We start from the raw sequence: 70269 nt of genomic DNA on the forward strand, positions 1-70269 counted from the left end.
TCTCTAATATATGTAAAATACGACATATATTTATATAAAATAAATATTTTTATATTTAAAATAATGAATATTATTTATATGCTTTTATATAGATTTGTTTTTAAAATTTTTAAAGTACATATAAAACATGTTTTAGAAAATTTATTTATATCTTAGAGAATATTTTTAACCATATCTTTTCAAATTCTAAATTTCGAAAAAAACTACAGAATACCTTTTTGGTTATTAATCTATTTGCAAATAATAATAATAATAACTATTATTTTGTGGTACAGGATAGTACTTCAATTTTATTTTTATTTTTTCGGTTTTTTTGGTTTTTTTGTTTTGTAAATTTAGAATGCACTTACTTGTTTAGCAAAGGGAAACGGCACCGACATTCCTCCCTAAATTCAGGGCTGAAGAGAACAAATGGCCGCTGGTAAGGCAGAAGGCAAGCCTTGGTATGGCCAAAAACCAGAAGCTACCTCACTGAAACTGCCTACGCATTTTGATTTCTCATTAACTCTTTAATATATATATATATATATGCCTTCAGTTACACAGCCGCAAAATGTATACTTAATTGATTAGTCCAAAGCTTCTATATATGTATATATATTAATACCTATACTTCTCTTGAATGATATCATATCAATATTAATGAATTACATGTGAATAAATCAGTCTCTTCTTTATTAGTTTATTTGATTAATCAGATATAAGTGTTTTTATACCACTGAAACAAAAATGAGTTGGAAGAACAAGGTTTTGGCTGTTGCAGGCACTGTTGCAGCTGTGGAGGAGTTGAAGGACAAGAAATTATGCACACGGAATTCTTGCTTAAGCTCTTCCTTGCACAACCAACATGTATCTGGTAATGTTAGGTGCTCAAAATTGTCTCCACAAATGGTAAGCTCTCCTTCTTCTTCTTCAAATATGAAGTCAAAGAAGAGAAGAAAGCAGGAGAGTCTGAAGCAACCAGAAGAATCGCTTAGAATGATAATGTACTTGAGTTGCTGGGGACCCAACTGAGCTGGAAAGATGCCCTTCCCTCCCTCCTGTTGGGAAAATTTAAATATATATATATATATATATATTATTCACAAGTGGGGGAGGTAGGGAAATCAACTTTGTATTCTGTCTTAATCAATAATTACCCTTCTTTCATATACTGTATATAGATATAGATATATATATATATATATATATATAAGGTCAAATTTAGGTAATCAAACACTTACAAACCCACTCTCCCTTCTTTAGCAAAATTAACCAGCAAGACACTTTCTCTTACTTTAAAATGTCCAAACTTCAAAGAATAAAGAGAAAGAATTAATGCAACTATTCCAAAATTGTTCCCCATTAGTTTCTAGAGTTTGACACAATAAGGAAGTTGTGTCGATTTTTACCCTGTTTCTAAACAATACAAGCGGCTAATCACAATGTTTTTTTCATTTTAATGTAAATTCCAGGCATGGATTTCGAAAATCAGACAGAAATTTTCAACTTTTAAAATGGTCGCGATCAAAGCCTGTCTTACATTATTAATTTTCTTTTTTCTTTTTTTCTTTTTTTTTTTGGTTGAATAGTTATCAAAGGGTCTCCCTTTCACATCTTAGTGGTAAAAGCATATTAAACAACTTGACATGAACAAGACCAAATATATAATATGGCCAAAATCAGAGTTCTGATTTCCATCGATCATTTCCTTTGTCTTTTCTTATATCCTTTACACTATTAGCCACTGGGGTTTGGTACGTACATTTGATGCCATGGCGATTGACAACCTCTTGACCTTTTACATTTTATCATATACCCTTGCAATGCATAGATTAATGCTGGGACGCTAATCTAAAAGCAATAAGCCCCTTTGGACCCATCAAAGTTATAGAACTTGTCAAAAAGATTTTGGGGAACAGAAAGTGACTTTACGCCAAAGGGGCGCTTGATTATACTCTAGCAAAGTGAAAATTTTGGCCCTCAAATTGAAAAATTAAAAATATATAATGGTAGGAACAAATTATTGCAGATGAAAGAATGAGTTGGATGGAAAAGATGTGATGCCTTTAACAAGAGGGCCACATGGGTACATCAGTGGCCATTCCTGTGTCCTCATCTTTAATGGTAACCACAGCAACATGTTTCTAACATCATAGCATATTATTGCCTTATGCATGCTCTTTAATCGCCTTTATCTATTCTTTTTAAGCATAAAAAAGCAGAATCTCATCAACAATAATAGAAGGAACAATGAAATGAAATATAAGATGAGTAAAGAGAATGTACAAATTTTTTAGAAAGTGATTTAACCAAGCTTTCAACTTTTCTTTTTTCTCTTTATGTTCTTTCTGTTATATGTGTAACTTTTTTTTTTTTTTTTAATAAAAATGAAGGGATCTATCTATATAGATTATCGTTAAAAAACAGTGGCTTTACATATTTTCAACTTGGTTTTTTCTTTTCCTTATGAATTATTTTTTTACATATTTTCAACTTGGTTTTTATTTTCCTTATGAATATATATATATATATATATATATATAGACATATATTTTAAATGAAGTTAAATTATTTTTTTTTAGTACCACTCGATGCCCAAAATATTAATGTGAGTTTTACAAAATTAAGAAAAGGAAATCTAAATTTTTTTTTGATAAATAAAGGAAATCTAATTTTGATTACAAGGAGTATCGAAAAGGCTGTAACTTCTGTGGAGATGGGATGGGGGAACCAACTGTAAAGCCCGGGAACCCAAAAAATACATAATCGGACTTGAAGGAGACAGTTTTCAATACAGAAAAATACCATAACTTTGAGATCCGAGCGGTCTCTGCCAAGTCAAGTTTTAATTTCAACCCAAAAGTTCAAACTTCAACCTTCCCACCGGCAAGCGTAGCAGCACAGCAGAGAGTGTAAAAGTAACCACCGCCATTTCCGACAATCCGAAAAAAGAAAAAAAGAAAAAAAGAAGAAGAAAAGTTTGAGAGAGGAAAAACAAATAAATGTGAAAGGTCGCATTCAACCACATTTGGCATATGCAACGATAAAGAGCTTTCACAAACAGAGACACACACAACACCCTTCAAAAAGAGAGTTTCAGATAGAAATCGAAATATCAAATCTTTAGCCTTTAGGCACAAACAAATCTGTCTTTTTTTGTTTGGTTGGTTCCGGTGAGACGCATTTCACGGCAGCGACATTGAAGGGATTTTTTATTTATTTATTTTTTTTTTGCTTTTGGTGGGTGAGAGAATAATGGGTGTTGATGATGAGAAATCTGGGTCTGATGGGAAAGTTTGGGGTCTTTGCAGCATGCCATTTTGGCAGACAAGAAACGCTTCCTCGTCGTCTTCTTCTTCTTTGGCTTCTATGCATAATAATGCTCACCATCTGAATCATCAGGGTCATCAATCAGTGGAGCATACCAGCCTTCAGTCTTCTAGTTCTGTATCGTCTGTGGCTAAGTCTCTGCTGCCAACTAGGAGGAGGCTCCGTCTTGATCCTCCCAACAAGCTTTTCTTTCCTTGTAATAACCGTTATCTTGGTTCTTCTCGTTCACTAGCTTTCTTTTTTCTCGCTTTATTATTTTCTTGTGTGGATTTGCTTCTTGTTGATCTTATATGTGTGTGTGTGTGTGTGTGTGTGTGTGTATTTTAATGGACTGGATGATCTAGTTGACCAAGAATGTCCTTTTGTTTTTTGTGTGCCAATATTTTGCTGGGGAACTTACAGAAATTAGGAAGCCAGAAAGACTTTTTCTTTTTTTATTATTATTAATCGTTTGGTTTATTTTGTTTAATTCTGATTGCCTGGGATGTCCAATTTCGAAGTGAAACCAGTCTATTTTTTCTGAATAATTATTCCTTGTTCTTCATCCAGTCCCCGGAACTAATATTCTACTTTGTTTCGTTTGCTTGCTTTTGTTGGTTGATGTTTCATTAATTACAGTTGTTCCAGCTGTTCGCTGCAGATCTGATTGCCTTGTGCAGCACTTTTGTGGTATCCTATTGCTACTAGGAGATTCTTCAATTAGTTTCTGTAATTATTTTTTTCTTTTTTGGGGGGGTTTGTTTTCTTTTATATAAGGTTACATTTGGAGGGTTTGCATTTACTAATGCTAATTTGGTCTTCACTAAGTTTGAGGGACTGAATGGTGATTATCATTTGGTTTGATCTGGATGTGCTAGGTTGGTTTCATTTTCTCACAAAACCAGATCTTCTTCATTGTGTCTTTAGAATATTGATTTCTAGACCTTTTTTTTCCCCTCTCTCTCTCTCTCTCTCTCTCTTGGTTTGTTAAGGATTACAAAGCTTTCCCATATATATTTGAAACTGCATGATTATCAGTTAATTGTAAAAATTGTGTTTTGAAGGTATACTGTCAACTGAATGGGTGAATCTGAGTTTTGCATTTGTCATTTGGTCCATTTCTGCTTTATTTTAGAAGGATTTCATTCTAAAGTATTTGTTAATGATTAGAATCACCTAAAGTTTTTGGTTATGATTATGAGCAGTAATGTTGGTTAAGTTTCTGTTCTGATTATTCATTGCAAGCTAGAATTGTTTTCCACATTGCCTGATTTTTTTTCCATCTCTGTTTCATCTGAAGATGAACCAGGTAAGCAGGTTAGGAGCGCCATTGGGATTAAAAACATTTCCAAGTCTCATGTAGCTTTCAAGGTATGGAAAGAAATGGTGTATTTGGTGTGAAGACTGCCTGTTTTGTTCATATTTATGTTTGGCTCGTTTCCATATTGCATTTGTGTATATATATATATATATATATGCCTCTCAAACGATATTCTGAAGAACTTCCATGTTATCGCTACCTAGGTCTTAGAGTTAAAACTTTCATAACTAGTATTAGTTCTGTCTGAATATGACATGTTTTGATAGAAATCTGGAAAGACTGGCTATCTTGTTGTGAAAAATGATGCAGCCCATCACCTTTATCCTGTTATATATTTGATATTCTATTCTCTATTTTGCGCAACAGAATCATCTAACCTGTTAAATATCCATTATGTTAGTTCCAAACAACTGCACCAAAGAGTTGCTACATGCGTCCTCCTGGGGGTATACTTGCTCCTGGTGAAAGTCTTGTTGCAACTGGTAAGTTCATTCTTCTTGACCTTTCCTTTTCTTTTATTTGGTGTCTCGATCCTCCCCTTTCCCCTTCCCTCTCATGCTTTATTTTCAGTTAATATGCTATAATCAAGGATTAGCTTTGAGTGGGTTTGACTTCTGCAATTGTAACTTGAGTTGGCAGTATTCAAGTTCGTGGAACCTCCAGAGAACAATGAAAAACCAGTAGATCAGAAGAGCAAAGTCAAGTTCAAGATCATGAGTTTGAAAGTGAAAGGAGAAATGGATTATGTTCCGGAATTGGTAAGTTTTTCAGGTCTTTTTAAAAAAAATATATATATATATATATATATGAATTGTACAATCGATTTAATTTCTTGCTTTATCATATTTGTTGAATTGTGTTTCTATCATTATTGATACCGGTTATGGGATTTATAACTGACTTTTAGAATTTTTTTAGTTCATTGAGTTATAAATTTCCTGAAATTTATGACATGGAGAGACTTGTCATACGTTGATTTAGGTCATTTTCTCTGCAACATTGTCCAGATGAGAGTCTCTCTATAGAGAGTTAGGACTCCTGACTACGTATAATTAGCCAAGCTCTCTATTCCCCTAAGTTAGAAGTCTTAAATCGATATTGTCTATAACTTTCCTTATCATATCTAACTGTTAATTGTTAGATACAATATATATCAAACTATTTGTGGAATTCATAAATTCTTTGAATCATTGTATAATGAGAACAATGGTTTTTTGTTATACCATGTCTTTAATGGGAAATGTAGGGTGAAAGTTTCTGGCTTGTACAAATATGATATTATAGTTACATGCTCATGAAATATAGAGATGTTTTACCATCTGGTTTACATGTTTTTCTCCACTTGCTCCTTCACCTCACCTGTATAATTTATCTGGTAAATGTTTCGAGTTAGTACAAATGTATCGCTATTCGCAACATCGCTTGACCCATGGGATTACATTTAACCAACATGTATGCAAGGTATTCCGCTGAGTGGCCATTTTATGTAGAGGACTCATTTAGTTGACAACTGTGTTATGCATGGTTATACAAGTTTTATGCTGTCGGAAACAAGGATTATCTTTGCGGATCTGATGTATGGCAATCTGATGCAGTTTGATGAGCAAAAGGACCATGTCGCAGTTGAGCAAATATTGCGAGTTGTTTTCCTTGAGCCTGAACGCCCAAGCCCTGTAAGTAGGATATAAAAATCATATTTTTGTTGTTTCCCGGCACTCCTTATGTTCTTTTTATGCTTTAATAATTCTGATACTTTAAAGTAAATTTCAATTTTTGGATATTGTCAAGGCACTTGAAAAACTTAAGCGGCAATTGGCTGAAGCTGAGGCTGTAGTTGAGGCGCGTAAGAAGCCTCCTGAAGATACGGGTCCCCGAATTGTGGGAGAAGGACTTGTCATAGATGAATGGGTGAGGCATTGAACATCTTATGTTACTTCCTTTATCATTGAGCTTCTGCAGATTTCTCCTTGATGCATATTCTAACATCTGGTCTGTGTGCTCCCATTCAGAAAGAGAGAAGGGAAAGATATCTGGCACGGCAACAAGTTGAAGTAGTCGATTCTGTTTGAAGTGATGCTTTTTCTTATTTAGAGCATTTCTTTTACTGGAGTGGAGGTTTCTATCTGTGATGTTGAAATTCTTTACCTGTTCATGTCCAAGAGATGGTTGAAGCAAACAATTTAGGCTGACAAAAAGGTAAAGTCAAAAAGTGGAAGCATGTTTTTTTTGTTGTGGGTAGATTCAAGGAAAATTTTATTTGATTGAAGGCCTGTGGTTCTGGACTCACACCTTATTACTTGTAGATAGCAGGAAATGAATTGGAAATGAAAATGTTAATTTTTTGGGAGAGCAATGTTATATATAAAATATGATAACGCTGGCCATTGTTGGTGGTTTTCTCCTTAGCCCGTGTAATAATAGGTACCTATCCTAGTAGCCACTATAACTCTAGTTTGCATCATCCTTTGCGACAGAAGCCTAAGAGTTCCATTTTTCCTCTGAAAACTTAAGGAATATACAACTCAGTTATGGGTTGCTCTTCTGACAGAGGATATGAAAGTTTAACAGTCAAAAAGGGATTCTGCAACATTCCCAACCTATCAGATGTATACATTTTACCTGGTATTTAGTCTGCAAAAAGCTCCAGAAATAGTCTTCATATAATCTAAAATATCAGCTTTCCTACTTAAAAGGTTTTTGAATCTTTCAATTATTTAATCCAGTATAGATTTGACAATAGGTTGAGGATGCCATTGTCATTAACAGATGTGTCAGTAAAAAATTAAGTGAAGTTGCAAAAAAATCCAAACGATATGTATTTGATATGAGACAAATTAGTAGAATTTGACAGCTTGAAAGTGGGGGTAAAGCTGTCCAGAGCAGCTCAGCTGGAAGAGTGCAATGCTAGGAGGATATATAATCATATTCCAATTTTTTTTTAAGTACCGGGAAGTGTTGGAGTATCGATTGAGATTTGAGATCTGGATATGGTTCAGATTTTGTTTGTCCACTTGCTACATTTAAAATTATCATCTTAGGAGATCATATCTATTTGTTATTATGGTAACTAAACATTATAGGGTCTATGATGGATATTCCAAGGAAATGGTATTATATATTATATCTTGTTGCCACTTTTGAATAATAGTCTAATATTTTTTGTTATAAGCATGTTTAGCCTTTAAGAAGTTATTTTACAATGTTCTTTTTGTAATGGCCTTATTGTATGTTCTATGAGGGATGACCGGAGGTATATTTTATGCCCTGAAATGCCTTCAAACCAAGCATTGAATGGGCTTCATTTGCTTCTATTAAACATTCCTAACTATGACCTACCATATTTAAAATTATAGTAAAAATTTAGTTTAATGGTTTGAAAAGATGTGGATAATAAAAGGTAAGATCTTATCTTTTTAAACTATTCTATCAATGATTTTGGATTAGAAGCCAATTAGTAGGTGCTTTAACTTTCAATCCAGAAGGGTTTGAATTGTATAAAGCCAAAGTCAACAATAATTAATTTTATGGTTGTGTGATTTTAAAGTGGGTAGGCCCACTTTAAAAATGGAAATATACTAAATCCTTTCACAGTCACTGGAGGATTTGTTTCTTGGATCTAAGGATTATAATATTTCTTGAAGCTTATAAATGCTTGTCCTTGTTTTGATAAGGACACTATAATTTATTAATTCACAAAAAAAAAGACATTATAATTTATTATTATTATTATTTAGATTTGAGGACACTAAAAATTGATGGTTTAAATTATTTATGAATTTGAGTGATAAAATAAAACTAAAGCAATTATAGCCCAAATCACCAGCCAATCATCAAAAGCAACACCCCCACTTCTTGCACATTTAGCAATCAGATGACAGGGACTGTAAATTTTTCTAATCTTTTGGCCACATCAATTTTGATAATAATCCAAAAAATATGGAGAATATGTCAAATCGTATTTTGGAGCCCATCAGGAAAAATACTCATGAAAGTTGATGGGGGTGGTGGACCTCATTTGGAATCTCACCATAAACTATTAATAGGGACCCATTTGTACTAATAATAATAATAAAAAAAATAGAGGGATGAAAAAGAAGAAGATGAGTACAATAATATTAGCCATGATGATGAAAATAGTATATTGGATCCGGCAGAAATCATGATATTCATTGTGTCATGTATGGTATCCATCATTAGCAAGGTAGGACCCATTTGGATCTGTAATGACAAATATGATCTTGAAAAAGTGAAGGGTATCTGTAATTTTAAGGAATTCGATTTGTTCTGGTCCTGGTTATCCTGACTATGATATATGGATCTACTTCAAACCGTTCTGGCATTCCTATGGTTTATGTGCAGAACCATATATACAACCATGCACCTAAATGGTAGTTGAAATCCTTCCATAGGTATTAATTGCTTGGCCATATATTTCTTGCTACCGTGAGTCCATGAATCTGTCAAAGATGTGAAAGGGAGTGATATCTTGGACTTGGTCCTTATTGGAGGTCATGAATTAATTGGTTTTTTTTTTTTTTTTTTTTTTTAAGAATACTAGCTCAATCCCTGGCATGCTCAAAAGCTCTTTGTGTGCGGCCGGAGGGAGCTACAAAGACTTATATTGTTGGATCTGAATTTTCAATGGGTTAAAAAAACAGATTAATGATATATGTTAACACAAATAGTCTCTGGGTCAATAGTATCCACCAGGGAATCCATTTTTTATTTCACTAAAAATACAAAAGAATACTTTTTTGGGTTGTACTCAAAATGTATAGATACATATGTATAGAAAAATTTACAAAGCAAGCACTATATTTATTTCATATTCTTTAGAATTAATTTGATGCCTACCTACTAAATGAATTAAGACTTGATAGACATATTATTTTGATTTAATCAAGTATATTTAAAAAAGAAAAACTATGAAATAACATAAAGAAAAGCATAAACTTTAATGTCGTCGTTGCTAATATTAAGAATTGATAATATTTCCAAAATCACGTAACCAACGTTTTTTCGGATGACTAAAAATTGATAAAACCTTTTATAAAAAATATTATTTATTGTCTTGTACATGAACAATAATATTAAAAAAAAAAACAATACGACAAAGTAATTGTTAGTGTATGTATATGTATATATATATATATATTTTTAATATAATGCAACTGGCTTTTAACTTGGAACAATTATTTTGCACGATTCTATAATTCTACGAAAATTAAATAAGCAACAAATAAAATTCAGGCAGGGGAGTCCGAATTAAGAAAAAAAAAAATATTAAAATCGTACCGCACGGAAGTTCATATCATACCCCACACTACCACTTGATGCGGTCCATCCCACGTGGCACCCTCATAATGAAAAGACAAAAACACCCTCAAAGTTTCGACAAAATAAGAAATGAAAAGGACAAAAGAAACCAAGCCAATAATTCAACGAAAACAAATTAAAAACAATGTAGGGTGGGACCCATGACAAAAAGCGTTGTCGGGTTGTTGGTGGATTTGGATTGGGAAGCATGGCGATGAGTCATTTGGATAACCCCTTCCTCCACCTGTCCCTTCTTTCATTTCAGTCCTCCTTTTCATATCCTCTCTTCTTTTTTATCTCTTCAATTTATCGTCATTGATTCCCATTTTTTTACTTTTTTTTATTTTTTGTATTATTAAAATAAAAAATAAAATAATAATTTTTAATATAAAAAGTACATATTCCGAGTACCAAAACGTTGTTTTTATTCGTCCAGAATTGACAGCACACTAACCTTTTTTAGTTTTTTTATCCTAATCCAATTCAACATACCTCTGAATGAATCTCGTATCTCATATTCATATCGTATCACCACCCAATTTCTCTGCAAAATTGGACGTTTCAATAACTCCAAAAGAAGATAAAGTCGCTAAATGTAACATCGATTTCTTCGCCCATCAATTAGATCCCAAAACCGCTATTCCAAAAACGAAAACCGCTTACTTTTTTACCTGCTTCCTTTTCCCTGGTTTTCTAAACACGCCCTTTTTTTGTTGTGTAAATAATCCAAACACGCCCTTATTTTATCTATTTATATGCCTCAAAGGTGTGGTATGATCATATCCCTTGCGTATTCATTCATCAAAGAAAGGAACTGTTTGGTTAGGAGGAATATCCGAGTCCGAGAGAATGTATTATTACTTGAACCAAGTGTGGACGGCGGCGAGCTTGGCTGTGGTTAATCAGGGCCACACGGACCAAGGACATAAATGGAAATCCGGCTTCAAATCCATGGGCCTCCTTCGTCCGCTTTCTGGAGGTTCCATCGGGTCCGATGTCGCCGGAGTTATTGGGAGTTGTGATGATAAACGAATTCAAGCCGACGAGTCTCTTCAGCGAGTCATGTACTTGAACTGTTGGGGTCAAGGCTGAAAGAAAGTGGGTTGGTGTTTCCCGAGAGGAGAGAAATCAGGGTTGACTCCAATTTGTTTGGGGAAGAAGAGCTTGGTGATTTGACCCGCCATGGTGTGGCGGATGAAACTCAGATTAACTCGGCGATGGCCGAGTTCTATAGCAGACGAGTGGAATGTGGAAGAAAAACGAGTTCCAACTTGCAGGGCTGGATGTGGTCGATTGGTGGAGGGAGGAGGGTTCATCGTTGTAAATAAACTTGTACAGAAAAGCTTATAAATTGCGATTTCCTTTGTCTAATTATTTCCTTACTGGTTATGCAAAGCTCAACGTTTTGTAAAGCTGTTTGTGAATAGACTCTGTATATAGGTCACCTCTATGTGGGAGTGGGTCTCCAGATCAATGTTTATACCAAATAATTGGAACGGAAATTTTCCGACTTTGTTTTTAGCTTACTCATTGGAATTCGATTATGCTCTCTGATGGAACTATGAACTACAGTAAATTGGATTCAAGATGGGTAAAATTGATTTCGATAAAAATCTAACAGATATTTGGAGTAACTTTTAAGCTCAATGCTTTTGCATGAAATCCTTTCTAGAAGATGCCCCAAATTAGCTGATAATATGTTTCATTTGGATTCTGCATGAAATCCCTATTACCATGACAACCCCATTTAATTGGGAAAGACCCACAAGGATAGGAAGTCCCGTGGTTATGAATCAAGAGTTGCTCCTCTGTTTTGAAAACACCCACTTTCCATTACAAGCTTCAAAATTCCTCTAGAGTGGCTATGAATCAAGAGTTGTGAAGACCCTGCAAACGCAACCAAAGTCTTTCTATTTATAAAAACTCCACTTGTTACATAGATAATCTATGCGCGCTTGGGCGTGTCAACAAAATAGAATATATTCAGATGTTACGGACTATCCTTTATTGGATAGTAATAAGAGTGATAAATGAAATAGAGGCCTTATTTATCGACCACCAAATATGAAGATGAGAGAATTTCTATGGATGGTGGTCACACCGGCAAAGAGAGGGTCAAGTAATTTGCTATGTTTGCCTTGGAAGGATAAATGGCAGAGATCTCAGCGATTAAGAAGGCAATAATTCACTGGCTGGCATCATCTTACTGGGAACACAGTTGCACCAGACAAAAATCAGTCGGTCTAGACCACTATTTAGAAGCTGTTCTTCATGGGTCAACTAGAAGGATGAACTAGCATATTGAAGCCTGTGTCTAAGCTGACAAAGCACCAAAAATCTTCCAACTTTCTTCAAGATAGGAAAACCATGATCAGAAGTCGTACATAAAAATTGCAACTGAAAATTATGACTAAGAAGCAAAAAATTATCACCAAGATTGAAGCAAAATATAGTACACAATATAAGGCAGAGAGGTGGCAACGTTTATCATGGGTAAATATGGAGATATAGATCCAAGTCCAAATACTCCTAAACCTTGTTTCCAACTATAATACCCTAAAGATAAAAATGAAATTCACTCACTGCCTTAAAACTGGGTTTTACTACTTGAGCACCTTCAGATAATTATGAACAGTCTGAAAAAGCAATGTTCTCGTTAATGATAGTGGAAGAAATTTTAATTAATTTTACAACAAAGAAATTCACAAAGTCAATAGACTTGATTGTACATGCAGAAATGTGCACAAATAGAAATCATTTCCATGTCATACAAAAATATCTTCGAACTTATTGCATGTTAAATAACAAGCATCCCATGAAAGCTGACAGATATTTGACTAAACTTAAAAACCAAAAGCTGTAGCTTAAAACCAACTAACTAATATGAACTATAAAGTATTAAGCTAAAGCATATTCTACACACACAAAAAACAGATAAACATGCGCACACAGTAATTAAAGATTAGGATTGAAGAAAGGACCGAAAGAATTGCAGACCCCAAAAATCATGTCGAATGGTCAGTCCCATCAAAATGTCGTCGTTTATGGGCAGCCCCTAGGCAATTTAGCCGCGTATGTCTCTCTGATGGATCTTTCTTTATAACGTTTAACATCGATGCTTTTCTTTCCAGTTTTAAAGCCGCGTAAATAATATAATCAAAATATTTATAAAAAAAAAATAAAATAAAAATCTGGATGGGTATAATCATTTGGTCTGGAAAAACGACGTCGTGTGTTTAGGAAGCTTTCAGTTTCAAGGGCGCGTCTTCCATGTGGGGCCCGACTTGTATTTTATTCGGGGTTTGGTTGGACCCGGATTTGTGCTTGAGACACAAACAAATCTTTGACAAAAATTAAAAACTTTAAATCAAAATCGGAGCGTCTGTAGGAGCCGTTTAATCATCCAACGGTCCATATTCCACCAATCTCCGCTTCCCCCCCCCCCCTCAACGTCTAAAATTCCCTCCCAACGGTCAAAAATCTCAAAATACAAAAAAACAAATTTATGATCGAAATCTCTCTCTCTCTCGCTCTCTGTCATTCACTCTCTGATCACTTATTTCCCATTTCACCATCAAGAACTTTCCAAGAATCACAAACAAAAGAACACAAATTCCATCTTTTTTGTGAAAAATTATCGATACCCAGTGCGCCAAGAATGAGTATTCTTCAATACCCAGACGCCATGAACGTTCCAGACCTTCAGATTTGGAACAACGCTGCCTTCGACAATGAAGAATCTGAAGGATCCGCCGCCATTAAAGCTTCTTGGTCCAATCTCCAACCCACATTTCTGAACCGTTCTTCTGAATCCCTTCGATCCGATTGCAGCAAAGAGAATTTCAGTCCCGTGTTTGCGAAAACCCCTTTTTCTCTCAAATCTTCGGTACCCACCAAGCCACTCCACCCGAATACCACAATCGAAAACTCACAGGGGAAGCCATTGAAGAAGCTTGTCTGCGAAGAAGAAGAAGAAGAAGAAAATCGGTTCGAACCCTTGTGGGTGGTGGCCAAGAAGGGATTTCTATTTCAAGAAGAAGAAGAAGCAGGAGAGAAGGTGGTGCGCGACGAAATGAAGATCGATTCGGAGATTGAGGAAATCGAGAAGGAGATCACTCGCTTGAATTCCAGACTCGAAACGCTTCGTCTCGAAAAAGCCGAGCGGAATAAGACGACGAAGACAATAGAAAAGCGTGAGAAGAAGATTGTGGCGGCGAAATTCATGGAGTCAGGGAAACAGAGCGTCAAGAATTCAGATGGGTTGCCACCATCATCAACTTCCAAAACGAAGCTCTACCGGAGAGGTATGAGTTTGGGGCCTTCGGAGATCGTAGCCGGAACTGGGCTCCGGCGATTAAGCAGGCACGAAATCACTACAATCACTCCCATTCAGCCGATACAGAGTCGCCGGAAATCGTGCTTTTGGAAGCTCCAAGATATCGATGAACTCAGGGTTACGAAGGAGAGAAGGAAGAGTTTAAGCCTGAGCCCAAAATCCCGGAAAATTGTTCCCAAGATTCAACCACCCAAACAAGCCCTCACGTCGGTGTCTTCGAAAAGACCAGTGAAGAAAGAAGATGGGGTTATCGCATCGGTCCAGCCAAAGAAGCTTTTCAAAGATGGAGAAAAGTCTGCACCCACAGCAAAGAAACCAGTGAAGCCTGGAAGAGTCATACCGAGTCGGTACAATCAGATTGCCGGAAAAGAAGCAACCACCGACGTAGTTCGGAAAAGGTCGTTGCCGGAGGATGATAAGGAAGAAAATGGTAAGAGGTGCGACAAGAAACGCATGTCGTTGGTGGGAAAGGGAAGGGTAAAGAAGAGGTGGGAGATTCCGAGTGAAGTGGTGGTTTACCAGAGTGGTGTGGTGGAGGATAATAATAATAATAATAATAACAAAACTCCATTATTGTCTGCAGCTGATATGGAAAATGTGCTTCCTAAGATTAAGAATCTCCGATGTGTGAATGAGAGCCCAAGAGACTCAGGACCAGCCAAAAGGGTTGCTGAATTGATTGGGAGAAAATCTTTCTTTCGTGAGAATCTGGATGTGGTGGTGGAGGATTCGGTTTGTCAGGCATTGAGTTTTGCAGAAGAAAATGCCGAGGAAAAGTAAAAAATGGGGTGCAATTTGGGAACTTTTTGGTTATGGATGAAATCATGAAATTTTTTTTTTTTTTTTTTTTCTCCCAGCTTCATTTGTTAATATTGCCATAACTCTTGTTATGCAGTAGAAAGTTTTTTCTTTTTAAATTCAATTGGGTTTTGTATAAGTTTGTAGCTCAGACCTCTTTGTTTTGTTTTTTTAACTGCTATGCAATAATATGGGTAAAGCTGTTTGAAACAATTTAGTGTGCCTTAGTCTATAAAAACTGGCTTTGAATCATTTCCTTTTCTTTAAGCAACTTTTAATTCTTCCCATTTCTAGTTTATACGTTTTACAAAATGCATATAAGCCATGTTCATGAAAAACACAGTTGCTACTTCCTACTGCCTATTTTGAACTGTTTATTATATCTATATCGTCATAAAAGTTAAATGGATAAAAGAATGAGAACAATGATTTTTTTTTTTTTTTTTTTGGATGGGATTTGATCAATGATTGTCTAATTGATTGCACATATCATTATAAGCTAGTTTGGTTTGATGCTGTCCTTGTCCTGTCCCATTGTTTTAAAAAAGTTTACACTTTTAAGACATAATTTTACATAGTCCAGCCCAAAATTACTACCGGTTGAAAATTTGAGAAACCCAAGCCCATTAAAACTCAAAACCAGGTAACAGGCGGTCGACTAGTTGGGTCGGATCTTCCAAAATCAAACTCCCCCACTACCCCTTGGAAAGCCCCCATGGCCGGAGGCAGAGAGACGAAGCATGTAAAGCTCAAGCCTCAGATTAACAGCTAACACTGCCTTATGCTGCGAACCCCCCACCAGGTTCTGTATAAGGTGCCTGAAATCGAAACCATGCTGTCCACTTCAAGGCACTTCAGGCTGATTTTCCGTGGCAGCAAGGCCCATGAGTTAAACGCTCGAAGTTTCGTTTCCTGCTCGGTTGCGATTCGTTTGTTCCGGAATCCGATTCTTTTACGGCAAAATAGGCATAACCCACATACTGTAAGTAACAATTTACATCTTCTTCTTGTTTAGGAAGCTATTTTTGATGTTTCGAAGAGCAAACTATTTTGCTTTAAGAACCACCATGTAGAATACGCATTGCAAATGTATTGTTGAAACTGGGATATGACCCACTTTGATTTGAACATAAAAATCACTCAAAATGAATGCTGTTGCTTACCATTGATGTGTTATCATTGAGTATCAGTAGAAAATCACACATATTGTTGTTGGTGATGTTTGAAAACAGTTAAAGCTCTTTTGAGAGACATAATTTACATGTAAAGGCAGGATAATTTATTGCATTACTGGTGGATAACCTCAAATGATTTAAACGTATGTTTATTTATTACCTATCCAAAAAGCTTAAGTTGAAAGGAAGAGGGCCCAACTATGTAGATTAAGCTGTTAAGTTAACAATGCCAATACAATTTCTTGCTTAGTTTTTACTATGTTCTATGCGTTTTACTTATGTTAATCTAGATATGAACTTCTCTCTGACTAAATTTTGTCTCTTTTAAATTGACTTTTTAGTTTATATAAACTTAATGACTGTACTTATTAATTACAGAGCAGTATCAGATCCACCTCATTTGGTTTCTCTTGGATCTGGCCATTCTTTGCCATTGTAAATAGATTCATTGGCAATTCTCAATCACTCACAACACAGGCCTCCCTGGATAAAGAGGATGTGGTCTTGAATGAAATTTTTTCCACCATTGAAAAAGAACCAAGATCTGCCTCTAAAAACTGTGCTGCTTATGTTGATAAGCTGTGTAGATGTGGAAATCTTTCTGCAGCTATTAGGTTGCTTAAGTTCTTACAAGATAAACATATCTCTATTGGTTCCAAAACATATGATCTCCTATTGGTGGCTGCTAGTCAAAAGAATGACATTGATCTAATGTCTGAAGTTTTTAAAGATGCAATGCTTTCCCCCGGATCCTTGTCTTCAACTTCTTATCTCAATCTTGCGAAGGCTTTTATAAAGACAAATGATTCTGTCCAGTTACTCAGATTAATCAATGATGTATCAGAGATGATATTCCCAAACATGGCAGTTCTAAACAGAATCATCTTTGCCTTTGCTGAATGTAGGCAGATTGATCAGGCCCTTATGATATTTGGCCATATTAAGAGTCTGGAATGCAAACCAGATTTGGTTACATATAATATCATTTTAGATATCTTGGGTCGTTCAGGCCGTGTCGATGCCATGCTCCATGAATTTGCATCAATGAAGGAAGCTGGCATCACTCCTGATGTCATTTCTTACAATACATTGTTAAATAGTCTGAAGAAGGTAGGAAGAATAGAATTGTGTGCAGTATATTTTAAGGAAATGGGTGACAATGGAATTGCGCCAGATTTGCTTACTTACACCGCATTAATTGAGATCTATGGTCGTTCAGGAAATGTTGAGGAATCATTGAGACTCTTTAGTGAGATGAAGGCAAGGCGGATTCGTCCTTCAATCTACATTTATCGATCACTAATCCACAGTTTAAAGAAAATGGGGAAGTTGGACTTGGCAATGACATTCTCAGAAGAGATGAATTCATCTCTTTCAGAGCTAGCTGGTCCAAAGGATTTTAAACGAAATCAAAGGTAGCTGAGCATTCACACATCTAGGTTCTGAGTTCCAAGCAACTCCACCACCTCAAAGGTGTTCGAGATAAATATCCTTTGGAGACATTCTTCAGACACTTGTGGTATGTATTGTGTTGTTGTGCTTCTCGCTTTACGCGTTTCTCTGAATCGTGGGTTTTTGGACTCTGCACCTACTATCTATGGTGTACTGGGTTTGTTCAGGATTTAAATAGGCCAGAACGGTCCAAATACATTTACTAATTATTAGTAGTCCATTTTTTTTTTCTCTTGTTTTTTTTCTCCGCCCCCCTTCCCCGGGCGCCACAACCCCCCCCCCCCCCCCCAAAAAAAAAAACAAAGTGTTTATTTTTAAAAAGACTAGGGATGATCACTGATTGGAACCCATATTATAGCCATCAGAGTGTTGTTTAGGGATGTTAGCATGCTGTCCGGTAATACAAAATAGAGTTGTATTTAAAGTTGGTGTGAAGGCATAACAAACATGTAAAACAAAATTTTGAAGTTCAACTTGTATGTTTTTTGTTTTTATTTTTCACTTTGATTATGTTATAGTTATGTGTTTGAAAACATTGCTTGATCCAATATTTCACTTTGATGATAGGTATTCTTTAAGATGTGGCAAACTGGCAATGCATGTGAGCAGCCAGCAGCCAACTAGTGCATCTGTTGAGAGCTTCTGAGAAAATTTTGGATGGTAAATTTCCAAGTCAATTAGCAGTTTGACAGTATCTCAAATGCAAAGATTTTAGGGTATAAGCAGCCATCATAGACTCTCAAGAGGAAGCATGCTGTAAGGGACTATTTACCACAAAGTGTTGAAAAAACAAAAACTGCTTTGATAAGCTATGCCAAAACATAGGCTTAGCTGGCTGTTTGCTGAGACGTTTCTGGGTGATGAAGTTTTGCAGGAACAATGTGAGTGGTGCCAGTTTGATATTTTGTGCACCGAGCAAAGAACTAAAAAGGTTTGTCGATTAAACTATCATCAGTTTAAATCTAGCAGTAGACAGGAGAAGAGGTTTCTGTTTTTTTTTCTTTTGGTCTGATCAAGTAAATACTCTGATATATGCTGACAGAGAATTTCCTTTTTTCCTTCATCAAGTTCTTGTTCTCTTATGAAATATTCTCTCCATATATCCTAATTATTTTCTTTTGGAAGAGAAGCCGTCTGAAACTGAGCCCTATTAGGTGAAAAACCAAAGTATCAGGATATCTTAGGATGTGCTTGCCTATCCCATTTCATAACAGCCAATAAAAGGAAAAACAATTCCGAAACCAGTTAGATTGCCATGAAGTTGTAGTCCCCTTTATAATGTCAAATGATAATTCACTATCAAAATGTAGGTATTAAGCATTTGAAATGTTAATGCAAGAATCTGAACCATACAAACATAGGAAGTTTTGAAGCTCCCAGAGAAAGTAGAAGAATCTACTTTCAATATGCCTAAATTAGAAAACAAAGTGGTAAATGAAGTTGCGACCCGGTATATTCTCCTCACCATGCTCAAATTCGACTGGAGTCCCTTCCAAATATGAATCTTCTTCCCCAGTCAGAAATCACCAATATCCTAGTACGCCAACTTACTAGCTTACTGCACGTGAACAGCACCCATCAAAGGATGACAATATGCTTATAATCAAGTAACTTGGCAAATTCAGATTTGAAAAATAAATAAATAAAGAAGGCAACTTAGCAAATCTTGAACAGAAATTTACCTTGCATATACGGAGTACCAGAGCCACTGAGTGCTATGACCAATGGAAATCCAATCCCCTGGTAGTTGGGCTGCAGTTTGTTCTCCTCCCAGAGGGGCAAATTGCCCAAAATGCTTGTACCTTGAGTTTAATCATCAAACAGGAAAAAAGGTTTAGTGATGATTATCTAACACCAATTCATGCATTTGATGGATGCGTGTATTCAACAATGTACAAATTGATTTGAAAAAATGGGTAATGTGAAAATTACAAAAGATGAAATGGGTGTTGGGCAGTGCAAGAATACCTGAATGGATGAAACCTGTGACGCCCTACACCCCTGAATCTGAGAGGACCTTCAGGACACTGTTCACATTCTTCCATACGGTTGAAACAGTTGGCAAGGTAGGCACCTTGTTGAGCAGCTACCTATAATGGTACAAGAAGAAGGAGAAAAACTATATCAGTTCAAAAAAGTTTTTTTTTTTTTTTTTTTTTAAAAGAAAAAGAAAATAATGTGTTATAATCCAATTGAAAACAATGTTACAGGTTGGTATATAACCTGAGCTGTTGCAGGAAGATTTTTCATCTGGGAATCCACTTCTGAAAGAGCAGATGTAAATGTTTCAATATCCACTTCAACAGACTCGCTTTGAGAAGTTTTCAGTAAGTCGGCCATATTTTTCATCTGTTTATTCTTCAAATAAATCTCCAACTGTGGATACCTCTCGCAGAGGTCACCTACGACTTCTTGAAACTCTTTTATGCTCAAAGTCCCGGATTTGTCCTTGTCTGCCTTGCTGAATATTGATGCAATATCTTCCTGGTAACCAACCAAAGAACATATGATAATCTTTTTTGACAAGGAGAAAAAATAAAAAATTAAAATTAAAATAAAACTTTCTAAGTGGGAATGTGAAAATCTTTAAGAAAAAAAATAAATTACCATAACTCTGCGTTGATTTATGGTTGCACAGTCACCTAGAGCATATATGTTATCACATCCGACCACCCTCAGCCATTCATCAGTACACAAAGCACGCCTGTTGCTCTGCTTAATGTCATGGGAATATGAAACTTTTTGTTAGGAATTTACATCTTAATTCTCGATAAATATAATGACGAAAATTAATACCCAAATGAACATTGGCTCTCTGCCCAGGGTTCTTAGAAACAAACCTGACCAATCTGCTTCATAAAATCCATCACTTCAGCACGTGGTCCAATGCCAGTCGACCAGACTGCCATTCCATAAGGTAGGGTTACAAATTGTCCAGTAGCTCTTACTTTAGTAGAGATTTCTTTTTCAGCTACCTTTACCACCATTGAACCTGTTTTCAGATCAATACCATCTCTTTGGAATTTTTCTTCAGCAAAAGCAGTAATTCTCTTGTCAAACCTGTTAACCAAGGTAACTTTTCTTACAATCATGGCATATATGATGTGTGTGTGTGTATATATATATATATATATATACACCCACAATCATATAAGAAAATTTCTTAACATATACAAAGGTAGTTATCAAGTCTATCTTACATGTTCAAAATGTGATCCCCTGCCTCAAGAATTGTAATCTTGACATAGTCTTTAACTGTAGGATATAACTTGGCTAAATCCTCATTTACGAAGTCATGAAGCTCAGCTGCAAACTCAACCCCTGTTGGTCCACCCCCAACTATTACAAAATGAAGGATTCTCCTCCTCTCTTCTTCACTTACACTAGGAAGACTTGCCCTTTCGAAGCAGTCGATCACTGACTGACGGATTTTCAGAGCATCCTCTACTGACTGTAATATAACAAAAAAAATCCAAATTTTATTCAAATACAATTTATGACTACGTAGAGCTGCTTAAAATGTGCTGCTAAAAATAGAAAAAAAAAAAAAGTCCAATAAATACCTTTAAGAAGTGAGCATGTTCCTCCACACCTGGGGTGTTAAATGTGTTTGATTTGGCTCCCATGGCTATTATTAGATAGTCGTAGTCTATGCTGAATTCTTCCTTACCACCCAAATTTGTTTCTTGACTCGATCGACAAAATACTTTCTTCTTCTCTGCATCAATCTTGTAACACACAGCTTCCCTGAACTGCACATCTTTCTGCCATTTGAGACCAACAATTAGATTGCTTGGAAAGAAAGAAAGAACCAAAACCCTTAGGGGGAAAAAAAAAAAAAAAAAAGAACATACTTTCTTGGTAATACAGCGAATTGGTTCGACAATGCTACGTGCTTCGACTGTGCCACAAGTAACACTCGGTAGCAAAGGAGTGAATGCAAAATAGTTATGAGGCGAGACGACGTGAACATCATAAGATGGGTTGTTCAAAGTTTTCAAGAAACTCATTCCTGCCCAACCAGTACCAAGTACTACCACCTTCTTTTTCTTACATTCCCCGTGCGCTTGTACTGCATCAGCATATGCTGGATTAGGGGATGTTTGGCCTCCTGTAATTGCCAATAGACCTCCTCCACTGCAATCAAAAATTTCAAACTTAACCAGAAAGGAAAAAAAAAAAAAAAAAAAAATTACCAACAATTAATTGCAAAGGAATACATGCTGATCCCACTTGGGTACATAAGGATATACCACCATGCAAAATATACATTTATATATATATATATATATGCATGAATTGCAAATCCTGGAATAGCATGCAGATCTAAAATAAAATAATGATAACAAATAGAATGGAAAAAGAGAAGGAAAAACTAAAAACCTGGCAGTGAAAACAAGAAGAAGCTTGGACAGTGATGGGTACTGATGGAAAGCCTTGGAGGCTTTCCCATAGAAAGAATAACCGTGCATTGTGAAACCCTTTATTGGTTTTGTTTTGATTTGTATTTTGCTGAACACTAAATTTTAAGAGTGAAAAAAGAAAAAAGAAAAAAAAGTTGGTGCTTAAATATTGAAAGGTTAGGAAACAGAGGCAGAGGCAGAGCAGTTGGAAAATGGGTACGTGAGAAAAGGGCTTAATATATAAGAGAGAGAGAGAGAGAGAGAGAGAGAGAGAGAGAGAGAGGCCTAAGCGTCTAAGTGGAAGTGTGCAGAAGGACAGTTGGTCCGGTCAAGACGGATCTCCTCCTTACTAGGTAATTGCCTCCTCACCACATTGTCACGCTTTGCTTGCCAGCCGCTAATCACTCTTAGTACAAGCTACGTCTCAAATCTTTTATGTTTTTCTTCTTTTGCTTCATGATTAAAGCTTAAAAATAAAAATAAAATCAAGTTTATATATATATATATATATATATATTTTTTTTTTTTTTTCCATTCAAGAAATAATTACTTTATTTTTTCATGTATACTTTTCTGAATTCAGATTTTCTATCCTTTTTCATGAATATCAGCATTTTATACTGTCTACTATCTTTTCTCTCTCATTATTTTTAAATTAACATGTCAAAAATATCATTCACCTTTTTTAAAGTCTACCAATTAGAGAGATTAATTGAACTACGATAATTCTCATTTTTTTTGCTTGTCAAACTTATATAATTTCCCATGTTCACAATTAACTAGGGTAAAGAGACTAAGTTTTGACTAAAAAATAAAGTAAAAAAAGAAAGACTGGGTCTCGTTTGGCATACATTTGTATGGGATATTCTACTTGAATTCCAGTATCAGTATACTAGTGGAAAATACATCCAAATCTTCATTAATGAAGCCGGTTTAGCATTCATAATTGAAGTGCACATTCAATATTTTGCAATTTTTCTTTTATTTTTTCAATTATGCTAGAGATGGCTATTTTTACCATCACTGTTTTTCTTTTCTTTTTTTTGTTTATATGAATAAAAAAGATTGGAAGGATAGAAGTTGACATATCCTTGCAATTAGAAACCGCTTTCCCTGAGAAAAAAGAAAATGTAGCAGGTGGTCATGTCTTTACATGTGCAATGAAGTTGCTGTTAGAGTGGGAAATTTGGCATGCAATGAAGGACAAATGCCGATAAGAAATCTTTATTTGTAACATAGGGGATTTCCATTTTTTTTTTTACGTCAACTACTAAATAGAAAGAAAAAATAAATAAAAAAGACCAAAAAAAATAACGCTTATGGAAGTGTGTGTGTATATATATATATATATATTATTAGGGTCGTATCAAACAAACTGGAGAAGAAGTATCTCAGAAATATTTCTTTATTCTGAATCAATGTCAAATAAAAGAAATGAAAAAGATATCAACAAGCATATACACGAAACAAGAGCAGGAATCAGAAGAGCAAACACTAATTTGAAATGCCATATAAAACTAACAGATAAATTTATAGCCAATAAGTGATGCCTCAGATACCGCTCGAATCTCTCCCAAAAATAAATCTCCTTGTCCAATCAGATACCACCAACACCCTAGTCCGCCAGCTCACTTGCTTGCTGAATATAAGAATTATATAATATCAGAAGCAATATTACATCTGCATTCTTAATAAAACAAGCAAATGTAGAACAGAAGAAGCAAATAATCACCTTGCATATACAGAATACCAAAGCCACTGAGTGCTATGTCCCATGGAAACCCAGTCTCCGGGTAGTTCTGCTGCTGCTTGCTCTCCCCCCAAAGGAGCGAATTGCCCAAAATGCTTGTACCTTGAGATCCCAAGATAGCAGAAACCCATTTGTTAAAACACGAAAAGAGAGGAAATGCATGAAATTAACTATACATTTTTCATTGTCTTCTATCTCCTATTACTCATGGCCTACAACCAACAACCAACAAGGTTTTTATCATGCTATAAAATTTTTGTGACAGATTAGGGACAAGAGTAAATCTTAAATGCAGAAAATGAGAAGAGAAAGATAAGCAGCACAAAGTATATGGCATACTGAAAGGGAAGAAACTGATGATGCCCGCGACCTCTGAAACGCCTTGGACCTTCAGGATTATTTTTGCACTCGTTCCTACGGTTGAAGCACCTAGAAAGATATGTACCTTGTTGAGCAGCAACCTGGAAACCAAAAGGTTATAGAAATATATATATCACCTTTATTTTATATGACATGAGAAAGTCATAGTCTAAACCTAAAGTTTCCAACTGGCAGATGAAAAGACATATACCTGAGCAGTTGCAGGCAGATTCTTTGTCTGGGAATCCACATGACTAAGGGCTAACTTGAATTGTTCAATATCCACTTCTGGCCTATAATTCCCCTCAGAATCTTTGAAAAGATCTGTCACATCTCCCAAATGCTGGTTCTTTAGATAGAGTTCCACTTGGGGGTACCTTATGATGATGTCATCCATTACATCTTTGAATTCTTTGATTGTTAAGGTACCAGACTTGTCCACGTCCGCTGCTTCGAATATGCTTGCAATATCTTCCTACAAACAATGATTGTTTAATATTTCTCCATGTGATAGTCATCACAGTCAAACATACCAAAGTGTGATCATTTACAGTTGAATCAAGAAACAGAAGACAAATAACTGCCAACTTGACCAAGTCATTATCACTTGATCATTTTGAAATGGCACAAAGGACCTAGTATTCACAATGAAATTAGCAATATCTGTGCCAACTTCAACACAGATGCTACAAGAAGTTGCTCAATAGCCTAGTGATGACAGCAAAATAAAAGTTTTAACAGATCCATATACCATAATTTTACGTTGATCAATTGTAGCACAATCACCAATGGCATAAACATCCTCACAGCCCTTTACACGCAACCACTCATCAGTTGCTAGAATACGTCTTTTACCCTGCATATAGAACATAAAATTATGAATGACCAAAAAAATAACCTGTGTGAATAGTGCTGATTCACTGTTAATACTGGCACAGAATTCATACAAAACACATATAAGGATAAAATATAGATCCAAGAAATACCCTTGACTCAACAAAAAGATTAGCATCTCTCTATCATCGATATGGCACTAAACTTGTGTAACAAACCTGCCCAATTTGCTCCATGAAGTCTTTCACAACTGGACGAGTCCCAACACCAGTGGACCACACAACTAAACCATGGGGTATGGAGAAAACCTCTCCCTTTGATTTCATCTTCATTGAAATTTCCTTATCAGATACACTAACAACCCGACATCCCGTTTGAACATCAATACCATCCCTTGTGAACTTCTGCTCAGCAAAAGAACTAATTCTTTCATCAAACCTACAGAAAAAGAGAATGCAAAATTTTTTAAGACTAATGTTATGATCTTGCATAGCCTATGCCCTTGCAGCAAAGAATAGGCAAAATTCCAAAAGAAGCAACAAGTTCATAATGCGGATAGGAAAATCTACTATTTAAAAGTTAAGAATTAGACATTCCCAGAGTGAATCAAGCTGAAAGGATTATGAAAAATAAGAAGCATGAAAATAATCTCAGAACAGAAATAAAATGAATAGGTGACTAGTACAAAAGTTAAGATTAGTTAGCTGAAGTTGAAGCAACGCAAAGATAAGAATACTGCATAGAACTTGAGCTTCTGAAAAAAGACCCTCAAAGAGTATATACTAGAAAGATGGATACAAGATAAGGCCTAATGGAAATAGAAATTTAATGTAGATGACAGCTAGAATTTGGAAAACAGCCACACTGAGTTAGGATAAAGTCTAGTCAGTTAGTCAATCTGAACAGCACCATATTGACACAGTAGCACCAAATAGCATGTCATAAGGAACTGTACAATAAAACAACAAAAAAACTTACCGCCCCAGATAACTAGTTGCGACAAACTGAAAACCACAAACCAAATCCTAAACAAAGACATATATATATATATATATATATATGTGAATATATGACAAGCATTGAACATAAATGATGCTCACCTCAACTCAGGTATCCTTTCTATGCATTGGGTAAAAAAAAATTTGCACAGTTCATGGATATTCCATTTTTATACTTACAAATTTGAACATGGTCAATGGCTCCATAATGCCTATGCTCAAAGCATATAGAAACCATAAAAACACAAATAATATTATATTCTTTGAGGACTTATGTACATGTATCAAGTAGCAAAATATATAGGTTGCAATGGATTCCCTATCTGAAAACAGTTTTCATTTTCTTGTTTTTAAATTAACAAAGAAAACACATTTGGAATAAAATTCAAAAAAACATTTTTAAACCTAAAAGTAATGAAACTGGTTTTGTACGAACATGTGATTAATATCTCACATCTCATGAACACAAAAAAGGAGAAAATTTTAAACTGAATTTGGGAAAGAGAATGTGGTTTCCATTATGATGTGTTAAACAACATAGAGATAAATGAAAGATGAACCCAAAGTCTTTCCTTACATGTTCAAGATATGATCCCCTGATTGGATCAGTGTGATCTTCACCAGATCCTTAACTGAAGGATATAAGTTGACTAGATCTTCTTGGAAATAGTCATGCAGCTCTGCAGCAAATTCCACACCCGTAGGACCCCCTCCGACAATTACAAAATGAAGATTTGTCCTCCTCTCTTCTTCAGTTAGACCAGGAAGGATAGCCTTTTCAAAACAATCTATTACGCCTCTGCGAATCTTCTGAGCATCCTCTACTTCCTGCATAGGAAGTCACAGTTGCTCCACGATGAAAGAAGGCCAATACCAACTTGATTTTGTTTGCAAAATTCAAGATAAGCTAGTTCATTTGAGGAACTTCAGGGATCAAAAGAAAGCAAAGAGGATTGAAAGCTTAAATATGATTGTGGCACACAACTATATTCCATACAAAAGCATGTTGGCAATACCTTCAGAAAATAGCAATTTTCAAGGACACCAGGGGTGTTAAAAGTATTTACTTGTGCTCCAACTGCCATAACCAAGTAGTCATATTCTAGATGGAATTCCCCATTTCCCACCAAATTGTTGTTAATATTTGATCGACAGATAACTTGTTTATTTTTTGCATCGAGCTTGATACATTCTGCCTCCCAAAATTGAATTTCTCCTTTTCTCTGCAATAGAAAGAAATAAAGTGAAAGTTTTGTAATGAGATAATACAGTACTAATAATAAAATCCCAAGAGCAACTAAAAATGATAATCGCATGTCAATAGCCATCAAAATTGCATGTTTATTTACATACATGTATTCTGAAGACGTGTGATCAAACCCATAATACATGTATCTACAATTCTAACATAGGAAAATAGAATTTTTAATGTGTTTGTTTCACTTACCTTCTTAATAATATTTCGGACTGGTTCTACGATGCTCCGTGCTTCAACTGTCCCACATGTGACACTAGGTAACAAAGGAGTAAATGCAAAATAATTCAGGGGTGAGACAACCTGAACATCGTACATTGAAGCATCCAGATCCTTTAGGAAACTAGTACCAGCCCACCCTGTGCCAAGCACAACCACTCTCTTTTTCCTGGGCTCACTTTGATTAATATCAACACTGGGAGGAGAAACAATGTCTGATTGTGATTCTGAGTAAGCCACAAGACCTCCACTACTGCAGTATACAACACCCCCCAACCCCCCAAAAAAAAAAAATTAATTAATTAATTAATTAATATTTTATGATAATAGTAATAATAAATAACAACAATAATAATCTAGAAATCGAAACAGTTAGGAAGTTCTTTTTCAACAATCTAGAAATCAAACATAAGCTTCTAAAAAAGAAAGAACTAGAAAAACAGCTAACATTATCAAAGACAATGAACACTTTACCCTTTGAGATATAGCTGCAGATATCATATATCTTTCTATGAGTTACAGGTCAGCGTATCCCATGGGAGGATTTGTTCAAAAAACTTTGCTTTCAGGGTGATTACAATAGACAAAGAGCATTCAAGGACCAGCAAACAGGCAATTTTGCACACACTATTATGTAACCATCCCAACACATTATAATATACACCTTTAACAAAACCCATTAACTTCTAGCAAAAGCAAAGCTTCCCATGAAAAAGACCCTCAACACAGAAAACAGATTGGGGGGGATAGATAATTATAGATCTGTCTATAGGATTTAGAAAATTATTCACGGTATAAAAAGTTGGTATATGACCCTTGCTTCAAAACTCTTGTTAGAGAATAATCAATTCCGTTTAAGTAGTAGAGTTTTCGATTATTTACACGGAACACTCTTAAATCCTTATGCAGCTGTACTGAGGTAGACGTGTAATTTCAAATCCCAAATAATCAACAGATTGAGTAGCCGTTCATTTTGACATGTTAAAGGAATATAATTTTTGTTACTACATATGAATCTATCATTGAACGGCAGGGCAATGTCTTGCTAGTCCAGCTTTGCAAAAAGTAAAAAGTAGAAAATTTTAATATTTTAGCAATTTCTGAAATACTTAAAAAAACCCAATTTTAAAATGTTATAATGGCTCCAACTCCAAGCCAAGAATTGAATCGAACAGTTGGAAAAAACAGTAACCAACCACAATGCTGGAACAAATTTAGATATATGTAAACAGAATGTGACTAGCTTTTCTAATTCCATTTTTCAAACATATATACATATATATATATATATATATGTGTGTGTGTGTATGTGTGTGTGTGTGTGTGTGTAGATCAAAAGCCAAATCAGGCAAATCTGAGAACTGATCTTCAAGGAACACAGAATAAGGAAAATATATATATATATATATATATATATATATATATTCTAAATTTGCACAGGACTATCTCTTTCAAACTTGTTTAATTTTCTTTAAAACCAAACAAAAACGGAGAAAATGAGCACGATAAACAAAAAATTGAATTAGGAAAATAATAATAATTAAAAATAAAAATTAAAATTAAAAATTAAAAAAAAAACAAGCAAAGAGGTGACAGTGGAAGAGTGAGAACCTGACAGTACAGAGGACCAGAAGCTTAGAGGCATGAGGGTAGTCATGGAAAGCTCTTGAAGCCCTGGTGAAGAAAGACCAGATGGTCATTTTCTTAATCAGATTTTGATGCACTGTCTAATTACCCAATGAGACTGATCCAGGAAATGAAATTCTGAAAATAAGCAGTTGGATAATACCCATTGAAGAACTGCCAGCCAGATTGCCTCTGTTTTATTTTATTTTATTTTATTTTTGTATGGCTTTAAAAAATTGATTTTTTACTGTTTGGTTGACAAAGAGCCTTAAAAATCCATTTTTTTATTAGTCCACATGGCATCTTTCGAGTGCCTTTTTGTCGTTTTCCAGGAAGCCTTTTGTGTGTGATGCTCGGACTATACTACTGGATTTTGAATGTCCTTTTCTTTGACACGTGGATTTTTCTTTTGCTTTTTATCAAAATATTATTTATTTTCACTTTTTTTTCCCTTAATTTATTTAACTAAATACAAATAATTATTTCCTTTTTTTTTATTCTTTTCTTGTAGTTTATAACCTTTTTTTTTTTTTTTTTTATGAGGGGGGGGTGGACGAACGTGATTCGGGCTTTGGATTAATTAATTCGAATTAAAAAAAAAAAAAAAAGTAAATAATCACATTTCGAACAAGGTGGAGATTGCTAAAGGTATGAAACCGATCCAAGCATATCATTTGCCTTTTTTTTTTTCGGTTGAAAGCGTATCATTTGCTTGCTAGGAGTGTTGCGAATCATGTGATTAGGGAATTCACCAAAAAAAGAATCATGTGATTAGAATTATATTCTATTCAAACCGAATGAAGTAATACAATATATAATTATGTAAATAATTTTAAAATAAATGTGTGATTAATTAAGATATATTTATTATTTAATCTTATTGTTACACTGAACTATTATTTTTTTAAGTTTTTATTAATAATGGAATCCATTTTAATTTGATAAATATTAGTTCGTTGAATTTACTATTTTAAAAAAATTAAAAATATAATATATGAAAATAAATCTTGAATGATAGCATATTAAATTGTCTTATCAATATATAGAATTCACTTATAATGGATTACTAGTTATGATAAATAACATTTTTTTGTTTTTATTACAATTTTAATTGATTTGCTTTATTGATACGTTTTATATCAAATGTGAAATATCCTAAAGATGCAAAGACAAATGTTATGACCCTAAAAAAACAAATGTTATGACTCTAAAAATCATTAGGATAATCTATAAAAGTTGTGATTTCTTGCTTTTACTCTTAAATTAAATAGACTTTATTTTATATAAAACTTAGAGAATTCTAGTTGCATTACCAAATGATTTCTATACAGTTTCATTATAAATTTATATTTTTACTCCCATTTAAAATTATTATTAATGATATTTATTAATTAAACATTTTAAATTCACAAGTATAATATTGAACATTTTAAATGTATTTAGAAATATATAATTGAATATTTTAAATATATTTAAGAGTATGCAATCAAGTATTTTTTAGATATAAAAATCTCATATGTGTTTAGAATTATTCGATTGAACATCTCAAACGCATTCAGAAGTATACGATTAAACATCTTCAGTTACGAACATCTCAAATATATTTAAAAGTATGTGATTGAACATTTTAAATATATTCAAAAGTATATGATCGAACATCTTTAGAAACATTTATAATTTTGACATTGAACATTCCAATAAATATATTTTTCCATTGCCCACAAGTATTCTAACTGGAAAGAAATTTTTTTATAATTTTCATGACTATTAGTTTCAACCAAAAGTATTATAAAATTTTTTATGGAATGATGTTTGATTTGTAAGCAATTTGTTAAAAGAATTGTATTTTTTTAGCTTAGCTAAGACCGTATAAATTATGAATATTTTAAATATAAAAAATACTGTACAAAATTATTTTATAATTTTTATATATTTAAATGGTAGTGTATAAAAAATGATACTATATAGAATTTTTTTAGAATTTTGAAAACAACTTATCTAAAGCTTAAGCAAAAATAATTATTAAGTTATCAGATTTTTTCATTTATTGAATAAAATATTATTCATATATTGTATTTTTATGTTGCTAGATTTATTGAGGAATTAAATTGTTAAAAACTGAAATAATAGTTTCACCATGAATAACATTACCACTAATTCATAAAAAGCAAAAATTAAGATAGAATTTTAAGAGTTAAAATTAAGAACAAATGTTTATATATACATACACATATATAATAAGTTTGATGAAGAAAAAAGCAACCATGAACCCCTTAAGCCGATGCTATAGCAATCCAAGGGTTTGTAAATACAGACATCATTGTTTACCAATTTATTTATTGAGTGATCCATCAATTAATTATGATATATTATTATTTTGTTTTAACAATATATATAATTAAACTTTTGAAGGAATAAATAAATATCAATTCAACTTAATAAAATAATGATGTATTGTCTTACAACGTCACTTAATAAATAATTTAGTAAACAACTTGATATTTATATTATTGTTGTATTTTTAAAAATTTTTAAAATTGGATAATAAAATTAATATAGTAAATTAAAAAAGTGAAAATGAATGATAAAGAAGAAAAGGGTGTGAGCGTATAGATAGAAGAAATTCCCAAATCAGCGTAATCTGCGCTGCTAAAATGTAACGGGTTCAATATTTTCGTTGGCATTCTACTTCACACTCCAGTAATTTATTTATTTATTTATTTATTTTTAAGTGTCTCATGCATATATGGATTAAATATGAACATATTTAGACAAAAGTTTGATATTAAAATCATAGTTTACATTTTATGGTAAGAATGAATTGATGTATTTATCAATTATCATTGAATTTTAAATTATAAATTAATGTAATATATTCAACACTCTTTACATTTCTACCTTATATATATAAATATATATTTTTAAAGTCATTTATACTTTATATTAGGGATATGTTTCAAATTTATTATAACTAAGGTTTATTACACTTTGGTATTTATTTTTAGGATTTTGTCGTTCAGCTTTATTTAAGTTTTCAATTTAAATCTTATTTGATTTTTTACTGTTGTTTCACTCTTGAATATCATGTTTAACGATTATTTCATTTTACTGATATTAAACTGTATTAATTTTTCAATTAAAAGATATTAAAGTGTAAATATTAAAATTGTTTTAAAAAATTTTGCTTTTAATATCTTTTATTAAAAAAAATTGTTGAAACTCACTTAACTGATATTAAATTATATAAATGTCAAAAATTTAAAAAAAAAAAACTAAAAATGTAGATTCTTAAAATTAGTTTTAAAATTTTATAGTTTAATACCAAGATAAATGTCAAATTCTATTAGTTAAAGATGGAAAACACTGAAATTGCATCAATTGAAAACCAAAGATTTAAAATACCAAGTTGAAAAATTAAGAATTTAAATTATAAAATTTTAAAAATTAAAAATATCAAAATATAATTAACCTTTGTAATATAAATTTGGAACAACACCAATTGGAATCGTTAACCCCAAAAAAAAAAAAACACATAAAAATGATAGGTCAAATACTCCAACACCAATTACGGTGGTTGGCCTATCAATTTCACCAACTTAATTGGAAAAAATGACAATATTATTTCTTTCAAAATATCTACTCCTTTCTTATTTTGATTTTGATTTTTTTTTTAACTTTTATTATGTTCGCTAAAGCCAAGTAGTATCTTTACCATTTTATTTGACTTGAAAAAGTAAGGAAAATATATATTGGGAGCTGATATTCAGAGTTTAAAAAAAAAAAAAAGAAAAAAAGAAAAAGAAAAGACATGAACCCGACATACATAATGCTTGGAGCCGGATGGCTTTCCACTGTTGAGGTGAAATTGATAATTGGAGAGGTCAACGTCTATAATAGGTTTGCTATCATTTTCGTTGAATTGGGTTGAAATTTTCTTGTCTCCTTCCTCCTATTTTTTTTAGCTTTCTCGATGGTACTATATTCTCATCGTAAAAGAAAAGAGCAACGAATTCATAAAGAAAAGGGATATATATCTTTTTTATTAGGGTGACGTAGCGGTAAAGTGGATAAATTAGTAAGCTTTAGATGCTAGGCATTATTTTATATGAAGATTTATGTGTATATATATATATAGTAGTCCTAAGTGAAATTAACAAATAAATAAATAAATTCATCTAACTTACTTAACTCCGCATCGTCATCACAATTTACTCTCCCTCAAATGCACTCGTCATTTCTCAAGTTAGAGCTTGCGATAGGGATGGTGGCATAAATATATGGAAAGAGTGAAATACATGTAGCATTTGTGGGTGACATCCAAAGCCATGCAAGCTCTGATAAAAGATTGTAACAAAGAGAGAGAGGCATGGCTGTACAGCAAGAGATGCAGATAAAGCTTCAGCAAAATAATTATCTAAAAATCAACTTAGAAGGCTCATACTTGTAAGAAAAACACATCTGGTTGACCCTCGTCATTCAGCACTGTCTATGGCAAAATATGATAGGATTAAGATTGAGGTTGAGTTATAATTTTGGAAGGAGATCATTCACATATATAATGCAAGCTCTTTTCAAAGCTTTTTTGGCAGCAAAGCAGAATTTCCAAGTGATCGAGGAGCTACTTTTCTTCGGTGACAAGGCAGATCCCAAAAGACTATACGTCCCTTATGCCAATTTATTTTTAATTAAATATATTTACGGTCTTTTTAAAATCTATGATATCTGTCAAATTTTACTTATGTAGGAAATGACAAGCCAAAAACTTGTATGAATGGCAAAGTATCAAAAGCATTCATAGTTGAAAACTACCATTCGTTTTTCCTTTTCTTTCTCTTTTCATTTTCTTTTTCAAAGAGAAAAGAAATAATGATATTCGTTTCCACCCTAATTACCAGATTTACAAATAATACAATTAACAAAATGATATACGGAATTAATGCACATAGAAAGCGTAAATTACATAATTTTTAAAGGGTTATCGGAAAATGACAACAGAAATTCTAGAATAAAATAACCATCATAGATCTAAGCATTAATCCATCTGCAACGACAAATCATCCGAAAAAAGAATAATGGTTAATGAACAGAAACACAAGATAAACGTCAAAAATAAATGAAACCAAGCTGTACTTGTTATCAGCACAACATAGAGGTGGGCTTTTATAAGTTTTATTTAGTGCTGTTATTTAACTCCATTCTCGTAATAAACAAGAGAAGAAGCTGATGACAACACGCAATGTACGAGTTTATCAGACTCCAACCCATTTATCTGGGATTAGAGTATAGTTTAAACTCGTATTTTGAAAATCAAAATAATATGCAAATACGGAAAAACAACGAGTCCATACTCGTGGACAAGTTTACATCAGTCTAAGAAAAGATAAAAAAAATTATGCTCAAATAGATGGTTCAGAAACAAAGAAACTAAGTTCCTCAGTCTACATTTTTCTGTCAAAGTTATGTAGCTTTCATCAAGTAGGTTCTCCCTATAAAAACAGGGACTTGGCACCACTACACCTCAAACAAGTTGGATTGTGACATCATTGGCAACTTAACACTTCTTAAGCTCAAAGTACGGCCAATCACCAACTACAAAAAATAATTATATGACAAGGATAAAACAGAAACAACAATGAAAATAAATTGTAAATCAGGTGAATAATTCAGTCAAAATCCACTAACATCATATGAAATGTAGCTTCGACAAGTAGGTTCTCCCTGTGAAACAGGGTCTTGGATCCAAAACACCTCAAGAAAGCTCATCTCATTAAGCAAATAACAGCTAAAAAAGGAAAAAAAGAAAAAAGAAAAAAAGGCATGAACATAGCTGCACCATAAAACAGATGCCTCAGAAAGATCCAGTAATTTCATATACAGATGTAGCACCCCAAGTAGGTTCTCCCTTGTACAGGGGCTTGGAGCACGCTACACCTCAAACATGGATACATCATCATTGACGCATACTTACTTTAAACATCATAAGAAACAGACTATATATATGCAAACGAAACAGGGGACAATAAGATAACGATATAAATCAAACCCAACAAGATAAAAGGAAAAAAAAAAACATTGTTACCATAATAACATAAATTCTAGAATTCTTCAATTGCAGGCTCAGCGTATGAAACAGCTCTATCAATCAAGAATTTTCTGAAGCAGAACTGGCATTTAAAGCTGTATACTAATCATCCTTGCCAACTAGTCAATTAACTATAACAAAACCTAGAACAAATTAGCATACAAAATTAATAAAAACAAAAAAACAAAAAAACCAATAAAAAAGACGGCTCATATCAAGGGGAAAAAAAAACATAAATCAAACTCAACAAGATAAAAGGGAAAAAAAAAAAACATTGTTACCATAATAACATAAATTCTAGATTTCTTCAATTGCAGGCTCAGCATATGAAACAGCTCTATCAATCAAGAATTTTCTGAAGCAGAACTGGCATTTAAAGCTGTATACTAATAATCCTTGCCAACTAGTCAATTAACTATAGCAAAACCTAAAACAAATTAGCGTACAAAATTAATAAAAACAAAAAAACCCAATAAAAAAGATGGCTCATATCAAGGAAAAAAAAAACATAAATCAAACTCAACAAGATAAAAGGATAAAAAAAAAAAAACATTGTTACCATAATAACATAAATTCTAGAATTCTTCAATTGCAGGCTCAGCGTATGAAACAGCTCTATCAATCAAGAATTTTCTGAAGCAGAACTGGCATTTAAAGCTGTATACTAATCATCCTTGCCAACTAGTCAATTAACTATACCAAAACCTAAAACAAATTAGCATACAAAATTTAAAAAAAAAAAAACATTAAAAAAGATGGCTCATATCAAGAAATTCAACCATTGTTTAAATTTTTGCTTCATCGATTACCTTCAGAAGCGCGGGTTTGATATCATCGCCAACAATACTACAGATTGAAAGATATATTAAATCTCAAAGAAACTATAACCCAATCATATCATAAAGAGAACCAGATTCTTTTAATCATCGAATTAAAGGAAGCACAAACATATATTAAACACAGCACCAAAAAAAAGAAAAAAGAAGAAGATAATTTCCAAATTATTTGGCCCAATATAAAACACAGAAAAACAACAAAAGAAATTCAATTTCAGCAACTAGACATTATAGCGGATACTTTTAGAGGCAAAACCATTGAAATAGTTCAACCCCCACGTGAAAACCCGCCATTTGACATCGATATACGCCTCGATGACTAGCTTTGTTTTTCACTGAATTATCTAATGATATCAAAAACAAGCTAAAGGTGTAGTGAGGCAAATAAAAAACAGAAAAAAGAAAAAAAAAAAAACACACACAGATAAATATATAATCATGAACATAAACGATATAAAAGAAATGTAGCCGTTGTTTTGACACAGATCAGCCGTGGAATGTGAACAAAGCTAAACCTGCAACACTAAACGGCGGAGTTCTAGCACGAGCAATTGGGGCTTACGGCGTCACAGGGATCCTCAGAGAAGCCCTTTGTGCATCGTGCAGAAAAACACTAACCGCCAGCAAGACTATAACATGGCAATAAGGAAAACTGAAACCACAAGTTCCTCTCATGAAATTAGCATCCAAATTGCTTCAAACCCTAACCTAGAAGTCGAGCATCTCTCGCAGACATATGCGTTGAGGCTGTGTGAGGCTTTGAGCTTGTTTATATAGAACGAATAAAGCCCTAAACCCTAGAGCTTTGCCCTCTCGATTAGGTTACATCCGGTGCTTGTTATGCGGTTCGTTCAGTATACTTTGCCACGTCAGCCCCAAGATCACCATTCAGATCTCATTTTATAAATTGTTTTCCTTTTTCTTTTTCTGCTAAAAATAATTTTTATTTCCCTTATGGAACGCATTATCTTTAATCACAGATTAAAAATTGAAAAGATAAAAAAAATAAATAAAAATAAAAACGAAAAAGGGAAAGGTTACATGGATTTAAGTATATATGATGGATGTAACTTTTTTTTTTTTTTTTTTTTGGGTTAATTATTACTAGTTCGAGGGTATTAGTAATTTAACATTTCCCCTCCCAAAAATTTATTTTTTCTTCAACCCTCAACAGTTTGACGCCTTGGTCCTCAGGAAACTCGACGAATTATGAAGAATCATATCACATTGTGCCAGAAACAAATTAAAAAATAGAAAACGAAAACAAAAACAAAAACCAGTGGGACTCTTGGCAAACCACTGCTTGTTGAGATTACTGTAAAATTTGGATCTGGCACAATGCCAACATACAATTTTTAGTTGACAAACTATGAGAACTAGGTGACTTTGAACTCCCAAAATTGGTAAAATATTGGCATCTAGCTTATAAGAAAGAATTGAAGTCGAAAGGAGATTACTTCTAATGCTTTGTGACAATAACTGAAGGTCAGATTGAACAGGGGCATCCCAATGTAGACCTCATTATAGCAAGGCAGATATGGATTTTCTTGGTGCTTAAGCTATCATCCATGTCAAATGCCGGTATCCAGCCCATTTAGCAGCAACCCGTATTCCAATTGCTAAAGCAACACCCAACAATGGCAGTGGAGGCTTCCTATCTGTCACTGCTACTTCATCCTTTCCTTCTGAATGCGTCTTTGAATGGTGAGAAATAGCTAAGGCTAAATACGAAGCCATCACCAAAACTCTAACCCATGGTTCTCCAACACTAATCAGTACAGCTGCAGCAGGCAATGCAGATGAAACATGATCTCTCTTTTTGACAAAATGTGAAAAACCGTATAATCCCACTAAAAGGGTCCAGAAGAAAGGCTCGGATATGAAACCTTTCACAGCAGCATACCCAATTAAGCCAGATATGGTGAGGAGATATGGTTGGCTGTTTACAGAATTCGGAACTGTGGCTTCTGCAATGGCAAGTATAGCTGATGCCAACATGATAATTGTGGTTAGCTCTGGAACTGGAGCATATGCGACGATGCCAGAGTAGAAAGCTCGTATGCTATAAAGTATGGTCTCAATGCATCGGATTAGTGAAGTGATGGGATCACCTAAGAAATGGAAGAAAAGGGCCAGAAAAAGTTTCATGAGGTATCCCACAAAACCAACAATGGCAAATGCAGCCTTCCTCCAGTTATTTAACTCAAATAAAACTGCCCTCCATGCATAGAGTAAGAAAGCCACCGCTGCATAAATATTGCATTAAGAATGATTAGCATAGGAAACATTCTGCACAACTATTGCACTGAGAATGATCAGCATATGAAACATTCTGTGTTCAAAACCTTTTTTTCCCCATAGCAAGAATATTTCAAGAAATTGAAAACAGCAAAGTCGAAATTTAGTTGATGAGGTAACAATTTAGTAAGCATATAATATATATATATATATATTAAATGAAGGATTATTGATCAAAAAACCAATTTTTTTAATAATAAACTTTTCATTCAAATTTAATGTAAAATTCCATACCACCCAAAACTATACTGAAAGTCGGTCATTCCATCTCTTCTATAAAAGTGCTATATGTAGAACCTACAAGACATCTATCCTCCATAACCAATCCATGGTTTATGAACATAAAGAAACAGCATAATAATTTGAGAATAATACTATGCATATTATATGACCTTTCTCTAATTCTCTACTACATTTTCTTTTTATAATATTTTTATTTCTTACAATTGTGAGTATTTAGCTTTGCTAAGAGATTAAACCACTATCTAAACACTTCCACTTCATTTCGATGCTGACAAATGCGAGAAATTTAATATAGCACTGAAAATTCTTGTCTAGACCCACTTAAGTGAAACTCTCAACTAATATAACCCCCAAAATTTTGAATAGTTAGAAAAAGAGAATAAAATTAAAAAACACCATTTACCGACAAACCAAGGCCACCTCACAGGAGGGTCAGGAGCTTCTTTGGTCAAGTATCTAAACCGCTCGGGCATAGTACTCTCCCCTCTAGCCTCTTTCTCAGCTTCATCAATACCATCATCCTTCGAACCCACACACACCCTGAACCTTCTTTCAAACGAGAGTCTTTTCCCATTAAACCCCTGAAAATTGCCACTGAATGTGGGTTTGATAGAAGATTGGGTTTTAGTTGGAGAAGAGCGAAATTGGAGGGTTGGGTAGCTAGGACGAATGCCGATACGAGAAAGCAAACGAGTTTTGAGATTGAGAACAGAGGAATTTGGATAAGAGAGGATGGGAATTGTCGTCGTCGACATGGCTACAGAGTTTAGAGAGGTTTTGCTGCCATTCCAGCCTTGAGAATGAGCAAGGAGCTTAGAGCTGTACAAGATCGCTGTTTCGAGGGTTGGATTGGAGGACCATTATGGGCCGATATAAAAATATTAGGCCAACTAACCCCGTCACCCACCAAAACGACCCGCTTGTATATAGTTGTTTTGGGTCCGATCCACCGGTTTACTTTTATCTTTGGAAAATTTGACTTAATACCCATTCAAATAGGTGCTTAATGATATATATATTTTTTATTATTTATTTATTTTTTTATTATCTATCTATATTTTTTTATTATTTCAACTATACTTTTACTTAGGGCTGTTCAACATATGGTTCCTATCGGTTTCGATCAGTGAACAAATTTATTTAGTCGGTCAGGCAATTCGTCGATAATGTTTTTCTGGCTATGGAAAACTGATTGAAGCCAACCGAATATTAATCGGTCGATTTCGATCGTTTTGATAAGAATCAAAACTAGAAAAAAAATCAAAATTCCAGAGAAAGAGCAAGTGGCAAGAGAAAGAGAAAGAAAGAGAAAGCTTTATATTTCCACACATATTTTTTTCTATTTATTGTCATTGATATATTGATAATGGGGAAAAAAAAAAAAAAGAGCAGAGAAAGCTTATCCATACATTGTATATTTTATTTAAAAATTAATTTCTTGCTATTACACATAGATTTTTACACAGCCAAGTCAAAAGGCCTTGTTTAGATATTTCTAGATCTAAAATCATGTCTTTACAAAGTGGTAAAATATCAAACGTATGTTAAAAGTGATAAACTCTAGTTAAGTTTACTTAAACAAACCCATGGTAACTTAGTTTAATAAAGCCAAATTATTGCATGTCAACTTTCACCATCCACAAAACTTTTCTATCTTTGATAAAACAAGCAAGAAGCCAAAGCACGTGAGACCCAACTTACCGTTCCAACCTCGTAATCAAAAACCAACGAGTATTAGAAGCTCCTCTACTCTCCGCGAGTATGCAAAATTCCCTTTCTTTTTATCTCTTCTCTCTGTCTCTTTGTGCTCACCTTTCTGTACGAGCGTGGCAATATTCTTGCTCATTTCTCTTTTATCATGTTGTTCTCTCTCTTATTCTTACTCTGCCTCTCTCTAAGCTTGAAGAAGTGCCAAATTTCAAGAAAAAGATTTAGTTTATTTTGTTTATAATAATATATATAAAAATATGAAAATATATATGGCATCAGAATTGATTGGTTTCGATGACTAATGGTTATGGGATTCGAGAAACCAAAGCCGACTGCTTTCTCTTTGTCGATGGTAGTTAACCAACCGATCAATCATCAGTCACCAAAAAATTTCGGTCGATCGGTCAATTTTCTCAGACCTTCGGATTTTATACACACCCCTACCTTTACTAATAACCCATCTACCACATTCAATCTCTCTCTCTCTCTCTATCTCTCTCTCTCCCTCTCCCTTTCTTTACTATCTTACCATAACTCTCAGCCTCCTTTACACCAAACCAAAATTTATGTTATTCAATACAATAAAAGAAAAAAAAATTCTGTGAACAAAATGATGGAGTATTATAAACCAAAACAAAGTTATCACATGCATAAAGTGATGAAATTTCCAAAAGGCTATCGATAATATTGACAGATGCCATGCGTAATTTTATCAGAAAATGTGTTATTATCTGAAAAAATTGCTGACAAATACTATTGCGATTATCAATAGAGTATTGTAATTTCTACAGTATAATTTTTTTTTTAAAAAAAAAAGATAATTAATTTAGTAATTTTTGTTTTGTTTTTTTGGCAATTCATTATTTTGTTTTTACCTATTCTTTAAATTGTGATTCTATATATAGATAAAACTTCTGACATATATAATAAAAATAATTATAATACCATATACAATATTATAAACAATTAAAAAATAAAAATTACCACATATACACATTAGTAAAACAATTATCAAAAAATGTGTGAAGAATACTAATAGATGTTATTAATAGGACTATATTTGTTAATACTTAGTAACTATTTTGCTAGAAATAATTACCAGTAAGTCTTGACATATATCATTATCATTAAATAAGTGTCATCAGTAATTTTTTTTTTCTTTTGTTTTTACTCATTCCTTATGTTTTCATCAAATATATTAATACAAATTCTATAATATCATATATGATATAAAAATAATTATAATACCATATAAAATATTATTAAAAAAATACCATAACAAATTTACTGAAATGTTTATCAAGAATATCGACACACACCATTGATAATTTTTTCAGCAAATATGTTACTCCGTGAAAAATAATTACCAATAAAAACTATTGTAAAGAAATGAAAAACTCTAAGCTTGAAGGAGACTGGCAAAAATCAAATAGCGATACTCCATCATTACTAATATCATATAACATTTCATATACAATATCCGAGCAAAAACTATAACTCACTAGCAAAAACCCGAGATAGTAGATTGTCAGATCGATTAGCCGAAATGTCTAAACATGAACTTAGTACATAATCATCAAAAAAAGCCATCAACAAATATAGAACCAAATTACATAAAACTCAACCAAGAAAAAAAACATAAACCAAATTTATATGGTACCAGAAACCAAAATTTGCAGGCATCCCTGCTCTGCACCTGAAACCAAAATAGGTTTCTTGTCAAAATTCCTTGAATACTCAACAGTATATTCTTTTACCAACCAGTCCTCACAACTCTCTAATTCCGAACTCCAATCACCACCACCCGCTAGTCCGAACCCCAAACTATCAACCCCATGAACCACTTCATGGGATGGCGGAGAACGAGAGAACAAGTCGATCCAAGAATCCACTAGAGCGGTGTTCTTTGCCATGTCAAGCCGATCCAAGAATCATATCTCTACTATAACCACAAAGGCTACAGACAGAGGCATCGGATTTGACCATTTCCTCTTGTTCACGATTGAAACCCCATTAGAGATGGGTGTACCTTCCTTGATCGCCCCTGTTCTCGACCCTCTTAAATTCATGAATATACCCATCACTCGAAGAATCTAACATTCTTGGAAAAGTGGATGAAAAACAGAAAGAAATGTCAAGAAAAATCAAAACACACATATCAATTAAATCCTCCCCCCCCCCCAAAAAAAAAAAAAAAAAAAAAAAAACTGCTATTCAAGCTCTCTCTTTCTATACCATCATTAAATAACTCTAGAAAAGGGTCATTACTAAAATTATCATTAAAGAATTCCATGAAAAGGCCACTATGACAATCATTTGAAAGAGTCGCTGAAGATGCAAATTTTAAAGATTTCCCACCTCTATTGAACGATATAAGTTTGGATTCTATTTCTGGAAACTGTGGTTCTAAGGGGGAAAAAAATTACAGAAAAAAATAGAGAGGGACATGGAGTAGTCGAATTCAGAGGACAACGGTGATGGCGTTGAGCGGGGGGTCTTCTTCTACAATTGAGTGGAATGTCTTCTTCTATAGTTAATGGGTTTGCTTGCTTAGGGAAGGAGGAAAGGAAAGCTGAGCAGGAGGTTTTTTTCGATAGGACTGTGGGTTTTCTCTGGGAATGAGGAGGAAAGGTGCTTTTTTTTTTTTTTTTTTTCAGATTTATTTATTTTCGATAAGGGCAAAATGGAAACTAGTGGGTAGATTAAATTATATTAAGTGAAAGGGTATTAATAGGTAAGGTTAGGTTTGGATAGGTATTAATAAAAACCGATATCGATTTGCTTTTAAATTCGTATTATATTAGTTCGGATTGAAAAATTATGTTTAAGTTTTTATGATCACTTTAATCCCTAATCAATTTGTGATTAGAAATCTTAGTATATCGAAAACGCTACAATAGATGATAAATATACTATTGATAAATCAAACTAAAACACTTATTCTGTAATAGTATTTTAGATATTCAAAGAAAACAAAGAGAATTCTTTCACAAGTTATTTTCTATAAAAATTCTAAGCTCCATTCTTATTGAAAAATAAATCTTTAAATAGGCTAAAGTTACAAAACAAAAATCTTAAAACACAAAGGTAAAATTCGGCCATAGTGAAGGAAACATGATGTGGTCGAATTTCATGATTTTCCTAAACTAATTTGGCTTAATTGATTCATTTGTTTTGAATTAGAAATTAATTAATTTACAATTAAAATAATAAAATATCAACTTTCTTAAGTTAATTTGTCCAGCAAACAATTAAATAAAAACAAAATAAAAGATACTTTCCTAAAACAAAAAGTCAAATTCAAATTAGAAAACTAATTGATTAGTTTGACAACTAAGTTATCTTTGATAAATTTTCAACTTGTAAGGGCTCCAAATTAGATCCAATGTGTCATATAGGATGCCAAATAGGATTAATTATGATTATCATATGTTGTCCTTAATTGGAACAAAGAGAAAGAGCTTAATCATCAAGATATTTCAATCCCAGCGGCAAAAGATGCATTTTCGCCCAAAAATGTCTTCCATGTGCAAATGGGCTCTTTGGTTGCTTTTGTTTCTGCTTTGACTTGATTTCATGGCTTCTTAGTGATATCAATTAAGTTCAAGAAGTATTGAACCATTTCTTGTTGTTCGAAGTTCATAAATGCACTAAAACAGCTATCCGGGTTCATATCAGCATCCACCAATTTAATGCTTAAAACAAGCTTTGAATCTTTGGATATTGACAAACCCCTTTGAGAATTGATAACTCTTTGTATGATGCCAGCCAGATTGCCTTTAAATCTCTTGGTTTGTACTTTAGTGATTAGCTCGGCTTCTACTATATAGGACCAACATCCCAGCGGATTGTCGGTTGTATGGATACAGACGAATTCTTATAAGATATTGGGTCAAATTCCTCTTTAGTTTTTTATAGAAAGCTTTAAAAATTCCAGAAAACATATAAAAAAGTATTTAACATCTTTTTTATCTTAACTATCAACATTTTGTCAAAAAAGGTTTGCTCAATTATTAAGTCACTCATACCTCCAATTGGAAAATTGTGAATTTGAGTCACCAGAGTTAGGAAGGAGTTACTGCAATTGATAAAAAATAAAGTATTTAACATCTTATTTATCTTAACTATCAATTTTTCATCAAGTGAAGTTGGCACAGTTGGAAAATTATGGATTTGAAACACTAGAGTTAGGAAGGAGTTATTGTAAATGATAAAAAAAAAAAATAAATAAATAAACTATCAACCTTTCTTTTTTCTTTTTTCCTTTACATCTTTTTAACAAAATTATATATTAGATTTTATAGTGAAAACAGCTACTAATTTAGCATCTTAATACATTAGACTAAAGAATGCGAATTAATTAGGACAACAAAGGCCAAAAAACACCATTCTACTATAGCTGTGAACTATAATTCTAATACCATCTCCTTGTCTTCACACTCTCTTCCATGTTTCAATTCCTGTACATTTGAGGGTTGAGCTCATCACCACGAAACCCGTTCATTTTATCACTAACATAAGGTATTCAAGAAATCATTCTTTATGTGTTCTCTAGAAAAGGTGGAAACTATTAGCCAATTGTCAAAAAAGTAGTCCGCTGGAACTCTTTTTCCTTCTACTTGAGAAAAAACAAAAAGTCCAGGTTTTTTTCAGTCTTTGTATACTACCCAACTACTTCCAGGTGCTGCCTTGACTCCCTTCTCCTTCATTTCCCTTCTCATTCTCTGGGCTTCCTCATATCTCCCTTGTCCAACATAAATTCTTGTCAAAAGTAAATTAGAAGGATTATCAGGTTCAATCTCGGACAAGGCTTTCCCTGCAATCTCTGCAAGCTCTACCTTTCCATAAGTTTGGCATGCCCTGAGAAGGGCTCCCCAAGCTTTAGCAGTCACCTTCACTGGCATTTCTCGTATGATCTCATAAGCATCATATAATCTCCCTGCTCTGCTCAAAACATCTACTAGACACGAATAGTGAGAACTTCTTGCTTGCACGCCATAGCTCTTACGCATCCGATCAAAATACTCCAATGCTTCATCAGCTAATCCTGCATGACTACAAGCCTTTAGTACACCAAGAAAAGTAATATCATCAGGCCATACTTTCTCCAATTCCATTTGTTGAAACATTTGTAGTGCGGTTCTTGCATCACCGTTAAGCGCATATGCTGATATAAGACTGCTCCATGCAACCACATCTCTTTCCTTCATGATCATAAACACTTTATGGGCATTAAGTACACACCCAGATCGGCCATATACCTCGACTAAGCCACTGCTCAACTGGGGATGTGAGTGCATCTCATTCCTTACAGCATAACCATGAATTTCCTTAATTAAACTTAACTCTGCTATACCAATGCAAGCACGTAACAGAGCAAGCAGTGTAATCAAATCCGGTCTTAGTTTCAGTTCTTGCATTCTTCTATAAAACCCAATAGCCTTAAACGACCCATTATCCAACCCTGCCAATCCTGCTATCACCGAATTACATGTTGACACATCGGGCTCAGAATCCATAACCTCAAACAATCTCAAAGCATCAGAAACATTATCGGAATGAACATAAATCGATATCATAGCATTCCAGACAACAACGTTCCTTTGGGGAATTTCATCGAACAGGCGGCGTGCTGACATAATCGAAACACATTTACCATACATGTCGACCAGAGCACAAGCAACAAATGGGTTTGAGAGGAAAGATGATTTGGCTACGTGGGCGTGTATGGCGGTGCCGAGTTGAGCGCGGTGGGTGGTGGCGCAGGACTTGAGAACGAGAGAGAAGACATGGGCGTCGAGAGGAAGAGTAAGGGAAGCTTGCATATGGTGGAAAAGAGAGAGAGCTTGATCATGACGGCCTCGATTGACATGAGAAGCCAGAAGCTTAGTGAAAGAAAGCAAGCGTTGGAAATTTGAAGTGGAAGGAGAAGCCATAGCCGTTGTTGGGTTGTGGATTTGGAGGGAATTTTGCGTTTAACGTAGCAGTAGTACATGCTGGTGAAGTTCAGAGTCAGAGCACGTCGACCCATGTTTCATCCATTCATGACACTCAGACCACTAAAATGGCTAACTTATATATTTCTTACTTGCATTATTACCTTCTACAGCTCTGAGATTACCTGAAAATTTCAGTTTGTTGTTGTTTTTTGGGTAATAAAGACTTGGAGTATCTGAACTTTAATGGCCATCTATGATTCATTGTTGTAGTTGGGCCCAAGCCCATGGCAAATATAATATACGTTGAAAATGATACTTAGCCAAAATTGCAATCAAGAAAAAAAAAAAAACAAAAAATTGTTAAAATAATAATTGTTATCTGCAAATAGAAATATAATAAAGAGTAATTTTGATTTTTTATTTATAGTTTTGTTTTTATAATCTTTACAAAACTCATGTTTAGCTATTATTCTTCTTAGAATGTTCGGTAAAAATGTCAACGGAATAGGACAGGATCAATTTTTAAAATTCCATCCCTATTTCTATGGGAAAATTTTCATCGCGTTATTGTAGTTTTTCTTGTTTTTTTAGAGATCGGGCTGGGATGGGAATTTTCTAATTGAGGACGTGGTAGGGCAATTTTCCTCCTTTATTTATTTATTTTTTTTATAATTGATATAATTTTTTTTTTATAAATAAAATATAAATGAAGTGGTTAAAATGTAATAAAAATACAATAAAATAGATCAAGTCCAAATTTACAATTATAATAAAATAGATCCTTAAAAAATACAATAGTTCAAATATATAAAATATTAAAATAAATAAATAAATATATATATGAGACGGGTTCAGGTTGGGTTCTTTATTTCCCTATCTCTGACCTGCTCTCGATTCGGGCCTTAAAAATTTATCCCCAATCTATCCCACAATTTCTATTTTTTGGAAAAAAAAACATTCCATTGGGGGCGATGTACTGCAGTTTTCGAGATGTACAAGGTAAATTAACATTACTAATGTTTGGATAATAATCTAGTACGTTAGCACATAATTTTGTAAAATTTATTTACATTTTCAAAATCATACTATAAACCATTGTATGCATGTATATATTCTATTAGACTTGGCTAACTTCTAAAAAGTAGACGAAAAAAAAAAAAAAAAAAAGGAACAAATCTGAGTACTCATAAGTCTTGATCGAGAGATGTGATAAATCTCATTATCGGGGAAAGTTAGAAAATCCATCTTTTTATATTTGATCGATTAATAGTCCCTAAGATTTTTAATATTAACTATCCAAGATACTTGATTTTTTTGTTTTATTTTTGGCAATATTAGAGAAGATACTTAATTGAGATGCACATATATATAAAAAGTAATTTCTAAATGGGCTTTGAAATCTGAATCATGGGGCCTTTTTCTTTTAAAATCTCGTTTTTCTTTGCTTTTTTTGGGCAGATGAAGCTAAATCTCCCTATTCTTAATAATAGAAATTAAACCAATTAATTTTTTTTACAATAATACATTTTAATATTTATATAAAATTGGTCCCTGCAATATTGTTTTTATTTTCTTATTTTATGTGTATATATATATATATATATATGTTTATTGGTGATGAGAGTTTCAAATGATGGAGATTGTCTAACGAATAAATGACTAGACATTAAATAAAAAAAATATAACATGATGGATATTAAATTTTTTAGTTTTAATTTTTAAAAGACTTTCTAGCTATGATTTTAGAAACTTTAATTAACAGGCACGAAATTAGAACAATACATATATATATATATATATAATTTGATTTTATCTTTTATTTGAAAATTGATTTCATTTTCTTTTCAAGTTAATAATATTAATAGTATAGCTAGGAAACTCTCATCACCAAAGAAAATTATAAGCAAAACATAACATAATTAATTGTGCAAAAAGTCTGCCACTTTATTCCAACAAAACAAAGCAAAAGCAAAGCAAACTATATGTCTCAAACCAGCGACATAAATGAAACCATGTCTCTAAGCAAACAGTACCTGCTGCAAGGTTCTTTATTCAATAAAAGGCTAGCAAAACAAAGCAAAGACCTAGGGCTGGCTTTTAGGATATTTGAACTATAACTTCTGCGGCTTCAGAAGCCCTTGGAAATCCATTGATGATGTCAAGTCTTCCTAACATTACATGAATTGGCAAATGTTGATATTCCCGAATGAAAGAGATCGTCAGAGTCCTCAAAACCATTGCTTTTGACAGAATAAAATGGATCAGCTCCGTCTCCCTTGCATTACCATCAGAAATTTGGATTCTTGCTTCAACCAAGTGATTTCCGATGCAATCATGTGTGAACCACAGGTAAGAGCGGATCAAACTGCGGAAATGACCCTCTATGCCAAGTCCGAACTGAAACAATTAATGAAGAACACGCTCACGATCATTATATTGAAAATCATAATTATTAAAGAGATAATTTATTTATTGCGAAGAGTTAATTTATATAATGTATGTAAATCTAAAAACTATGTAAAGGAAATAAATTGTTTATAAAAGTAGTGTTTTATGATTGAAAAAAAGATATTAGTTATCTTTCTATAGTACGTAATGGTACGTATGTTCACTACGTTGGCAATATAATACCGTTATCATTGATTGCCATGCAAGAGAAAGGTTTTATGTACGCACATATGTATCTTTCTATAGTACGTTATGTAATAGAATGTATGTAAGCAATATTATACCGTTATCATTGATTGCCTCGCAAAAAAGATTTTTACGTACGTACGTTTGTATTTAAGTTTACGTAACCTAAAAATGTTACTCTCATTGTTATGCATGCTTAGAAAATTTAAGTATAGAAATTAGCTAATAAAAAAGAAGAAGATTGAATAATAGTACCTTCAATTCAATTCTACAAGTCCTCAGGTCTATCTGTAAGATTCTGCGGCAATTGGAAGTGTGAAGCACTTCTTGTAGAAAAGTAACATAGCTCATTTCTTGCAAGAATGTTACCACCCTCAGATGTTCTACATAATGCAGCGAGGGGCACAAATCTACCCACCTCGGAACAATAACACACTTGCCACCGAAAGAGAGAGAAAAAAGTTGGGAATTAATTCAGGACAAAACAAAAATAAAGAGCTATAAAATCATTGAAGTATATAATTAAGTTTCCTCAAGGAATTTTAAGCTCATATTTATCCAAATGAACTACTTTTTTTCAATCATTTTAAAAGTAAATCCAAAATTTAAGATGCTAAAACATTATTATTTAACCTTCACAAAGAATTTGAGAAAGAAAACTTGTAATTAAAATTTTAAACTTCATATCATGTACAAAGAAATTAAAACCAAGTTTAATGATTATAACTAGAATGAATATTAATGCTAAGCCAAAATTTGAAATGACATAGCTATAGGAACACATACCTTAATGTAATCGCTTTGAACAACAAGGGACTTGGCACAATCAAATCTTCCTAGTAGTCCCCATAGCTTGAGTTCTTGAAGATCATGAGTGAAACAGATTCGAGGCGACTTCATCAAGAAAAGCCGAGCTTGAATTCCACAAGAGACTACCATATGAGAAAAATCCATCAGATATCCAACATACGAGAAATATTTCAGATTCGGGGTATCGATGTAGCCATTTTCCAAGTTCAAGAACGTGTCCAAGATCAAGCATTTGAGGTTGGAACTGACTAGCCTGAGATATGTAATGTTGTCGCAGTTCCTCATGATCAAAGTCTCGAGAAGAGGGCAGCTGTGGATCCGGAGACACAGATCCGGAAACTCGATATGACCCACGATGGTAAGCGATTTTATGCAGCTGAATTCCATTCCATTTCCACCAATATTGTTTCTACAGAACAACATGCCGCTGAATTCACCCACCACCAGTGGTGATGAATTCTGAAAGGATTGACGGTTGGCGATCAGCGAGTCGAAATGGCAGTTCTCCATCTCCAAAGACTCGAGCTTCTCGTTGAGAATCAATGGCAGATTCCAAAACAAACAGTCTGCGATTTTCATACGCTCAAGGTTTTGAAGACGGGATAGCATGAAGTGCAATGACAAATCCTTCATTCTGACATGGGATAGTGTTAAATCCTTAACGGAGTTAACACTATCCACATTGGCGACCTTGAATACCGAAATTTCAGTACTTTTGGGCGGCATATTCAATCCATCCGTAAGGAGATCGGAATAGGCCCCATCAAAATGAATAGAACTCAAATTCGGAGCATCCATATCGAGTTCCCTGATGTCTCTGCTGCTCGCTACGATCAAACGTTTCAAGGAAGGGTTATAAACAGTCAGAACCCTAAACCCGAAACAGGTATCGAGATCACAGGTTTCGAGAACCGGCGAACTCGAGATCATTCTCCGAAGAACATCTTGAGAGATGTACATAAATCTAATGGTGAGATGTTTGAGGGATGGCAAATTGATGACATCATGGTTTCCATATTCACAAGCTTCCAAAACCATACTTGTCAAATATGATAAGGAATTGAAAAAATCATCAGGCAATTGGAAATGTATCCCACAGCCTTCCTGATGAAGGCAAGCTTCACAATAGACACTGAGTTCAAGCTCTTCCAACTTACTTTTCAAGGCCACAGACAAATATCTGCCCACAAGGTATTCCAGTTCATCATCTTGAGGATCCACGGTGGTGATCCGGAGCTTCTGCATGAGCGGATAACCACATCTTCGAAGGTTCATGTGCATGCTGTCGAGGAAATGCCTTCTGCGGACCAGCATGGAATGGTTGAAAAATCTGGTTTCGTCGAAACTGAAAATGGGGAACGACCAGCAGATCGAATCCCATCTTTTCGACAGCGTCGAGGCTCTCGCCGCATCGTCCGGGTGCAGAAAAGAGAGTATGTGGTGGGCTAAGTGATCTGGTAGATCGCTGAGCCTGTCATAATACTGGTCCGTCTTGATTCTCCTCCGGCTTCCTTGTCCTTCAGCATACTCCATGGTTCTTAATCTCTTTCTGCTCCATGACTGCATCATCATTGTCATCATCTTTTTTTAACCTAGTTAGATCTTTCCTTTTAGGAATGGTGAAATTTTGGGAAAAATTTCTCAGACAAGGTTTTTATAACATTTTTCCTTTTTTCTTGAGCTGGTTTGTGTGAGTGAGTGAGTGAATGTGATAATCAAGGGGCTACTTGGGCTGATTTGTAGGGTTGGAGAGTTTTGCTTTACAGTCTAGAACTTTGTGCCTACCTTCAATGTACCTGTTGTGAAATCATCTTAGCCGTTCATTTCATCTATGAAACTGAAGAGAATTGAAGAAGCAAGAAAAAGTTATGCAAAATATTATCTGGAAAAATTTAAAGCTATTGTTTTTCTCTCATTTATGGGCAAATGTTGACTACCATCATCTCTTTGCATTCTGAGGTGTCCTTTCCATATAATCTCCTCATTTTGTATTTCTGCAGGAAAAAAAAGAAAAAAAGATATATTTTCATTGTGAGAAAGTTGCTCTAATGTTGCCACATATAATTTTTTTTTTTTTTGGGATATTGTCTTACTCTACGCTATGAAAACGGGTGGTGATCTGCAAAAGAAACCGTATAAGCTCTTCACATCTTCATCGTCTTTACATGAAAAGCTTCATTTGAATCATTTAAGTTTGTTTGGTTTTTGTTTTTATCCCTAATCAATTCTTATAATGTGTATATATATATATAAATGTGTGTGTGTGTGTAGCTTCTCAAATGTACCATGTATCTGCATCTATAAGAAATTATTAATTATGGATTTTGCCAAGTTATTTCAAATAATTAGCTATGTCTCCTGCCTGACTTGGATTTTTATTCCATATAAGGTGATAGTTAACCTTATCACTATGAATTATGGTTGGATATAATTAATGAGGTTTTGACTACCCTGCAAAATTATACATGTTGTAATAAGATGTCAATGAATTAGGTTAATTAACTTGAAGCAGCAAAAATATTTACCTACCGGCACCGTCCGGCGTCTCTGTTTCCGACAATTCTATCATTCTTTTGGCAGAAATTAAGCTTAGCAAAATTGTTGCTTTTCCTAGGTCCACCGGACATTGAATTTTATGCAATCAATGCATGGTTACTTATTAATTATAAGACTATTGCCTTGTAGGTTTTAATATCTTGAAGTCTCAAATTGTATTTACTTTAATGCTAATAAAGTTAAAATTACGAGAGTTAATCCTTATATTATAAACATAGTTTACAAGAAAGTGACCTATTGCAAGAAATATATATGAAATCAATGGAGGCTAGGAAAAGTGTGATTTGTAACGGATGCTTGTATATATAGGAAAAAATCTTTCTTCTTCTTCATCATCCTCTTCTTCTTCTTCTTCTTCTCCTCCTTTTCCTTCTTTTTTAATGGGAAAGAATCCTGTTTTGCTATATATGAGCTTTTTATAATTTCAACGTATTAATGTGGAGTTGGTAAAGAAAGATAAAAGGAAAATAGATTGATAAACCATAACCACTTATTTAAAAAATTCTAATGTACTAGTACTTTCTTTTCAAAGAAAAAAAAGTACTAATATAAGTTATAACTCAAGAAATTAAGTCTTAGAAATTCAATATATATATATATATATATCCCTTTCTTACAAGTCTATGTGTTTTTCTGTGGTTTATGCAACATATTAAAGACTATTGAAAGCAATTCATAGAAAAGAAAAAAAAAAGAAAGGAAAAAAAAAAAGGATTTTGAAAGGATAGGATATCAAATAAAATAATCATTTTTGATAATTAATCAAGTTTATGTTCGATTGTTCACTAAAACAAAAACAAAAAAGAACTAACGTTCAATCTTCTTTAAGAATTATAATACGAACCTAGGACGACCTACTCCTAAACTCGTATTATATTAGCCCGGATCTCAATTAAGTTTAAGTTCTAATGGAATAGACCTCAACCCCTAACCAACTTGTGGTTAGAAACCTTGGTATAATGTAGACGCTACAATAGGGGATGGAAAACCTATTGATAAGTCAAGCTAAAACAACCAATTCTCTAATGGTGTTTTAGGTATTCTCAAAGAACAAAAAGATAATTAATCTCACAAGTATTTTCTCAATCAAATCAAAGTTGTATTCTTATTGAAAAATAAGCCTTTAAATAGGCTTTGAAAGAAACAAAATAAACCCTAAAAACCCTAGGAAAAACCGGCCACACACATAAAGAAACCTAGTTGGCCGAAACTATACTTCCTTTCCTAATCTAAGTTTGATTAATTAATTCCTTTATATTAAATTAGGAATTAATTAATTTAAAATGGAAAGAATAAAATAAAAACCTTGCTAAAGTTATTTGTCCAGAAAATAAATAAATACAAACCCAAAAAGAAATAAAGTCAATAGCAAATTAGGTAACGAGTTGACTTTGACATTTAGGCTGAATTATGTCTTCAACCGAGCTAACTTATGTCTGCCTGATGTCCGAGCTAACTTATGGCCTATCCGAGCTAACTGATGTCTGTCCGAACTAACTTGTGTCTGGCCGAGCTAACTGATATCTGTCCAAGCTAACTGATGTCTGTCCGAGCTAAGTTACATCTGATGTCCGAAGTCCGAGATCAGATGTCCGAGGCAAGGTTCCGATGTCCGAGGCAAGGGTGTCCGATATAAAATGTCCGATATATGAGTATCCGATATATTAGCCTCCACCACTTGGATACTTAAAACAGGTCTTTTATCTTCAGGTATGGACAAGCCCTTTTGAGAATGAATTACTCTCTGGATAAAGGTAGCAAGGTTGTCCTTAAACCTCTTAGCTTGAGCCCTAATGATCGGTCCAGTCTTTATCTGTATCGAATCAGTACCCCAGTGAGTTGTCGGTGGTGCGAGCTCGGGCGGGTTCGCATCATTCCCCTCCTCTTGAAAAGGATTTGTCCTCAAATCGAAGTCATCACCTGCAACAAAATGAGATAAATCAGCAACATCAAAGGTGGCACTAACACTATACTCACCCGATAAATCAAGTTTGTAGGCATTGTCGTTTATCCTCTCCAAAACTTGAAAAGGTCCATCGCCCCTTGGCATGAGTTTGGATTTCCTTTGTTCAGGAAACCTTTCTTTCCTTAAATGCAGCCACACCCAATCTCCAGGTTCAAACACCATTGATTTTCGGCCTTGATTAACCATCTTTGCATATTGCTCGGTTCTCCTCTCAATGTTTGCTCGTGTCTTCTCATGAATCTGCTTTACAAATTCAGCTTTTTATTTTCCATCTAGATTAGTACGCTCACTTAAAGGTAAAGGTGTTAAATCTAATGGAGTCAAAGGATTAAAACCATAAACAATTTCAAATGGAGTAAATTTAGTTGCTGAATGTAAAGACCTATTATATACAAATTCAACATGTGGCAAACATTCTTCCTAAGTTCTTAAATTTCTACTAATTAATGCTCTCAACAATGCAGACAAGGTTCTATTTACTACTTCGATTTGTTCATCAGTTTGTGGATGACAAGTAGTTGAAAATAAAAGCTTAGTACCTAATTTAGCCCACAAAGTTTTTCAAAAATAGCTTAAGAACTTAGCATCCCTATTCGAAACAATAGTTCTTGGCATTCCATGCAATCTCACAATTTCCTTAAAAAATAAATTAGCAATATTGGATGCATCATCAGTTTTGTTACTTGCAATAAAATGTGCCATCTTAGAAAACCTATCCACTACAACAAATATTGAATCCTTACCTATCCTTGACCTAGGCAACCCAAGAATAAAATCCATAGACAAATCTACCCAAGGATAGGTAGGAATCGGCAAAGGCTTATACAATCCATGCGGCTTCAATGTTGATTTTGTTTTTCGGCACTTCAAACATCTTTCACAAATTCTCTCAATATTTCTCCTCATATTAGGCCAATAAAAATGTTCTTGCAGCAAGGACAAAGTTTTTAAAACACCAAAATGACCCATCAAACCACCCCCATGTCCTTCCCGAACCAATAATTCCCTAATACTACAATTAGGCACACAAAGTTTGTTTTCCTTAAACAAATATCCCTCAAATATGTAAAATTTATTAAATCCATGTTTCAAACAGGTTTTAAAAATTTCTCCAAAGTCACTATCATGCTCATAAAGTTCTTTCAATTGTTCAAATCCAAGCAATATAGCATCTAAGGTAGAAAAGAGTACATACCTTCGGGATAATGCATCGGCAACCACATTTTCTTTACCTTTTTTGTAGCGGATCACATAGGAAAAGGTTTCAATAAATTTAATCCACTTGGCATGCCTTTGGTTGAGCTTTTCTTGACCCTTGATATGCTTCAAAGACTCATGATCCGTATGAATCACAAACTCCTTTGGCATGAGATAATGCTGCCACGTCTCCAAAGCCCTCACCAAAGCATACATCTCCTTGTCATAAGTCGGATAGTTTAGGGCAGCTCCATTTAATTTTTCACTAAAGTAGGCTATGGGTCTTCCTTCTTGCATTAATACAGCTCCAATACCTACACCCGAAGCATCACACTCAATTTCAAAAGTCTTAGAAAAATTTGGCAAAACTAACAAAGGTGCATTACACAATTTTTCTTTCAACAAATTAAAAAAATTTTCTTGTACTTCCCCCCATTTGAAGCCGACATTCTTTTTGACAACGTCATTTAATGGTGTTGCTATGGTACTAAAATCCTTGACAAATCTTCTATAAAAGCTTGCCAAACCATGAAAGCTCCTCACTTGGGTGATAGAAGTAGGAACTGGCCACTCTTGAATTGCCTTCATCTTAGCTTGTTCAACTTTGATTCCTGCAGCACTTATTACAAATCCTAGAAACACAAGCTCATCTTTGCAAAATTATTTTTTAATGTTAGCAAACAATCTTTCTTTTCTAAGAACTTGCAAAATTTGCCTAAGTTGATCCACATGGTCATCCAAATTTCGGCTATATATTAGAATGTTATCAAAATAAACAACCACAAATTTATCAATAAATGGACGCATTAAATGATTCATAAGCCTCATGAAAGTACTAGGTGCATTGGATAATCCAAAAGGCATAACTAACCATTCATACAGCCCATATTTAGTTTTGAATGCGGTTTTCCATTCATCACCTTCTTTCATCCTAATTTGATGATAACCACTCCTAAGATCAATTTTTGTAAACATGCAAGCACCATGCAACTCATCAAGCATATCATCTAATCTAGGAATGGGATGTCTATATTTGATGGTAATGTTATTTATAGCCCTACAATCAACACACATTCTCCAAGAACCATCCTTTTTAGGTACCAACAAAACAGGAACAACACATGGACTTAAACTCTCACGAATGTATCCTTTATCAAGCAAATCACTTACCTGTTTTTGCAGCTCCTTTGTTTCTTCGGGATTGCTCCTATAAGCTGGTCTATTTGGTATGGCAGCCCCTGGAACAAAGCCAATTTGATGTTCTATCCCTCGAATAGGTGGTAGTCCACTTGGAATTTCATTTGGGAAGACATCTCCAAATTCCTTCAAAAGAGAAATCATTGAACTTGGCAATTCAAGTTCTTCAAAGTTAGTTTGATCATTAAAATAATTTTCTTTATAAATCATGACCAGCAAAAGTTTCTTACACTCAATAACTTTATTAATATCCCCTAAACTCAAATAAAAGTTGCTACTTAACCTTTCTTTTCTTTCTTTTTCTTTTTTTCCCTTGGATTGGCGCACACCTTCGGATTTTTCTTCCTTCTCCATGCTCTCGGGTTTGCCACTTTCTTTCCCCTCTCTTTCGGCTTTTCCTTGATGTTTCCACTCAATATGAGTCTTAGAAACCTTACCTTGGTCAGCAACCTCAATCTTACCTCCTTGAAAGGGTGATGAAGCCGTTGGTGCCATACTTGCTTTTTCCTTGAGCTTTTCGGCTTCTCTCCTTTGTTGCATTTGTAATTGGTCTTTGTAAACCTCTTTAGGAGATAATGGTTCCAGCTTGACCTTCTTCCCTTTGAACCTGAAAACAATACTATTTTCTCGACCAAAATGAGTAGCATATTTATCAAATTGCCATGGCCTACCTAATAGTATATGTCCAGCAATCATGGGTACAATATCACATAAAATTACATCCTCATATCTACCTATATTAAATTTTACTTTGGCTTGTTTGTTTACTTTCATCTCACCACTATCATTAAGCCATTGTAATCTATATGGTTCAGGATGTTTTATTGTTTTAAGCCCAATTTATCAACTACAAGATTACTTATCACATTGGTACAACTCCCACTATCTATAATCATGCTACAAATTTTACCTTGTATTTCGCAGCGAGTGTCGAAGATGTTCTCTCGTTGAATTTGTTCTTCATCCTTGTAAGCAGCAAGTACCCTCCTTGAGACCAAATTTAGTTCAACATTTGATGTGTTTAATGGTTCGGCCTCATCATCAAGTCCTTCATCTTCTTGTTCGATTTCAGCCTCACTAGCCTCACTTTCGGATTCCACCTCTCCATTACCCCTAATTACCATTATTCTTCTATTCGGGCATTGGTTGCCTATATGTCCTCTTCCTTGGCACTTGAAACAAATAATTTCTCTTGACTTTTGAGGTTTAGGTTCAGATTTTACCTCACCTTTAATGGCTTGGACAGATTCGGCTTTAAGTTCCCTTCTTAGCCGGTTAGTTACTTCTTCCCCAAGCTTCGGCTTCAGCTTGCTTTCATAAGTAGATTTGTTTTTCCAACCACTTGAACTTGTCCTTCCACTGCTAGAAACTCCTCCAAACCGTGTGCTAACACCCCTCCTCTTGAATTGGTTCTCAAGCTTAATTCCTAAATGCAACATCTCCTCCAATTCCAAGTATTGTTGTAACTCAAGTTGGTTGGCAATGTCACGGTTTAATCCTCCAAAGAATCTGGCCATTGTTGCCTCCCTATCCTCATTCATATTCAGCCTCATCATTAACATCTCCATCTCTTTGTAATAATCCTCCACGGACCTACTTCCTTGAGACAAAGATTGAAGCCTTTGATGCAGCAACCTATGGTAATGGGATGGCACAAACCGTTTCCTCATGGCTCCTTTCATTTGACGCCATGTCAAGATTAAATCATCACCAACTTTCCTTCGAGTATTTTGCTCATTGGTCCACCATTGGAGTGCATAATGTCCAAACTCCATTGCTACCAACTTCACCTTCTTACCTTCCAAATAGTTGTGGCAGTCAAAAATCATCTCCATTTTTTCTTCCCACTCCAAATAAGCTTCGGGGATCACTTTTACCCATAAAAGGTGGGATGTTAACCTTGATATTTTCCAAATCATCATCTGTATCTTCCCTTCTATATCTTCCATGGCCAGCTCTATCTTGAACAGCAAAAGTTTCGTCCATACCTTTCTCAAAGTCTCCACCGAATGGCTCCTCATCAAATTCCTCTCTAGGTCTCTCACGACCTCCTCGTCCTCTGCCTTGCTTTCCATGGAATTCTTGCCTATTTCTTGTATTTGGCATTCCTTGTGAGGCTTCTAGTCTTCCCACTCTTTGATTCACATGCTCAACTTGAGCACTAACCCGCTGTATTGACTCCAAAACAGCTCTCATGTCCATTTGGTCTCCACTTCCGGTAGCTCGGGCATCGCCATGGAATGCTACGGACTCCTCTTCATTGATCCTCAAGGGTGGATCTCCTCTCCTCATTCTTGATTCTGTCATGTTAGTATAATAATGCAATAGAAATAAAATAGGACCTTACAATTTCACTCCCTTACGTGTTTCACTCAAATGAGAACTCGACACTCGTGTTTGCACATTTGTTTCGGCTTTTTACCCTCTTTTAAGCTCAACACTCTTGCCTTTTTCCACTCAATGAATTATCTCAAAGTTCTAATTAAAACACCCACAAAACAGCAATTAGATCACTAGTATGTTTTAATTAAACTTATTAACAAACAGCAAGCAAAAGGTAGGCAATACCGAAAGAATCCAACAAATCCTAATTTTTCGGCTTTCTAGACAAGAAAACACATAGAATAATGGGAAAATGTTGGAATTTTTGAAAACTGCACCAGAAGGTAGTAGATTATGAGTTCAAGAATAAAATTCCAGAAAAAGAAAATCAAATACGAAGAAGAATCAAATTGAACAAAAATATAGAATAGTTGTTGGTTGCTGTTCTTTGTAATTCAAGTTTTGTATCAAATCCTTTAACTGATTTTAATCCAAATAATTTAAGCACCCAAAATCCAAATACCCAGCAGCGAAAATAATTTCCCAGCAACTTAAATATTGAATAAATAATCAAAAAATCTAGCAGCTCCAACAAATTTCCAGCAAACAAATCAGACTCCAACAAACCGAAATATATATATATTTTTTATTCGGCTTTACCTCTTTTTTTTTTTTTTTTTTTCACTCACAGAACATAAACAACTGCAGTAGCAAGAATAATTACCAAAATTGCAATTCCAACTCCAAAACAAACACCAAACCCGTGACCTCCAAATAAACACAAATGTGCAGTTTTATTTATTTATTTTTTTTTAAATGTTGCCGCAAACTTCTTTTTTTTTTTTTTTGAATATATGAATGCAAATATTTAAGACTAAAACAGCAAACAAAAATCAACAAAAACCAAATTAACAAGAACAATGATAAAAGACAACCAACAATCTAGGAAATAAAAATACGATAAAACTAGGAAATCCGAATTCAACTAGGAACAAATTTTTTTTTTTTAAAGATGTAGAACGTGTATATGATGGATGCAACCTTAACCTAATGCTAAAATTGCAGAATAACAAAAAAAAAACAAATAAAGCAAATAAAGATAGATTCAAACCTGAACAAAATTTAGCTCTGATACCAAATGATACGAACCTAGGACGACCTGCTCCTAAACCCGTATTATATTAGCATGGATCTCAGTTAAGTTTAAGTTCTAATGGAATAGACCTCAACCCCTAACCAACCTGTGGTTAGAAACCTTAGTATAATATAAACGCCACAATAGGGGATGGAAAACCTATTGATAAGTCAAGCTAAAACAACCAATTCTCTAATGGTGTTTTAGGTGTTCTCAAAGAACAAAGAGATAATTAATCTCACAAGTATTTTCTCAATCAAATCAAAGTTGTATTCTTATTGAAAAATAAGCCTTTAAATAGGCTTTGAAAGAAACAAAATAAACCCTAAAAACCCTAGGAAAAACCGGCCACACACATAAAGAAACCTAGTTGGCCGAAACTATACTTCCTTTCCTAATCTAAGTTTGATTAATTAATTTCTTTATTTAAATTAGGAATTAATTAATTTACAATGGAAAGAATAAAATAAAAACCTTGCTAAAGTTATTTGTCCAGAAAATAAATAAATAAAAACCCAAAAAGAAATAAAGTCAATCGTAAATTAGGTAACGAGTTGACTTTGACATCTAGGCTGAATTATGTCTTCAACCGAGCTAACTTATGTCTGCCTGATGTCCGAGCTAACTTATAGCCTATCCAAACTAACTGATGTATGTCCGAGCTAAGTTGTGTCTGGCCGAGCTAACTGATGTTTGTCCGAGCTAAGTTACATCTGATGTCCGAAGTCCGAGATCAGATGTCCGAGGCAAGGGTGTCCGGTATAAAATGTCCGATATATGAGTATCCGATATATCAGCCTCCACCACTTGGATACTTAAAATAGGTCTTTTATCTTCAGGTATGGACAAGCCCTTTTGAGAATGAATTACTCTCTGGATAAAGGCAGCAAGGTTGTCCTTAAACCTCTTAGCTTGAGCCCTAGTGATCGGTCCAGTCTTCATCTGTATCAGATCAGTACCCCAGTGAGTTGTCGGTGGTGCGAGCTCGGGCGGGTTCGCATCAAATTATATGATTTTGAAGACATTGTTACTAACGAGTCTAACTTTTACATCCATGACAAAACAAAATTAAAATACTCCTCGCATGTGAACACAAAAATCAATTACATTTTGAACTTTTAAGAAACATGAATGATTTTTTAGTTTAAATCTTTTATTATTAGAAATAAAAGCAGTCACTACTTAATTCTTTCTTTTAATTTATACATCATGCAATCTACGTATTTTATATGCATTAGGGATGATTCTAAAAGGATGTACTTTATACGGATTTAATAATTAAGAGATGATAAAAGAATCTAATTATTACTTATTATATGTTACAAAGTACGTTATATGTATATACTTTTAGGCCTACATAACAAATATATATATATATATATATATATAAAACCATGTTTAAATTAAAGTTTTAATATCAAGACTAACGACAAATTTTTTTTTTTTTTTTTGGTCTTTAGGTTGCATGAAAAACTAATATTTATTAGTTATTGGGTTTTAAGAGGGTTCATTTTTTTTCAAATAAAATTTTAATATGTTATTAAATTTATATTTATTATTTTTAAAATTTAAATCCTAACTTTTGATATGTTCCAATAACTAATAAAGGAGGATCTAATATTAAAAATATTGTGTCCTCTTGATACATATAATTAACATATGGTCCACGTCTAGTTTAGTATTACATGAGCAAAAATGCCATGATATTTCAAACAAATTTTATACAATTATAGTCACAACAATTATGAAATTGATAAACCCTCGTCAAGTCATTAAGTCAGCAAATATTACCTAAAATTTCATAATTCAAAGTTTACAACATTTGGGTTCTTCTTTCTTTCTCATTTTTAAATTTTAACAACAAAATACATTTAAGTTGGCACTGATATTTTTTATATGTAGTAGTTTTTCCAATTTCATATAGTTTTAGTAACATTTTTACTTAGTAGAAAATTAGAAACTAGTAAAAATATAGTTTTATTCACACTTCTCAAGGGAAATACAAGTAAAACCAAAAAGTAGGCATTCCCAAACATTCAAAATGATGCCCCAAATATGCATAAAAGTGTCAATTGTAGCCGATTAAATAGGATAAACTACCCCAAAAAATCTAAAAGTTTTTGTTTTGAAAAAAAAAAAAAAACAGTTATCAACACTTTTTTTTTTTTAAATAAAAAACAGAATGATTATCAAACTATTCTTTTTTTAAAAAAAAAAAAAAACTAAACAATAAATAGTAAAAAAAAAAAAAAGAAGGGCTTGTAACTAAATGGGGTCTTAACAAGCCAGCTAGGTTTGTTTTTGTTTATTTTTCTTTTTAATTTTTGATAAACCTAGCTAGTTAGCTAGAAGAAGATGTATATTTTGGTGTGGGATGGACTTTGATTTGAAACGGATGTATGACTTTGTGGTCAAAATTATCAAAATGTAATTCAGTACTTTAAAACAACTACCAATGAATTTATGCAGTGCAGCTAAGACTTTGAAAAAGTCACCAAGTTATTTTATAAATTAACTACAAAACAAAATGATGAAAATATCTCCCACATAGAAACACCTGAATCCGAAAATTCAATATAAATCTTCTTTCATTCAACTTTAACAAGTTAATTATTCCTGAACTGAAGAAGAGAGGGATCAGAAGAAAAGAAATTAACAGGAAAAAGAAATTGTAAACATTAATACATATTTATATCCATCCCCTCAGTACTATTGGATCAAAAGCTAATAAAATTTCCACTTTATTTTTATCACCTCTAAATTGTAATAGTCTAGACCACCCGCATGCGATATTGTCTGCTTTGGGCCCAGCCCGCACGGTTTGTCAAAATGCATCAAAAGGAAAAGGTATCTACACCACCTTATAAAAGCATGTTTCGTTCCCCTTTCTGACAGATGTGGGACTTCACAATCCTCCCCCCTTGGAGTCCAGCGTCCTTGCTGGCACACAGATCCGAGTACTGGCTCTGATACCAATTGTAACAGTCTAGACCACCCGCATGTGATATTATCCGCTTTGGGCCCAACCCGCACGATTTTGTCAAAATGCATCGCAAAGGAAAGGTATTCACACCACCTTATAAGGCGTGCTTCGTTATAAGACATGTTTCGTTCCCCTTTCCAACCAATGTAGGACTTCACATAAATACTATATATTCACAAGACACTTAATGAGTACAAATAACATGGGTTAAACCGTTGGCACTGTTCATCAGGAAATCCTACTGATTGCTCCTGTCGTAAGAATCTCCAAAGTTGACCATTTCAACTTCTACCAAGAAATGCCACCAACATTTTATCAGACATGATGCACAGTAAGACACATCCTTTTCTTTAACTGCAGGCTTGCAGTGGAACTGCATATATTTACAATAAATTATTAATTTAATGCACTGAATATATATTATTATATTTTGCCCACTTCGGATTCAGATCTTTTATTCCATTTTCCTATCTGTATTCCTGTGATATTATAAAGCCAACTCAATATTGAAAATATAAAAACAAAGAGAAAATAATAATAATAATAATAAACTAAGCACAGAAAGAGTAATCGTTTTTTAAATGAGGTAAAATTCAACTACTGCTTGTATAGGATAATGGGATAGATAATCTTCATCTGTACATTTTAGTTCAAAATTACAATAAGAGAAAATGGAACATAAATATTAATATTTACCTTGACAAGCCAAAATTTTGCTATCCATTGTTTCTGGAAACTGGGAAGTGAATTAAAAGAAGTATGTAGTATGTGGTCTTTAATCTATTTTTATATTTTGATGTTTATAACAAGTTGGATAGTATGAGATAAACTTGACGAGATATATAAGATACTGGGAACAAAAACAACCATTTTAAATAGAGGATTAATACCCAAGTTCAACAAATCAATAATCATATTTTCATACCTTCAGCCTAAGAAATCTCTCTTTGTAATAATAATTCATGAAGTTTAAAACAATACTAATTGAAAAACATACCTACAAATTTAAGGATTTCACAACTTTAAGATCTTGATCAATGTAATATGATAGAAATAGTTTCCGGATTAGGAACAAGCCAAAGCAACCCTTCAACCAACTGCATAATACATTGTGTTTTATACCACTTCGCTTGTACCTTCAGATGCTTGAGATCATATAATGGAGGAATCATAATATGTCGTATGTCATCAGGATAAATCAATACCTTTCAAATGTTTAAAAGAAAAAGAAATCAACGAAGTTCCTAATCAGTCCTTTTTGAACAATAAGAAAAGAGGAAAAGTAATTTGAATATGATTAAAAAAGCATCATAGTAGTTTATCAACGGATATAGTAAAATAATATAGTATCATTATTTTATTAGTTAAAAATTAATAAAATTAAATGTGGAAATGGCGTATTTTTAAAGGCATAGATGAAATTCAATACAAACCAATAAGCTAATCACACACTATTTTGTTATATAAACTGGTAAACAAGTTTGTAGAAATTTACCTTAGTAGAGATATCAGCTAGGAACAATGTTTTGCAATGATCAAAGGATCTTATAAAGTCCCTAAAATATCAACGATATGATTCGGCAATATAAAAAGGTGTATTACTCAAGAATAGCATGGCATGAAGTCTAGAATTAGAGTTGAGTACTAGAGGTGAAGACAGTAAATCACCATTATAAATGAATGAATCTAAACTTGGAGCATCAATCTCAAGTACAGACAAACTCATGCACATCAGCACCTTCAAGCTTCTTAGTTTCCCACCATAAAACTCAATCTTTTTCAATGAATTGCACTCTTTCAATTCCAAATGCTCAAGAAAGAGGAATCTAGATAAATTATCTTCGATCCATTCGTCTGTTACAGCAGCACCTCTTAGTTTCAAGCTTTTGAGATATTTACTACTGTCGATATTGATGACCTTACAGTGATTTTTTTCCACCATAATTTCAAATTGAAAAGATTCAAGGTTTGGAGCTATAATTTCAATATGCTCAAATCCTTTACATCTTCTCAAAACCAAAATTTTCAGATTATTGCTATCCATATGAATATTCTTCAGCATTAAACAGGTGTCCAATTTGAGACTCTTGTTAGTGTAATGTCACTTTTGTTGCTGTCATAAGTTGCTTTATGATGATTAGTTACTGTACTTTCAGCTTTTTGGTAAAAACACTGTTGTATTAGGTAACCAAAGTATGGCTTGTCTTTTGACAATATGATTACTACAATAGTAGGTGAAAATTAGGTGGTTTACTGTTTCTGAAAAAACTTGTGTTTATATGTTCTGTCCAAAGATGAACGAAGTGTGTTTTTTTTTCACCACACCAGTTTAAACTTCTTTTTCTTTCTTTTTCGTTTTGCTATGTTTTTTATTCTAAAATTCTACAAATGGTATCAGAGCTCTAATGATCTTAGTGGGGCTGTGAGTAAAATAGCAAAATATACAGAAACTTTCCTTCTACCTTTTCTTCCTATTTTAAGTGGCTTCAACTCATTTTTCTGCTCCATCACCTCCTATCTTTTCTAGAGAAAATCATGCCATATGGTCTATAAAAATGAAAGTTTACCTTCAAGCTTTTGACTTGTGGGAAGTAGTAGAGACCGAAAGAAGTCCTCTCCCTTTGACAACAAATCCCACTATCGCTCAAATAAAGCAACATAGTGAGGAGGTTGCTAAAAAGTTTAAGGCTTTATCTGCCTTACATGCTGGTATTTTAGAAGTGATGTTCACCAGAATTATGGCTTGCACTACAGCTAAAGAAGTCTGGGACAAGCTAAAAGAAGAGTTCCAGGGAAGTGCAAGAACAAGACAAATGCAGGTATTGAACTTAAGGAGGGAGTTTGAAACTTTAAGAATGAAGGATTTTGAGTTGGTAAAAGACTTCATTGACAGACTCATGAAGGTAGTAAACCATATCAGAATTCTTGGAGAGGAGCTGAGTGACAGACGAGTGGTGGAGAAAGTGCTGGTCAGCTTGTCAGAAAAGTTCGAAGCAAAGATCTCATCCTTGGAGGAGTCAAGAGACCTTAATCAAATTTCTTTGTTAGAGCTTGTTAATGCTTTACAAGCAACTGAACAAAGAAGACCTATAAGACAAGAAGAAACCTCAGAAAGTGCTTTTTAGCATTACAAAAAGGTAAGACTCCAGCAAACAATAATCAAAGGAAGCAGCAAGGTGATGGAAGTAATATTAAAGGAAAACATGGTGCTAGTACAAGCGGAGAGGGTGAAAGAAAGAAGTTTATGAAGTGCTCTCATTGCAAAAAGGATAACCATCCTAAAAAATATTGTTAGTTTAGGCCTAATGTTCAATGTAGAGCTTGTAAACAACTTGGACATATTGAAAAAGTTTGCAAAAACAAAGGAGGACCAGTGCAACAAGCACACCAAGTACATGTTGCTGATGAAGCACGGCAAAATGAGGAAAGGCTGTTTATTGCTACATGTTATGTAGAAAACGACAGCAAAGAAGCTTGGTTGGTGGATAGTGGCTGCATTCAACATATGACTCATGATGTTGATCTCTTCAAGACCTTGGATAGAAGCTTTGTTTCCAAAGTCCAAATAGAAAATGGAGATTTTATTCAATTTTAAGGCAAAGAAGATGTAGTTGTGGAAACTACAACAGGTACTAAACTCATTTCAAATGTGTTATATGTACCCGAAATTAATCAAAGCTTGTTAAGTATGGGACAAATGCTTGAAAATGGATACTCTTTGAATTTTCAAGATAAGTCTTGCATAATATATGATCAACAAGGAAGTGAAATTCTAAATGTTGGAATGAAAGATAAAAGCTTTGTGGTAGAGTGGAACAAGAAGGGAAATAATGTTTTTTATGCCAAAACTAATAATAAATCTAAGTTTGCATCAAAGACTTGGTCATTTTAACTATGACTCCTTAAATCTAATGCATGAAAAGAAATTGGTGGAGAATATGCCTACTGTTAGCAAAAATCTGGAAGTGTGTGAAGTGTGTCAGCTTGGTAAACAACAAAAGCTGCCATTCCCTTTAAAAGGTGCTTGGAGAGCCTTTGAAAAGCTTCAGTTGATTCATAGTGATGTATGTGGACCTATGAGTGAGAATTCTATCAACGGTAGTACATATTTTCTCACTTTCATAGATGATTTCTCCAGAATGAGTTGGGTGTATTTTCTGAAATAAAAATCTGAAGTTGCTGAGATATTCACCAGCTTTAAAGCCATGGTAGAAAATCAAGCAAAATGTAGTATTAAGGTGATACGATCAGATAATGGGACTGAATATACAGCTCAAAAGTTTGAGTTGCAATACAAAAAAGCTGAAATTCAACATCAGTTGACCTCTCCCTATACTCCTCAGCAAAATGGGGTTAGTGAGAGGAAGAACAGGACTATTATGGAGATGTATAGATACTTGTTGTTTGAGAAGCAATTACCAAAGAAGTTTTGGGCTGAAGCAGTGAATACCTCAGTGTATTTGCTAAATAGATTACCAACTAAAGCTTTGGAGATCAAAACTCCATATGAGGTGTGGTATGGAGTCAAGCTTACTGTGGAGCATTTGAAGATATTTGAGAGCATTTGTTATATCCATGTTCCTGAAATTAAAAGAGACAAGTTGGATCAAAAAGCTAATGTGGGAATTTTTGTTGGTTACAGTAGCAACACAAAAGGGTACAGAGTATATTATTTGAAGACTAGCAAGCTAATTGTTAGTAGGAATGTTAAAGTTGATGAAGCTACTATTTGGAATTAGGAAAAGAGTGAAGTTCAAGCCTCAAAAAATAATTTTATCCATGACCATGATGAGATTCAAGAGGAGACTGATTCAAATGATGAATATACTATTGGAATCCGAGGTACAAGATCCTTGATTGATGTATATGAGAAAAGCATCCGAGGTACAATACCTCTGACTGATGCATCTGAGATAAGCATCCGAGGTACAAGACCCTTCACTGATGCATCTGAGAGAAGTGTTCGAGATACAAAACACCTATTTGATATCCGAGATTCAAGACCCCTCCTGTTTGATGTCCGAGATACAAGACCCTTGTCTGATGTCCGAGCTATCAGACTCCTGTCTGATGTTTGAGATATAAGACCCCTGTCCGATATCCGAGATACAAGACTCCTGTCCGATGTCCAAGCTATAAGACCCTTATTCGATGTCCGAGATACAAGACTCCTGTCCGATGTCCGAGATACAAGACTCCTATCCGATGTCCGAGCTATAAGACCCATGTCCGATGTTCGAGGTACAAGAACCTTGACTGATGTATATGAGAGATGCAACCTAGCATTGTGTGATCCAACTACTTTCTATGATGCAAATCAGTTCGTGACATGGAGAGAGGCCATGAAAACTGAAATCAATATGATAAACAAAAACAAAACTTGGGAATTGGTGAACAAACCCCAAGGCAAAAAGGCCATTGGAGTGAAATGGGTGTTTAAGACCAAGCTCAATGCAGATGGTACAATAAACAAGCATAAAGCAAGATTGGTAGTTAAATGTTATGTGCAGCAACCTGGTATTGATTATGGAGATACGTTTGCACCAGTTGCAAGACATTAGACAATCAGATTTCTACTAGCACTTGCTGCTCAAAAAGGCTGGAAAGTTTACCATTTATATGTGAAATCTGCATTTTCAAATGATTACCTGCAGGAAGAAGTATATGTTGAACAACCTGAAGACTTTGTTATTCAAGGAAAGGAAGACAAAGTTTATAAACTGCATAAGTATCTTTATGGCTTGAAATAAGCTCTAGAGCTTGGTATAGTAGAATTGACTCACATCTTGTTGGAAAGGGATTTAAAAGGAGTGAGAATGAGCCTACTTTGTACGTGAAGTCAGGTTCAAATGATGAAAAATTTATTGGTTCTCTATATGTTGATGACTTGTTTGTTACAGGAGGAGATTCACAAAATGTGTTGGAGTTCAAAGCTGAAATGAAAAAGGTGTTTGAAATGTCAGATTTAGGAGTGATGAACTACTTTCTTGGCATGGAGATATATCAATTTAGTCATGGTATTTTCTTATCCCAAAAGAAGTATGCTGTGGAACTACTCAAAAAATTTGACATGGAAAAATATAATCCAGTTGACACTCCAATAGTTTACAATCAAAAATTTGAACTCGAAGATGGTGCTTCCAAGATTGAAGTTTCAAACTATAAAAGCCTTATTGGAAGTTTGCTGTATTTATGTGCTTCTAAACCTGACATTATGTTTTCTGTGAGTTTGCTTTCTAGATTTATGCATGCTCCATCACATATGCATGATTATGCAGCTAAAAGAGTGCTAAGGTACATTAGAGGCACTATAGACTATGGTGTTTGGTTTTTGAAGCAAGAAGAAGGCAAGTTGATGGGCTATGTTGATAGTGATTGGGCTGGCAGCATGGAGGATTTAAAAAGTACTTCAGGGTACTTATTTTCTCTTGGTTCAGGTCCATTTTCATGGAGCTCACAAAAACAAGGTTCAGTTGCTTAATCCACAGCTAAAGCTGAATATATTGCTGCTGCAGCTGCTTCAAATCAAGCTTTGTGGCTAAGAAAGTTGCTTGTTGATTTAAATGAGAGGCAAGAAGAAGCTACTATTATATATTGTGACAACAAGTTTACAATTTCCAATGCTAAAATCCATGTCAACATCAAAGAACAAAGCATATTCTAATTAAATATCATGCTGTGAGAGAAGCTGAAAGAAATGGTGAAGTGAAGCTGGTTCATTGCGGTTCGAAGTCCAGCTTGCTGATATTTTGACAAAGCTTTGCCAAGAAGCAGGTTTGAAACATTAAGAAATAATCTTAGTGTTTCCAGCAAAAGTACCAAGGAGGAGTGTTAGTGTAATGTCACTTTTGTTGCTGTCATAAGTTGCTTTGTGATGATTAATTGCTGTACTTTTAGCTTTTTGGTAAAAACATTGTTGTATTAGGTAGCCAAAGTATGGCTTGTCTTTTGGCAATATAATTACTACAGTAATAGGTAAAAGTTAGGTGGTTTACTGTCTCTGAAAAAACTTATGTTTATATGTTCTGTCCAAAGATGAACGAAGTGTGTTTTTTTTCACTATACCAGTTTAAACTTCCTCTTCTTTCTCTTTCGTTTTGCTATGGTTTTTGTTCTAAAATTCTACAACTCTCAAGCAAGTTCATATGAGAAACATGGTCTTGAAACCACTTATCAGTAATAATATCTGTGCACATAAACTCAAAGAATTTAAGAAGCTTGAAAGAG

General features: G+C 34.0%; 7 protein-coding genes and 9 non-coding genes across 44 annotated transcripts; 3 read left to right on the top strand and 13 right to left on the bottom strand.

The window, feature by feature from the left end:
* Nucleotides 1-2674: 2674 nt before the first annotated feature.
* On the top strand, nt 2675-7013 carry LOC107408291 (vesicle-associated protein 4-2). 2 transcript variants are annotated; one of them, XM_060816655.1, is made up of 8 exons: nt 2675-3508; nt 3931-3981; nt 4592-4662; nt 5013-5094; nt 5252-5370; nt 6208-6285; nt 6401-6520; nt 6622-7013. In XM_060816655.1, the coding sequence occupies exons 1-8, from the start codon at nt 3238-3240 to the stop codon at nt 6679-6681; spliced, it is 852 nt and encodes a 283-aa protein (XP_060672638.1). In that variant the 5' UTR covers nt 2675-3237; the 3' UTR covers nt 6682-7013. The 2 variants fall into 2 exon arrangements, with proteins under 2 accessions (XP_060672638.1, XP_015871158.2); XM_016015672.4 differs by lacking the exon at nt 3931-3981 and having other exon boundaries at nt 2686-3508.
* A 5959-nt stretch (nt 7014-12972) lies between these two features.
* Nucleotides 12973-15281, top strand: LOC107416757 (uncharacterized). The gene has a single exon (XM_016025285.4). The coding sequence runs from the start codon at nt 13434-13436 to the stop codon at nt 15042-15044; it is 1611 nt and encodes a 536-aa protein (XP_015880771.3). The 5' UTR covers nt 12973-13433; the 3' UTR covers nt 15045-15281.
* Nucleotides 15282-15686: 405 nt separating this feature from the next.
* Nucleotides 15687-18787, top strand: LOC125422210 (pentatricopeptide repeat-containing protein At1g11900). The gene is made up of 3 exons (XM_048472832.2): nt 15687-16044; nt 16616-17756; nt 18257-18787. Exons 1-2 carry the CDS (start codon nt 15844-15846, stop codon nt 17654-17656), a joined length of 1242 nt encoding a protein of 413 aa, XP_048328789.2. The 5' UTR covers nt 15687-15843; the 3' UTR covers nt 17657-17756; nt 18257-18787.
* Nucleotides 18788-18939: 152 nt separating this feature from the next.
* On the bottom strand, nt 18940-22454 carry LOC107416759 (external alternative NAD(P)H-ubiquinone oxidoreductase B3, mitochondrial-like). The gene is made up of 10 exons (XM_016025287.4): nt 22073-22454; nt 21544-21826; nt 21253-21453; nt 20890-21140; nt 20530-20749; nt 20297-20401; nt 19913-20173; nt 19658-19779; nt 19372-19491; nt 18940-19247 (listed from the first exon to the last, which is right to left on the bottom strand). Exons 1-10 carry the CDS (start codon nt 22159-22161, stop codon nt 19160-19162), a joined length of 1740 nt encoding a protein of 579 aa, XP_015880773.3. The 5' UTR covers nt 22162-22454; the 3' UTR covers nt 18940-19159.
* Nucleotides 22455-23481: 1027 nt separating this feature from the next.
* LOC107416753 (external alternative NAD(P)H-ubiquinone oxidoreductase B1, mitochondrial-like) lies at nt 23482-29336 on the bottom strand. 3 transcript variants are annotated; one of them, XM_016025282.4, is made up of 10 exons: nt 29120-29336; nt 27482-27758; nt 27051-27257; nt 26612-26862; nt 25255-25474; nt 24954-25058; nt 24414-24677; nt 24182-24303; nt 23825-23944; nt 23482-23731 (listed from the first exon to the last, which is right to left on the bottom strand). In XM_016025282.4, exons 1-10 carry the CDS (start codon nt 29206-29208, stop codon nt 23644-23646), a joined length of 1743 nt encoding a protein of 580 aa, XP_015880768.3. In that variant the 5' UTR covers nt 29209-29336; the 3' UTR covers nt 23482-23643. The 3 variants fall into 3 exon arrangements, with proteins under 3 accessions (XP_015880768.3, XP_015880767.3, XP_060672592.1); XM_016025281.4 differs by having other exon boundaries at nt 27482-27761; XM_060816609.1 differs by lacking the exon at nt 29120-29336 and adding an exon at nt 27983-28707 and having other exon boundaries at nt 27482-27761.
* A 4895-nt stretch (nt 29337-34231) lies between these two features.
* LOC107416740 (uncharacterized) lies at nt 34232-39457 on the bottom strand. Of its 26 annotated transcripts, XR_007240271.2 has the most exons (5): nt 38997-39457; nt 36761-38298; nt 36026-36062; nt 35776-35909; nt 34564-35359 (listed from the first exon to the last, which is right to left on the bottom strand). XR_007240271.2 is itself a non-coding variant. In XM_048471817.2 (2 exons), exons 1-2 carry the CDS (start codon nt 39346-39348, stop codon nt 37607-37609), a joined length of 1044 nt encoding a protein of 347 aa, XP_048327774.2. In that variant the 5' UTR covers nt 39349-39457; the 3' UTR covers nt 34232-37606. The 26 variants fall into 26 exon arrangements, 1 of the variants encoding a protein (XP_048327774.2); XR_009638651.1 differs by lacking the exon at nt 35776-35909 and having other exon boundaries at nt 34564-35643; XR_009638648.1 differs by having other exon boundaries at nt 34564-35909.
* On the bottom strand, nt 34304-34408 carry LOC132803628 (small nucleolar RNA snoR97). The gene has a single exon (XR_009638849.1). It is a non-coding gene; the product is annotated as a small nucleolar RNA snoR97 (small nucleolar RNA).
* LOC112491485 (small nucleolar RNA Z278) lies at nt 34565-34682 on the bottom strand. Its single transcript, XR_003055769.3, has one exon. It is a non-coding gene; the product is annotated as a small nucleolar RNA Z278 (small nucleolar RNA).
* Nucleotides 34799-34909, bottom strand: LOC112491483 (small nucleolar RNA Z278). Its single transcript, XR_003055767.1, has one exon. It is a non-coding gene; the product is annotated as a small nucleolar RNA Z278 (small nucleolar RNA).
* Nucleotides 34980-35092, bottom strand: LOC112491484 (small nucleolar RNA Z278). The gene has a single exon (XR_003055768.1). It is a non-coding gene; the product is annotated as a small nucleolar RNA Z278 (small nucleolar RNA).
* LOC112491505 (small nucleolar RNA Z223) lies at nt 35245-35337 on the bottom strand. Its single transcript, XR_003055789.1, has one exon. It is a non-coding gene; the product is annotated as a small nucleolar RNA Z223 (small nucleolar RNA).
* Nucleotides 35529-35621, bottom strand: LOC132803627 (small nucleolar RNA Z223). Its single transcript, XR_009638848.1, has one exon. It is a non-coding gene; the product is annotated as a small nucleolar RNA Z223 (small nucleolar RNA).
* LOC112491506 (small nucleolar RNA Z223) lies at nt 35807-35899 on the bottom strand. Its single transcript, XR_003055790.1, has one exon. It is a non-coding gene; the product is annotated as a small nucleolar RNA Z223 (small nucleolar RNA).
* LOC112491503 (small nucleolar RNA U36a) lies at nt 35973-36056 on the bottom strand. The gene has a single exon (XR_003055787.1). It is a non-coding gene; the product is annotated as a small nucleolar RNA U36a (small nucleolar RNA).
* Nucleotides 36513-36658, bottom strand: LOC112491504 (small nucleolar RNA snoR134). Its single transcript, XR_003055788.1, has one exon. It is a non-coding gene; the product is annotated as a small nucleolar RNA snoR134 (small nucleolar RNA).
* Nucleotides 39458-44527: 5070 nt separating the features above from the next.
* On the bottom strand, nt 44528-46479 carry LOC107416760 (putative pentatricopeptide repeat-containing protein At1g03510). Its single transcript, XM_016025289.4, has one exon. It carries the CDS (start codon nt 46237-46239, stop codon nt 44953-44955), a length of 1287 nt encoding a protein of 428 aa, XP_015880775.1. The 5' UTR covers nt 46240-46479; the 3' UTR covers nt 44528-44952.
* Between the last annotated feature and the right edge of the window lie 23790 nt (nt 46480-70269).

This window comes from Ziziphus jujuba, chromosome 4, assembly GCF_031755915.1.
Source record: "Ziziphus jujuba cultivar Dongzao chromosome 4, ASM3175591v1".
Taxonomy (NCBI): domain Eukaryota; kingdom Viridiplantae; phylum Streptophyta; class Magnoliopsida; order Rosales; family Rhamnaceae; genus Ziziphus; species Ziziphus jujuba.

Bases quoted from the DNA above. Each gene is read 5' to 3' on its own strand.
- LOC107408291 (XM_060816655.1), top strand. From the start codon at position 3,238: ATGGGTGTTGATGATGAGAAATCTGGGTCTGATGGGAAAGTTTGGGGT. The intron at 3,509-3,930 runs GTAATAACCGTT...CATTAATTACAG, and splicing joins CAACAAGCTTTTCTTTCCTT to TTGTTCCAGCTGTTCGCTGC. The intron at 3,982-4,591 runs GTATCCTATTGC...TTTCATCTGAAG, and splicing joins CCTTGTGCAGCACTTTTGTG to ATGAACCAGGTAAGCAGGTT.
- LOC107416757 (XM_016025285.4), top strand. From the start codon at position 13,434: ATGATCGAAATCTCTCTCTCTCTCGCTCTCTGTCATTCACTCTCTGAT.
- LOC125422210 (XM_048472832.2), top strand. From the start codon at position 15,844: ATGCTGCGAACCCCCCACCAGGTTCTGTATAAGGTGCCTGAAATCGAA. The intron at 16,045-16,615 runs GTAAGTAACAAT...TATTAATTACAG, and splicing joins ATAGGCATAACCCACATACT to AGCAGTATCAGATCCACCTC.
- LOC107416759 (XM_016025287.4), bottom strand. From the start codon at position 22,161: ATGCACGGTTATTCTTTCTATGGGAAAGCCTCCAAGGCTTTCCATCAG. The intron at 21,141-21,252 runs GTATTTATTGGA...GTTATATTACAG, and splicing joins AACATGCTCACTTCTTAAAG to TCAGTAGAGGATGCTCTGAA. The intron at 19,780-19,912 runs GTTATATACCAA...GTACCATTATAG, and splicing joins ATCTTCCTGCAACAGCTCAG to GTAGCTGCTCAACAAGGTGC.
- LOC107416753 (XM_016025281.4), bottom strand. From the start codon at position 29,208: ATGACCATCTGGTCTTTCTTCACCAGGGCTTCAAGAGCTTTCCATGAC. The intron at 25,059-25,254 runs GTTTGTTACACA...TTCTATATGCAG, and splicing joins TCATGGAGCAAATTGGGCAG to GGTAAAAGACGTATTCTAGC. The intron at 23,732-23,824 runs GTGATTATTTGC...TCTTATATTCAG, and splicing joins TGGTATTCTGTATATGCAAG to CAAGCAAGTGAGCTGGCGGA.
- LOC107416740 (XM_048471817.2), bottom strand. From the start codon at position 39,348: ATGTCGACGACGACAATTCCCATCCTCTCTTATCCAAATTCCTCTGTT. The intron at 38,299-38,996 runs GTAAATGGTGTT...ATATTTATGCAG, and splicing joins GAGGTGGCCTTGGTTTGTCG to CGGTGGCTTTCTTACTCTAT.
- LOC107416760 (XM_016025289.4), bottom strand. From the start codon at position 46,239: ATGGCTTCTCCTTCCACTTCAAATTTCCAACGCTTGCTTTCTTTCACT.